Source organism: Citrus sinensis, chromosome 5 (genome assembly GCF_022201045.2).
Source record: "Citrus sinensis cultivar Valencia sweet orange chromosome 5, DVS_A1.0, whole genome shotgun sequence".
NCBI classification, from domain to species: domain Eukaryota; kingdom Viridiplantae; phylum Streptophyta; class Magnoliopsida; order Sapindales; family Rutaceae; genus Citrus; species Citrus sinensis.
In genome coordinates, this window is record NC_068560.1 from 30,627,938 (window position 1) to 30,683,661 (window position 55,724).

The 55,724-nt window shown below is 34.6% G+C and overlaps 7 protein-coding genes across 10 annotated transcripts in view; 4 read left to right on the forward strand and 3 right to left on the reverse strand.

Moving 5' to 3' along the window:
- The window catches only part of LOC102619376 (RNA-binding KH domain-containing protein RCF3-like), a 5,572-nt gene extending 3,500 nt beyond the window's left edge, over positions 1-2,072 (forward strand). Inside the window, exons 8-9 of one of the 3 annotated variants that reach the window (XM_052441394.1) lie at positions 237-393; positions 1,223-2,072. In XM_052441394.1, the coding sequence (XP_052297354.1) occupies positions 237-380 (144 nt within the window). In that variant the 3' untranslated portion in view covers positions 381-393; positions 1,223-2,072. Of the gene's footprint in view, positions 1-236; positions 394-593; positions 932-1,222 lie in introns of those variants that run through there. The other 2 variants (XM_006472305.4, XM_006472306.4) reach the window with 2 other exon arrangements.
- Positions 1,067-4,719, reverse strand: LOC102619082 (amino acid permease 6-like). 2 transcript variants are annotated; one of them, XM_052441395.1, is made up of 8 exons: positions 4,575-4,719; positions 4,239-4,382; positions 3,903-4,136; positions 3,712-3,805; positions 3,366-3,580; positions 3,090-3,232; positions 1,725-1,952; positions 1,067-1,637 (listed from the first exon to the last, which is right to left on the reverse strand). In XM_052441395.1, the coding sequence occupies exons 2-8, from the start codon at positions 4,342-4,344 to the stop codon at positions 1,206-1,208; spliced, it is 1,452 nt and encodes a 483-aa protein (XP_052297355.1). In that variant the 5' UTR covers positions 4,345-4,382; positions 4,575-4,719; the 3' UTR covers positions 1,067-1,205. The 2 variants fall into 2 exon arrangements, with proteins under 2 accessions (XP_052297355.1, XP_006472367.2); XM_006472304.4 differs by lacking the exon at positions 4,575-4,719 and having other exon boundaries at positions 4,239-4,553.
- A 6,779-nt stretch (positions 4,720-11,498) lies between these two features.
- Positions 11,499-12,519, forward strand: LOC127902441 (uncharacterized). The gene is made up of 2 exons (XM_052441346.1): positions 11,499-12,188; positions 12,313-12,519. Exons 1-2 carry the CDS (start codon positions 11,499-11,501, stop codon positions 12,517-12,519), a joined length of 897 nt encoding a protein of 298 aa, XP_052297306.1.
- Positions 12,520-17,455: 4,936 nt separating this feature from the next.
- LOC102613438 (uncharacterized) lies at positions 17,456-23,877 on the forward strand (the record flags this gene model as incomplete). The annotated part of the gene is made up of 15 exons (XM_052441347.1): positions 17,456-17,565; positions 17,657-17,736; positions 18,147-18,301; positions 18,900-18,964; positions 19,077-19,271; positions 19,419-19,470; positions 20,117-20,359; positions 20,461-20,591; positions 20,774-20,963; positions 21,082-21,141; positions 21,229-21,483; positions 21,877-22,135; positions 22,218-22,423; positions 22,537-22,587; positions 23,216-23,877. Coding segments are annotated over 15 exons (2,343 nt in total), but the record flags the coding sequence as incomplete, so codon positions are not given.
- A 688-nt stretch (positions 23,878-24,565) lies between these two features.
- On the forward strand, positions 24,566-29,982 carry LOC102620428 (xylulose kinase 2). Its single transcript, XM_052442767.1, has 12 exons — positions 24,566-24,721; positions 24,880-24,998; positions 25,233-25,884; positions 25,983-26,071; positions 26,961-27,025; positions 27,705-27,760; positions 28,203-28,323; positions 28,404-28,478; positions 28,560-28,613; positions 28,841-28,935; positions 29,023-29,197; positions 29,482-29,982. The coding sequence occupies exons 2-12, from the start codon at positions 24,940-24,942 to the stop codon at positions 29,712-29,714; spliced, it is 1,674 nt and encodes a 557-aa protein (XP_052298727.1). The 5' UTR covers positions 24,566-24,721; positions 24,880-24,939; the 3' UTR covers positions 29,715-29,982.
- Positions 29,983-30,240: 258 nt separating this feature from the next.
- LOC102577964 (tubulin alpha chain) lies at positions 30,241-32,747 on the reverse strand. Its single transcript, XM_006472309.3, has 4 exons — positions 32,530-32,747; positions 31,718-31,952; positions 31,252-31,622; positions 30,241-31,158 (listed from the first exon to the last, which is right to left on the reverse strand). The coding sequence occupies exons 1-4, from the start codon at positions 32,620-32,622 to the stop codon at positions 30,502-30,504; spliced, it is 1,356 nt and encodes a 451-aa protein (XP_006472372.2). The 5' UTR covers positions 32,623-32,747; the 3' UTR covers positions 30,241-30,501.
- A 9,492-nt stretch (positions 32,748-42,239) lies between these two features.
- Positions 42,240-45,629, reverse strand: LOC102621173 (receptor-like protein kinase 7). Its single transcript, XM_006472311.4, has 2 exons — positions 43,003-45,629; positions 42,240-42,852 (listed from the first exon to the last, which is right to left on the reverse strand). The coding sequence occupies exons 1-2, from the start codon at positions 45,548-45,550 to the stop codon at positions 42,452-42,454; spliced, it is 2,949 nt and encodes a 982-aa protein (XP_006472374.2). The 5' UTR covers positions 45,551-45,629; the 3' UTR covers positions 42,240-42,451.
- Positions 45,630-55,724: the final 10,095 nt, after the last annotated feature.

Consider the following 55,724-nt stretch of genomic DNA (forward strand, 5'->3'; position numbering starts at 1 on the left):
AATCTTAGTTCTATGTAACTACTCCAATAGTTTGGATTCTGGCTTGTACTGCCTGTTGTTAGGCTATATGCCCTGATAAATGTGTTTTCTTCCACTGTTAATAACAAGTCTTAGTTTCTGATCTCAGTAATGTCTTCCTGCTCAATTCTGATTCGGTTCCGACTAGAAATTGTACAGTTAGATGTTTCTTTGACTGAATTGCCCTTTAACAAATCCAATGACGCGTACTATTTCAGATTTCTGATGCAAAAATTACAATTACTGATCCCAAGCCTGGAGCAACAGAAACTGTGATTATTATATCTGGGACACCTGAGCAAACGCACGCTGCGCAGTCTCTTATTCAAGCATTTGTAATGAGTGAGACAGAGACTACTTGAACTTCTGAGAAAGGTATTATTTACTTATTCTGCCATCTTGATTTGGAAATATTCATGCAATCTCAAGGTGGATCAACTGCCAAGATTGTTCCATCAGTGGTATATTATGTATTCATGTTTCCTTCCTCCTCTTTTTTTTTTTCAAATTATTTTATGGTTTCTTGGACTGAATTTAATATGGTGCTTACTGCGTGCCCCTCAAACTTAATACAGCAGTTGAGGATTGACTTGTGAGGATTGGAGATCGGGAGAATTGGCTTTTGTGCTTGAACTTAGATAGGGACAAATTTAACATTGCGGGTTCAGTAGTCCCATAATTGAAGAGTAGTCTACCTGATGAGTAGTGAACTTGTAGTTCTCAACACTACTTTGAAAAAGAAAATCTTTTGACTAACATAAACATTTGAACTGGATGACCTTTTAATCACCAAGCATCGAAGATTTAACAGCTCATGCTGACTTGTCATATTTGTTTGCCATCTGTATGAGTGAATTCTTTGTTTGTCGTTTCCCTATTCTAATTTGAATTTTAATTAGCTTAATTTATTTAATTCAGTAAATCCAAATGAACCTTTGTTACTTTCTCATTTCTTTGTGGATATATATATAGGCACAGAGAGAGAGAGAGAGAGAGAGAGAGAGAGAGAGACATCTGTTTCTTTTGTGTAATGTAATCATAGACGCACTTGGAAAAGTTGTAGCTGACAACCAATTTAAATCACTGAAACCCTAATCCCCCTTAGGGGCTGGGTACGTCAATCGTCCCTGGCATTGAGGCAACAAACACATAATTATTAAAATATAAGTAAAAATATTATATCTGTTTCACTCTTCTTGCACAGCTTGGAAGGGCTTGTATGTCTTGAGGCTTTGGATCAGACCTTGGACGGACCCAACGAGGGCGACAAGTGAAACTATGAAGCAGGACCAGATTAATATTTTCAACCACACCCACGTGAATGAAAATCTTCGTATCTTAGTACGAGCAATGTACATTTCCACCGGAAAATAAACTGTTAATGGCCAGAATGAAGCCGCCCCGATAAGACCCACGAAGTCGTTGAAGAATGGGAAAATCATGGCCAGCACTGCTGATACAATAACGTATGCTGTTCTCCAAACCAATCTAAATGAATTGACATGATACACTCCATAACATGGAACATTAATGCCATGCTCGCTTGTTATGAACTTATTTTCTGGCCAGCGTTTGTTACACCACTTCTCAACGAATCCGAATATTGGTTGGCAGAATACCTGTGTGCGCTTGTCGTGTTAGAAATATTGAACAAGAATATGAACCAACTCACCCACCCTGTGGTGCTACATCAGACGGGAATTTACCTGGTAAGCCCCAATGAGATGGACAGCGATGCAGGCGTTTGCGAAGTCAATTAACCAGAAAGGCTCGTAGAATCCGAATCCGGTGAGAAAGTTTCCAGGTGCATCATTTCCAAACGCTAAATACCCCATTACACCGCACATTATGTAGAACAAGGTGGTGGTCGTGACGCCAACAGCAGTCGCCCTCTTCATGGATTTGTTTTCTGGGGGACTTGATTTCAGGGTGTCCTGTGTTATCCATAACGTTCAGAATTCAGTTCCAAAAGCTTAAGCACTACCATATCCCAAATGCATGTATGTTCTAGTAAAGTGGTTTGTTAAACAAATATTTATTTCTTTAGTTCTTTATTTTACTGTCACGTGGTAATTTATGCGAAAAACCCGCATGGGTTGAGCCGGTGAGGTTTTTCCATCAGAGGGAGTCAGTCTTTTAGGTGATTGATAAATACATTCACCAGATAGAAAAAGACGTCCCACTTTTGACAATTAACTCCCTACAACAACAACAACAAATCAACAATCGCTGACGAGCATGGTACAGAGCAGATACGGATTGGAGAGAGGTTTGAGGCAGAATCAGAAAGCAACAAAGACGAAGTGGGGCTAAGGCCTCTTTTTCCCTGCTTTCAGCTCGTTCTGAAAAGCTAGGTGCCAACTCAATCTGTGGACCAAATTGTAGTGGCCATGGTCCACCAGTTTTGCTGGTCCATTGGAATCTTTGCAGCTCATCACCAAATCACCTCACAGTAAGTGAACAGTGACCTAACACTCTCCCACGCAACATGAACTATTTTGTCACAGTTACTTCGTTTGAGTGAAATGTGAAGTCTTCGTTTTTTACATAATTATCTTTATGACACGTGACACCTCAAACTAAAATTCGTCGACTAAAAACTTCAATTTTGACTTCACTACTTGCCCTTACCCCAAAGAGCACATATAAGACACCGCAATTCAGGACCCAGCCACACCGAAAGGTAGATGCTCTTTTTCAAGAGTATTAGTCAGAATATGCTATATATATCAAAGCAGAGACTTTTCAATAATTGAGAATTATTTAGTGATTTTTATTTTTTATTAAAAAAATTGAATCAAGACATCCATATAAGAAGATGGTAGGCTAGGCGCCACCTACCGGGTATATATAACAGCATGCCATGTTGACATTTATGAGGCACACATTTCAACTTTCAAACATGGATTCACATGATTACGTTTTTGTTTTACGATTTCTCGTTCGGACAATAATCTCTCTCTGTGCATGTATATTACATACATAATTTGGACTGTATGCGAAAAGATAAGACACGAATATCAATTAATTATGATCCATGAATAAATAAAGATTTTAGAGATAGGGCTTGCCTGAATCTCAACGAGCACCGTTGAAAAAGCATAAGCAAAAGCAACGTCCCCAATTGCCTGAAATGCTCTCCAAACCTTCTCTGATGCTGACACGTCTACTCCTACTGTTGTCCCCGTTAAGGTTGTTGCATGCGGCCCATCACCTTCAATAATTTACATGCAAATAAGACCGCTTCATGACCATATTAAATTAAAACAACTTAAATATAGAAAGTTGAAAAAAAAAAATTTAATTAGGAAAGAAGATCAAGTTCCCTTTCTCTTTCTAGCTTTTACCTATGACTTTGGCTATGGAGAGGCCAATTCCAATGGAGGAATAAGCAAAAGACATTACGGCAGCGAGAATTGAGAGCCAGGAGAGCTTATGAAAGTTTGGTATTTGGCTAAGAACAATCTGGATGCAGGCAAAGATGATCATGAGTGGATTGTTTGATGTGTAGCACTTGACATGATGACCATGTCTGTGGAAGCAATTTGACCTTTTAACAGCCCTGATAATAACGAGACGTAGGAATCAAAACAAATTGAACCATTATAAGAAGATCAATTTACTATATATTGGATCATCAGTTAATGGTTTTGAAACTTTAAAACCTGTTAATTAATATTGTTGACTACTTACACCATGCTAATAGATGCAGTGATAGTATAACCAATCGTAACTCCAATGAGATTTCCATACTGAGCCAATCCACATAGCTGGACGCTCCTTCCTCCTATACAAACAAGAAAATATAAAACTCTGAATGAAATACAACTCTGAAAGTTTGTATGCTTAATTCATACTCAAAAGTTAGCTCAAGAGCTATGTACCTAGGCTAGCTCTGACTACATCCATGTAGGTGTAGTTTCGCTTGCCGGTGACGGGATCAGGAGACCGGTAACAATCGGAAAGCAAAGTAGAGGTGTAATAGGTGATGAATGAGAAAGCCATGAGAACAGCTGGGCCAGCTACCCAGCCAAGCTGAGCAATGGCCCATGCCAGAGACAGTACTCCAGAGCCAATCACTGCCGTGATAATATGAGCACTTGCAGTCACCCAAGTCCCTTCATTTCATCAAAACAACAAAATTTAATCGATCATATTAACAAAGTATTAATAGCAAATGACTCTTATCAAACAAAAGTGAATTAAATTAACATGCATACCAGTTCTTTTTGCTCGACCATCATCATCCAGAAAGTCTTTGCGGATATCACCTTCAGGGTCATTTTGTTCGATATACATGCTGTTCTTTTGCATCTCCATCGCCATGTCTCTGTTGAGTAGTAGAAGAAGCTGAAATGGGGTTGCTGAGAAGTTGAGAAATTAGGAGATATGATTAATTAAAAATGAGTAGCAGTAGCAGCAGCTTATGCTGCAAGGTCAGTGGGGCAGTGTTGTTGTGTGTGGCACCTGTAGTAGCAGGGTAGGGTAGAAACAAGAGGATCCGTTTCTCAATTATATATAGTGATAAAATCAGAAAACTCTAGCTTGGCTATTACCTATAAAGACGACTTGGGTTTTGAGTTGGAATTATTATTACCAGATCTCTGCACCATTCATGGTGCTGGCTAATGTCTAGTCTTCTCCATTTCAATTGGGTCCCCACCCACATTTTTTTTTTTAATTTCTGGATTTAGTTTGGTCCATCCATTAGTTTGGCAATAATCTTTTTGTATGGTGATAACCATCGGTTGTGATTTTGGAAATTCCTTTTTGACAAAAAGAATCAACATGTTAGATATGTGTTTGACTGGCACTAGCAAATTCATAACTGATCTCTCTCTTTCACGCTTTTTCGCTATTAGGTCGGCTCTTGTTTTGTTTTGTTTTGTTGTTTTAAATTTTCCTTCTCTTGACTCTCTAGAGACTTTGATGATAGCACGAAATTGGAAATCTTTCTGACCTTTCACGGCCAGGAGGAGCAAGTGAATTGTGAGATGATGTTAGTGAATGATGTTGGCATGACTAATATTTTCTGAGCTGCTCATTATGTATTTTGAGCATTTATTAAGGTATGGGCAAGAGGTCAAAGTCAAGTTAATCTCATTTTTAATTTGAAATAAATATATATAATTTTTTATTCTCTCTCTTTTTTTTTTTTAAAAAATTACATTATGATGACCTTCCTCCCAAAGTTTGCATTATAGAAAAAAAAAATAAAAAATAGCTTCCATATCTGGTGAAGCATCAACAGAATGAAAGAAAATTATAATGAATTCCTGAAACATGGCCATCAAACTGGGAATATTGATTTTCCAAGGACAGGGGCTAAAATACTCCTAACACAACCGATAAACATAGCTAAACATTAAAGCCATTCCTTTATTCCAATCGTGGAAAAGATAATCTTTTCGAGCTTTATTCTTTGGTAAAGATTCTTGAAAATTATTGATTATGAGTGTGTTTAGAATTGAGGCTGGACATGTGTAATTTAAAATGTACAGTACTTATAATATGATTTGAAATTATATTAATATGATTTTTTACTTGTATGATGAAAAATCTATCATATCTTTAATATTATTTCATAGTTGCAATTTTTTTTTTTACAACAGTTGTAGCTTAAGAGCTACAGCACCTCAATTTTAAACATGACATATATTAATCAAAATATAGTGGTTATTTAATTATCATGGAGATCCTCTTATATTATTTTATTTATTAATTAAGGAATAGGGGACAAGACTGCCTTGTGAATTTTATTGTTCCATGCATGGAAATTTTTTATTTCATAAGATGTTAATTGGCTGATAATTGTGAATAAAATTGTTTGTTTCTCAATCAATAACCGTAGCAGTTATGGTATCAATTATTATAGGGAAAACTCGACCGATCGACTTATGTCTTTAATTTTCCTCTTCGAACAAGACATGACTGAAAATTGAAATGGTCCACTCCTAATTACATCGTCTATAGTTTCAAGATGGTGGCCCAAACTTTCAAGCAACTAGGCATGCAGCTAGGGTCCAACTACTTTCTGTGGCTTGATTTCTCTTGAATAGCAATTGCGTTCGTGGCCGAAACCTTGATATTTTTGGTCTATTTTCACTTTTCATCTACATTGAAAGATACACATAACTCCATGGCCGTTGCAGGTGTATGCTAGATACACGTTAGTCAAAGAAAAAACCATTGCGGTGTTTGATATCTCTGTTGTCAAATTTGTAGGCCAAAAGCCGAAATAGTAAAAACTACCAAACTAATTATTGGTACAGCACTTGATAGAGTACAGCCATTGTTGAACTCTAATGTGGTTTTTCCTATCCTTCTCTCAAAATCAGAAGACACCAATCCTCTGTCTTCTAGTACTCACAACCATAGTTTGTTTTGCAGAATTATTTATAAAAGCTTGCAACTTAACTTTGACAAGACTTTTGATTATTTCTCATCATAAGTGATCATGCATAGACATTTGTAATAATGTAATTTTTTTTTTAATTTAATAACAGCCTTTAACTTTTACGACACAACACCTCAATGTGAAACCAAATCTTATTCTCGATAAAGACAACTCAAATTATGGAGGAGGATGATAAGAGGAGATCGATCGAGAAACGTCTTCATCAAACTAATAAAAGACAAAAGACATAAAGCAAGCATGCCTTAATTAATAAGATGTGTAGTATAGAATCGCCAATCGTGCATCTATCATAGTCAGCAATTTGGATGATGCTGCGGTATCCGGGTGTGCTCAACGCAGTTATATAGTCTTCAAAATCCACGTATAAACACGAATAATGACAGACTCTTATTGCTTAATTTACTTCATATTGACGCATTTGTTTTCGCAAAATTAGTCATCAAATTAAACTGTCCAAGGAAGGTACATGAATCTATATTTACACCTAACAATACTGCATGTAATTGTCCACGACTCTACGTGTCAACTAACAATCGCAGCCCCATGGCCACGTTATGATTATGAATAATTTGATTCTTTCCCTCTACAATAATTAATGATAACATTTGGTCAACATTCAGCAGACAACAACCAATATTCGAAAATGGCATAAACTTTCGTAATGTGGTGCAAGTCTTAAATATTCGCCATTTTCTTGTAAAATATGCCGAACGTACAAGGGTATGTATATATATCCGATCAAATTTAGGAGCCTCTCAATCGCTTTCGACATGATATTTGCTGTGACAGCTTATCGCCATTATATATATATATTGCATTGTAAGTGCGATCACTGCTCTTTCACTTTAGATCGTGCAACTGGATATTTATCAACCTAGCTTTATATTAGCACACCAACTCGATCGGCTGCCTGTACGGCAGAATCTTGTCCATTGAAAAAGTTAATCCACATTTGATTCCCAAGACAGGAACCTAACTTTTGAAAAGTTATTGGAGGGTTTTAGGATTTGATCACACTAACGCCTTCTTGTCAAAGTAAAGTTAAGGCCCCTCAAAATCAATATCTTATGCAATCCGCAGTGATCACATTAATTCACATATATATTATTACCTTATGATCAGGAAAAGGGAATGGTCTTAATTGAAATCTTATAACCCCTTTGAAAAAAGAAAAAAAATTGCAGTTGACCCCTCGTCTTACGGATTTTGACTGCGACCTTCATAAATTTTAGTCTCTTCATTATGAGCCCATGGGATCAAATCTATCGTTCACCAGTGATATTACAAATGCACAAGGTTTTGACCACTAGCCAGCCTGTGACTCGATATCTTTTAATAAAATTTGATTGATCTACAGCATATCTCTAACATCTGAAACAACTGGCAAAATAATACTCGAGGGAATCTCTTTGCTACTATCGCCTTTGAAACGCATTTGGCTATATCTTTCAGTACTCTGCATCACTGGTCTCAGGACGCTTGGCATCGGCTCATCTCCACATCTTTCACACTTAATCTGAATTAATAAAATTGTAAAAATATACGTATAACGTGTTGCACTATGCTCTTGCTAATTTCTTGACTTGACACAATTATTATACAGCACAACGTACCCACTAAAATTGTCGCCCTCCATGCATTATTGAGCTCCGTAGTCGCAGAATTGGACACATATATATTATAATAATATATTTATTCTCACGCCTCAACAACAGCGCATAAACTCGAAAGCTATGTGTGAACTTATAACGGATACAAATTCGATTAATGAGGAGAAGCTGACATGTTTGAAGTCGGTCGACGAGGCCCATGATTATCATCATGAATCGTATTGCCATGAAAATGAGATCAGAGCTAGCGCATCCTAAAGAGACAAACAAATCACGGGTCCCTTATTTTAAATCAATTGTTACGTGCCATACTTGGATTGCGACTCCTAACATTGAATAGGTCACGACTCACGAGTCACCAGTTTACCTCGACCTCCAGCCCCAACCCTAGTGAACAAACGAATTTTATGCTATGGTACGTATGACTTATATTTGTTAGTTTTGACATTGTTTGGATTTTTGTGTTATTTTTAAATTTTTAATGGGACCATGCTTGGACCGATCGACCTGTCAAGCTTGTTTCTACATTATTTAGAAACATCTTGTCTGCATTTCGCATCTGCAATACTTTATGTCACTTAACATGCCGACCTAATCCAGATTATGACTCGTTGTTAGTGCTTCGCATACATGCACATCACATTTATTCGATAGGTTGCCTTTGATTACTTTAATTTAATTTAGATATGTTTGGGAAGAAATTGAAGATCAATAATAAAGCGCCACGTGTCGGTAAAAAATTGTATGATTAAAAATAATTATCAGAGGGTACTCGACCTACACCAGATACATTTGATAAATAAGGTGCGTGTAGTACGTCATGCCATAAATAAGGTGGTAAAGAAAAGTCTTCAAAATATTAATCATGTGAAATACCTCCATCTCTCAAATAGATTATTTGATTTGACTAGATCAAATAGGAAATATCTTACTGGAAAAAAAAAAAAAAAGACGATTGGCTGTCACATCTACAAAAAGTAAAAGATAGCACACCAAGGATAATAGTCCTTATCTGACACGCCTAAAACCTGCTAAGACAACATTTGCAGAGATCTTCTGGATCATTCTACAATGTACACCATTTGCACAAGAAAACAAACCACGTTAAATAACGTCCTTCTTACTCCCAAAATATGTTCTTAACAAGGCAAAAATCATGATAAAGGTGAAAGAACAAGAGAATCTTGAAAATGATAGCAAAATCATCACTATAAATGTGCCACAGGGTAGGACAATTAGGGTACTCTATATATAAAGACACTAAGATTCTTCTTTTCTCATATATACAATAAACACACACACTCCACGAAAAAGACTGAGGTCTCATTCAATCTCCACCTGCCATTTTAGAGAGCTTGCAAGTTCCTACACCATAAATAATCAAAGTGGTTGACTTGAGTGTCGAAGTGTGATCTCTGGCCACCGCTGGCTTCACCTCTAACATTCTTTTCATTGTTTTGCAAGTCTAAGGTGTCCTTGCATGCTTTTTCACTCCATTACTGTCATCCTCACACTGCGATTAAGTGAGGTACCCTATATCTTGAAAATAAATTTATTATTTTAGCCAAGTGTTCCTCTTACTTAGGGGTGGGCAAAATCGGGTTCGGGTCGGGTTCGGGTTGTTCGGGTTAGACAAGGATATGTTCGGGTCGGTTCGGGTCGGGTCATTAATTCGGGTTATGTTCGGGTTGGATAGGGTTGGATTTAAAATGGGTAGGATTGAGTTCGGGTCAATTTGGGTTAGTTCGGGTCAATTTGGGTCAGTTCGGGTCAATTCGGGTTAATTCGGGTCGGTTGAAATAGGGTCAGTTCGGGTCGGTTGAAATCAGGTCAATTCGGGTCAGTACGTTTTTTTTTTTTTAAGAACCCGATCGAGTATTAGGATCGGGTTGGGTTTGACCCGAACCAATCACAACCCGATCGGGTTTGTAAATTTCAAACCGATCGGGTTTTGATCCTGACCCGAACCCGAAATTTATCGGGTCGGGTCGGATCGGGTGAAATGCCCACCCCTACTCTTACTTTTCGCACCCAAAATCTACCTAAAACAATCATCTTCATCTTTATCAAGACCAAACACTTCTATATAGCTATCTAGTTATTCTATTCATCCTGTATAATGGAAAATCTATGTAACCTCTCATTTATATAGTTAATGGGTGATTACTTACTCTCATGTATGTAGGCAAAAGACCAAACCACCTAAATATTGTGTATTCATTATATTTATATTTATATTTATTTTATTGTAATTTCAATTCGTGGTTGAGATTGTGTTTTACGTGTGAGTGTACTTGACATACCCCACTTATTAATTCATATATGTTATTTTGGCTTACCACCTAAATACCTCAGCTAAACCACATATCCCAAACATCATAAAAACATGCCTAAGCACAATCCCAGCTCAAGCTCCCCTCAAATATAAATTTATTTGTTTGAATCATATTTGAGTTGGATTAGGTGAGAACTACCCAATTGGTTCGAATTGAACTCTTGCAAAAGTTTGGTGAAAACAAGATGATTGACCGTGACTCAAGTGGAGAAGTTGTTTTGTATTAATTCTCATAGGAAATTATCTTTTGAAAAAAACTAAGAGCACTAATATCTGTACACCCAAAATGATGATGGGTGTCCCTGAGATAAAAGGGGTATTTCATGGGTGTCCCTAAGATTTCGTCGAAAATTAGCTCTATCCTTCACTTTTCCAAATTTATCCCCAACGTGCAACAACCATACTTATATATCACATAAGCTCTTTGTATGAAACTATGAACAATGATGGATAAATTTGTAAGAGAGATTGTAACATCTTTCAAGTTTGTTTGGTTTGATATTCTGGACGAAAACGGGTTGCCGTTTATTGAGAAAACGGCTAACCGTTTAAGTCCAGAGAGCATGTTTTTTGTTCTGGAATAAACGGCTCACCGTTTATGGTGAAAACGGCTTACCGTTTAAGTCCAGAGAGCATGTTTTATGTCCTAGAATAAACGGCTCACCGTTTATTGAGAAAAAGGCTAACCGTTTATTTCCAGAAAGTTGTCAATTGGAAAACGGTTAGCAAGATTGAAAAGATTTCAATTGTAAATCGATGCATTTTCAAACCAAAAGAGTTTTTTCGAAGAAGTACCATTTCTAATTGTTGTATTCTTTCAAATAAACATCTTATTAATAAAAAGAAAGACATACAATAAGATTAGAAATCAGATTTTGAAGATTTCATGCTTGTTCTGGAAATACAATCTTATTTGCTAAAGATTGTATTCAGGATTTGATATATCTTGGGGGTAATTTGCCATTAAAACTCTATAGCAAACCAAGATTGGTGAGGGCAAATAAAACCTTAAAGGAAAGTGTGTAAACACGTCTCAAATCCTAAGAAATTTCATTGTTCTTTGCCTCTATATTCTCATAATTCACCAACAATCTTTAAGGTTTTAAATTTTGTGCAAATGGAGGTTGAGAAGAGTTTGACATCATTTCTGAATCCTAGTGTCCATCTAGATCGTTTTGATGGAACTAATTTCACTCGTTGGAAGGAAAAATTGTTCTTTCTCCTTACTGTTCTTAAAGTGGCATATGTTCTTGATCCGAAATTGGAACCATTTCTAGAACCAAGAGAAGATGATACCGAAGTTGTTAAGGCTGCAAGGAAACGTCGTGAAGATGATGAATTGATATGCCGGGGTCACATACTCAATACGCTTTCTGACAGATTATATGATCTCTACAATTCTATGACTTCTCCGGTGGAAATTTGGAATGCTCTTGAATACAAATACAAAACGGAGAAAGAAGGTACTGACAAATTCCTTGTATCTAAATATTTTGAATTTATTATGGTAGACACAAAATCCATTCTTGATCAAATACATGAGTTACAAATTATTGTTGCTAAGCTTCGAGAGTTAAAAGTTGAAATTTCTGAATCATTTCAAGTTGGGGCTATTATTGCTAAATTGCCTCAAAGTTGGAATGATTATAGAAAGAAACTCCTTCATAGTAAAGAGAACATAACTTTAGAAGAATTGCAAAAACACTTGGTAATTGAAGAAGAGACTAGGTCTCGTGAATCCAAGGATAAGCATGATTATACTAAAGTTAATGTTGTTGAAGCTAGTAAATTCTCAAAGAATTTTAAAGTTTTCTGGAAATTGTTTCTTTTGTGGTAAGAAAGGCCATCGCCAAAGTGATTGCAGATTCAAGAAGAAAAAGAAAGAAGTGAATTCCCATAAAGCTAATGTTATTGAAAACAAATCTGAACAGATTTGTGCTATGGTTTCTGAAATGCAAATTGGCATGATTACTGAAACCAATATGGCTGAAACTAAGTCCTATGATTGGTGGCTCGATTCGGGTGCAACAATTCATGTTTGTAATGATAAGAAATTTTTCTTATCATACAAAGAAGAAACGGAAGGACAAATGGTTCTCATGGGGAACAATAATGCAGCCATAGTAGCAGGAAAATGAGTAGTTGAGATCAACTTCACTTCTGGAAAGAAAGTCACATTGTATAATGTCTTTCATGTACCTTCCGTTAGGAAGAATCTTATTTCTGCTAGTTGTATGTGTAAGCATGGGCTTAAGATTGTGCTTGAGGGTAATACTTGTATTGTGTCAAAGAATGGATTATTTGTTGGGAAAGGGTATTCTTGTGATGGAATGTACAAACTCAGCATTAATAATAATAATATCAACGTGAAAAGAAAGAAAAAAGTTTAGCTCCGGATTTTATTTCATCACAAGCACTACTCTTCTTGGTTGAAGGGGATATAAAGAATGTACGTAACAAAGTACCATTGTTGTTAAATATTGAAAAAGATCCAAAGACATTTAGCGAGGCTATGTCTTCTAGAGACGCTTCTTTTTGGAGAGAGGCGGTAAATGATGAAATGGATTCGATAATGTCGAATCAAACATGGGTCTTGGTTGATCTTCCTCCAGGATCTCAACCAATTAGCAGCAAATGGGTATTTAGAAGAAAGTACAATAATGATGGTTCTTTGCAAACTTTTAAGGCTAGATTAGTAGCCAAAGGGTTTAAGCAAAGAAATTGTATTGACTATTTCGATACATATGCTCCGGTAGCTAGGTTAACTTCTATAAGAGTGCTATTTGCAATTGCTTCATTGAACAATTTATATGTGCATCAAATGGATGTTAAAACAGCTTTTCTTAATGGTGATCTTGATGAAGAAATCTATATGGAACAACCTGAGGGATTTGTTTTGCTTGGAAATGAAAAAAAGGTATGCAAGTTAATCAAATCTCTTTATGGCTTAAAGCAAGCACCAAAATAATGGCATGAGAAGTTTGATTCGGTAATTTTATCACATGATTTTAAGCATAATAATGCTGATAAATGTGTATATTTTAAATATACGAATGATTTTGGTGTGATTATATGCTTGTATGTTGATGACTTGCTTATCTTTGGAACAAATATGCAAGGAGTAGATGATACAAAGAAGTATTTAACTTCACAATTTAAGATGAAAGATCTTGGTGAAGTAGATACTATCTTAGGTATCAAAGTGAATAAACATAGTGGGGGTTACTCGTTGTGTCAATCTCATTATATAGAGAAAGTGCTTCTTAAATTCAATTATTTGAAATTTAAAGAAGCTAATACCCCATATGATTCTAGTATTAAATTACTAGAGAATTCAGGCCGAATAGTAGCTCAACTAGAATATGCTAGTGCAATTGGTAGCTTGATGTATGCTATGCATTATACGAGGCCTGATATAGCATTTGCAGTTTGCAAAATGTCAAGATTCACGAGTAACCCTAGTGTTGAACACTGGAAAGCAATTGGTAGGATACTTGGTTATCTTAAAAGGACCGTTAATTTGGGTTTGTTTTATAATGATTATCCTGAAGTACTGGAAGGATATTCAGATGCTAGTTGGGTAACCAATACAAGAGACAATAAATCCACTTCTGGTTGGATTTTTACAATTGCTGGAGGAGCGGTTTCTTGGGCTTCAAAGAAACAAACGTGCATAACTCATTCAACAATGGAAAGTGAGTTTATAGCACTTGCATCTGCAGGCAAAGAAACAGAATGGCTGAGAAATTTGTTGTTTGATATAATGTTGTGGCCACAACCGATGCCATCTATTTCTTTGTACTACGACAGTGAAGCTACATTGTCTAGAGCTTATAATAAAGTGTATAATGGAAAGTCTAGACATATTAGCTTAAGACATGAATATGTGAAACAATTAATAGCAGATGGTGTTATTAATATTGTTTATGTTAGGACTAATAAGAACCTAGCAGATCCTTTAACAAAAGGTCTTTCAAGAGACTTAGTTAAGGATACATCTTATGGAATGAGATTGAAACCTTTATATAATAAAGTCACCAACGACGGTAACCCAACTATGTAGTAGTTATACCGCTACTCCATAGTTAAATGGGTAATAACAAGTTGTTGTTATGTGACTGGTTTGACACCGAGTAATAAATAATCCCATTCGAGATATTCGGTGCAAATAGCTACGAGGTTGAGGTTGAGTATTTACTCTTAATGAAGTTCAAGTCTTTTAGTAGCTAAAGACATGATTTGAAACTTCACCTAAGTGAACATAAGAAATGATGTCGTTTCTAACAAGGTCATGGTTTAATCTTGTAAATGTTCATGAATCCAAGATAGAGCACAAGGCCGGAATAGTGCTAACTATTGGAACACAACTTTGAAATCTGGGATAGCTTATATGTGATGTATCTCCGGTATTTACTTAAGAGACAAAGTTTAATGCTTAGCACACTATTGTCTTGTAAATGCTTTGAAATACACTCACTAATTAAAGGTTAAAATCGAAAGATACCTTTTGTATGTATAAGTTTATCATTAATAAATCTGAAAAATATTACAATCTAGTGGGGATTGTAAGAGAGATTGTAACATCTTTCAAGTTTGTTTGGTTTGATATTCTGGACGAAAACGGGTTGCCGTTTATTGAGAAAACGGCTAACCGTTTAAGTCCAGAGAACATGTTTTTTGTTCTGGAATAAACGGCTCACCGTTTATGGTGAAAACGGCTTACCGTTTAAGTCCAGAGAGCATGTTTTATGTCCTAGAATAAACGGCTCACCGTTTATTGAGAAAAAAGCTAACCGTTTATTTCCAGAAAGTTGTCAATTGGAAAACGGTTAGTAAGATTGAAAAGATTTCAATTGTAAATCGATGCATTTTCAAACCAAAAGAGTTTTTTCGAAGAAGTACCATTTCTAATAGTTGTATTCTTTCAAATAAACATCTTATTAATAAAAAGAAAGACATACAATAAGATTAGAAATCAGATTTTAAAGATTTCATGCTTGTTCTGGAAATACAATCTTATTTGCTAAAGATTGTATTCAGGATTTGATATATCTTGGGGGTAATTTGCCATTAAAACTCTATAGCAAACCAAGATTGGTGAGGGCAAATAAAACCTTAAAGGAAAGTGTGTAAACACGTCTCAAATCCTAAGAAATTTCATTGTTCTTTGCCTCCATATTCTCATAATTCACCAACAAAATTAACTAATACATTGTGTATTAGGATAAACCCCTTTTATTTCCTAGAGGTTTGGACCACCCGATTAATCTGTATTTCAAAATCATTAATGAAAAGATCTTTGTTTCTAGTTTTGTAGCTATTGAATTTAGCTTTTCAGCATTTAAGGGTAAATAGTGTTTCTACCTTCTAAAATTAAAATAAAAATAAGGGTTAATTCCGCCTTGCCCCCAAATGTTTCAATATTTTCCACTACGTCCCCAATTGTTCAATAATTTCCACCACGCACCAAAATCCGTTAATTTGACCGTTTATTCTAATAGTCAAAGGGAAATTTTAGAATTTTATGCCCTAAATATTATTTGATAACGACAAATTAAATTTATTTGATAAGTTAATTAATGTGATTATTATTCATTATCTTTAATTAAGAATTTTTAATGTAAATATTAATTATTGGATTAGTATTTTATCTCATTTAATTATTTTCTAATTCAAGATAAGGGGTATTTTAGATATTTAATTAAATTTCAAATAGCTCCGTTAAAAATAACGGTCAAATTAATAGAATTAGGTGTGGGGTGAAAATTGTTGAAATAATTGGATGCGCGGTGGAAAATGTCAAAACATTTGAGGGTTCGGTGGAAATAACCCAAAAAATAAATCTGATAAGTAATTTAATTCTTCATTTATTCATCATCGTCAGTTCCGTATTTGGAGTTGGGGGGTTTTATCAAATTATAGCCCATCGCAATCCCAAAGAGCATGACTGGGCCAAACGGACGGTCCGGTCCATTCTTTGACATATCCGGCCTTCAACAAGCCCATAATAGACCAAACGGGCGGGAACATCAGGCGTTAAGATCCGCTATGTATTTTTGGCGCAAACCGCAAAACTGAACTTTCCAACGTCAAAAACTAAACGGACATCAGCAAGCTGAACGCCTCAACATCTTCGTGGAAAGCGAAAAAGAAGGACATTATCGTAATTCCAACCATCAATGACTTACGACAAATTTTTTTTTTTTGAGGACTTACGACAATTGCATTAATGGAAACAAACGTAAATCCGAATTGCGCAATTCACGACGCCGAGATCTTTCATTCCTCTTCCTCTCAACACACCAACCAAGCTAATAATTATGAATTATGAAACCCTAACACTGTTTCTAATTCTGAGTCCTCTACTTCTGCCGATCTGAAACTGAGGTTTGTTCTTTTTCTTCTTCTTTTCTTTCTTCCGTCACTTTTATGTCATTTACATTGTATATATTCTCATTTATTGCTATCGTTGTTGAAATTCGAATCAAATGCAATGTCGTTTAAATAAATTTCTATTTGCTACTCCCGTTAATTGTAGCGAGTCAGCTTTGACATACTTTTGGTGAATAATTATTTCATTTAATGTCCAATTTAGCTGCGTCGCCCCATTTGTTGTCTTCTGAATATGGCAAGATTTGATGAAAATTGAAATGGCAAGTTGTTAGTATTATAATCGTGTTTTTATAATATTTACGCTGAAAATGACACTTAAAGAAAAAAAATGGTAGCTACTAGTTTCAACAAATTCTTTGGTTTCTTTTAGATATTTCCTCAGCGCATGTGAAGTTCGACTAATTTTTGAATGTTGCATTTTTACTCTCAACAGCAGTAGGCAGCTTTATTTTATGACTACCTCTTCTAGCAGGAGAATTGCAGATTGTGAATGTTCGTATAGGGTTTGATATTTAGAAGGAGAAGGAAAGAGTGTGTTTCTGTGGGTTGCTATGTTGAGAACTTGGTGTTGAATTGATTATTTTAATTTGAATAAGTAAGGAGGCGAGTTTTCAAATGTTTTGGCGTTTACCATGATTAATTGGTCTTAACCATAGAAGTGAACCTGAAAATAATTCTTGACATGAGAAGTTGGTAGGAGCTAAGCTTAAGCTGGTGGTCATGTTCAAGACTGTTCAAGAGATTGGTGTTTACATTCACCGGTTTCATAACCTTGACCTTTTCCAGCAAGGGTAAGTATATTTCTAACCATTCACTGACTGCAAACTTTTTTGCTGACTTTTTAATGAATCTTTCTGCTGGCTGCATTTGTGATTTGTTTAGATGGTATCAAATTAAGATTAGCATGAGATATGAGGACAGTGATATCTTGGGAACTCCGACAAGAGTTGTTCAATATGAAGGTAATTCCGTTAAACTCATATTGGTTTTATTCATACTTATCTTTATTTACTCATATACTATTTTTCCTACAAAGGGAATAGAGATAGTGATAATTTTAAGGTGTTGGCATATTCTTGGTGCTTTCCCAAAGGGTTCTTGATAAGATTTCCTAAACTTAAAAGACAAAACAAGGATATCTTTTTTATGAACTTAATCTGGTAATATGGTTAAATTTACACTGTACTTCACAATCTAGATTCTCAGTTAAACCTGCGAAATCCTGAAAATTTTTAGTTCTTCCAGATGTCTGTGCAATTATTGATGGTTTTGATATTCTTCTCATTCTTGTTGGTTTGTCATTGAGCTTTGCTTCTATATAGTCAAATGAGAGCTAAAATCTAAAACATAGTGGCATCTGTTTGAGTTGCAGCACCTGAGCTCGGTTATGATGATATATATGGAGTATGGAGGATTGATGATAGGGACAATAGCTTTTCAACTCAGCCTTTCCGGATCAAATATGCAAGACAGGATATTCTTTTATCTATCCTGATTTCATTCACTCTATCTCCTGGTAAATATGAGGTAGCAGTCTCTCCTTTTCCCTCTCTCACTGAGATATAAACACCCCTTTTTTGTTTTTTTGTTTTTGAAAAAGAAAGAGAATGGGAAAACCTGCAAGAAATAATGGATGAGGAGATTGTCTATTGAATAAAAGCAGTTCAAATCAAACAATTAAGGACAAGAATAATAAAGATCTCAACAAAAACAAAGCAGGAAATAGAATTCACCGTAGACTATAATCTCTATGGAAGATCTCTTAGGTAATAGCTCCCCTCTTGGGAAGGATATCATCAATTGGCTTGTTACATCTTGAGATGAGGCCTTTCATATCATCATTGGAAAGACGATGCATATTTTATTCCTTATGGGTGGGGGATGCAAATGTTGAGCAACGGTAATGAAGCTTATTAAATTTTAGTTGGGCAATAACATTAGAATCATTTGATTTGTTGCAAGTTTACAAGTTGAATAATTCTATTCAGAATTTAGGAAGGAAGACTACTATGAAATGTTCATGCAGTTATAATTGGTTTTAAATAGCAATATGTTCCTTTTGACCATTGGAATTTAGTATTTATGATATCATATCTTGGGTATCGATGTAACATTTCATTTACAGGGTCTACCTACTTCTGCTGTTATTTTGAAGTTTGAGCTTATGCATGCCCCAATCACAGAGTATGGGTGAGTTGGTGGGACCTCATTCTGATAGCTGCACATCTAATTGATGCTAAATTGAGTCTAATGTTCTTCTCTTGGATGTTTGATAGTTTCAAATGTGAAACACTGATTGCAGGTCTGAGTTGCAAGCTTCTTTGCATTCTTCTCCTGCTGCAGTCCATGAATTTCGGATTCCTCCTAAAGCTCTTCTAGGACTGCATTCATATTGCCCTGTTCATTTTGATGCATTCCATGTCGTGCTTGTTGATGTTAGCATTCATGTCAGTCTATTGAAAGCTGGTTCTCACACACCCTCATCGAAGGTACCCAGGTCTGTCGCAGATTCTAGTTCCTATTATAGACATGCTGGTCATAATCACACCTATGTTGTAACCTCTCTCTTTGTCTTTTTATTTAATTTTTAATTGTTTTCAAACTAATCATTTGTGCAATATTTTGGTCAATTGTATTATTTCAGCCATTCTGGCAGCAAAGCTATTGCTGGTGGAAGTACTGATGGATCTAGTCGAGTATGTTTTTACGCATTGAATGCTTGCATATAATAATCTGTAATAAAATTTTAGTCAAGCGTGATCTTTTTTACTTCTTCAACTTCATAATTATGTCAATATATGTGTGCTTACTTCTTTGCTTCTTCAATAGACTTGAATCGCTTGCAGTTTACTGTTCCATGATTAAAAAATTTATTTTGTTACATTCTAATAGTGGTGGTAACATTCATTTATCTGTTTGTATATGCATGTTCATGCACACTCGAGCATGTATCTATCATGTTTATAAGATGTAATTAACCCAAGCTTGTGTTGATGTTCTATTTTTGCTGGTATTCAGGTTTGTTTAGAAAATCTTTGTTTGATTGTTCCTTAAGTTTTTTTTTTAATTTTACTTAAGAGTTCAATCACTAATTAGATTATCTTCAATATACTCTTGCTAATGGATCCTGTTTGGACGAATGTTATCTTTATCTCCATATATAATATGAGTAGTGAATATCTTCCTGAGTTCTGGTTCCTTTATTTAGTGCTGATTCATTCAATCATTCTTGAACCCAGTGATTGTCACATATTAAGATACTTTTAGCTAGTTTTGCCAATATTTCCTTAAAAAATTATCATTTTTCCATCAATTAACTGCCCGTTTTTTGAGATTGACCAGGCATTGGGTCAAGTGGCTTCTGTAGTTGTGAAACCTCACATGCTTGTTAAAGCACTAGTGGATTCTTTTAACACATTGCTTGAAGATCTTCAAAAACTTAGTGAAGGAATTAACGGAGCTATTGATATGACTGAGTTTGCATCCAGAATGGATGGTATAAATCTGTTTCATCCTATCTTGAAAGCAAATATCGGAACTGTAGTAGGTGACGTTTCAGAAGAATTGCCACAAAATGATTTTGAGGTCATTGCTTTATTTGTTCAGTAGTTTATCAACATTCAGTTTGCAATCTCTGAAGTTTTATGGTCTATTATTTACCAGCAATTTGTCATGTTCATAAACAGAAAGCAACTGCTACTCTGGAGCTTCAAAGTGGATTGCTTCACACCTTATCGGATGATGATTTATTGAATGTTTTTGACTTTTTGGGTGATCAAGTGTTCTATTTGTGGAATAATTTTCTGAATTTCCACAGGTTCGCTTTTACTTCTCGTCATTACCATTGTATTCAGACATCCATTCTAAATTCAGAAGAGAATGTGGTTGATTTTATTATTGTTTCTAGCTATAACTAAATAGAGGAAGAGTCTTATTTCTATAGTTGTTATTACCATTTTTGTGAGCATGTATCTATGTTGATGTACAACTTCATTCCAGGGCTAACAATAGAAAGATACTGAAATATTTGCGTGATACATGGGCTAAGGATCGGAGAGCTGAATGGTCAATATGGATGGTGTACTCTAAGGTTGAGATGCCTCATCATTATCTGAATAGTGGTATTGATGAGCCCTCGAAGAATGGCGTGCACAAAAGAGTTTCAAGTTTGTTGAAATTGAATGATGATGTAAATGCTTGTGTTATACGTGTTTTATGTTGTCTCTAGCTTGTCTTTCATTGACATCCACAAATAAACTTTTTACTAATGAGTCATTGAATCCGGAATTTTCTTGCTTCTTGCACAGCCTGCCCAGATCGCAGCTACGCGTGCAGAGCTTCATCGTCGAAGCATTGCTCAAATGAAGGTGTGTGATAGTTCTTACTTGGAATGCTTTTTGCCACTATTTTCCTTGTAAGTTGGAGTTTTACAGGAGAATTTGACATCCGTGCAGATCAACAATCGATTTATTCAAGACATGTATATATTTGGAGACCCTTCCCGAATTCCTATTGTAATCGTGGAACGAGTCATGAATGCTCCACGTCGTACATTTAGTGAAAATTCCTACTTTAGAAATGTTGATGTGATAGATAAGCTTGGTTCACAAACAGGACGTAGCTCTGAAGCTGGAAAAAAGCCATGTGGTACTAGCCAGCCACAAAAGGGTCGTGAATTGAAGATTGTTGTCTTTGTGCATGGGTTTCAGGCAAGCTTACTATTTATTGCTTCTCTTAGATTGGTAGATAGTGTTGCTTTGTCTCTTTGGGTATTAATTTGTATTTTCATTTTTAAGCATTCTCATAATCTTGAGTTTGTAATTGCAATACCAATTACTCATTTCCATTTAGAAAGTACAACGTTAGTCAATTGAGTTGTTGGTTATTACTTTTGGCTTATTCTCGGCATATATATATTTGTAACACTATTTTATGTTCCCCATCCTCATAAATACAGTAGATAGAACGCCGTATTAGGGATTGTTGTCCCGTAACTTGTAATGATGTCTTCTTTATTGCAAAGCATATGTTGCCTTTATTTGGTATCATTCATGCCATATATTAGTAGATTAACTTTACATGCTGGTATTGAAACATAATAGGGGCATCATCTGGATTTGCGGCTTATTCGGAATCAATGGCTTTTAATAGATCCAAAGATAGATTTTCTCATGTCAGAGGGGAATGAAGAAAAAACATCTGGAGACTTCAGAGAAATGGGATTTCGGCTGGCTCATGAAGTGATTTCTTTTGTTAAAAAGAAAATGGATAAAGTGTCTCGAACTGTTGGCCTGAGAAACATCAAGCTCAGTTTTGTTGGCCATTCTATAGGAAATATCATTATAAGGGCAGCATTAGCAGGTACATGGTCATGGCTCGGATGCTTTACTTATTTTACCGATTAGTTTTTCATGTGGTGCTGGTATGTGGTCTACTTTTGCAGAGAGTATTATGGAACCATACCTACGATACCTGAATACATATGTTTCGGTATCTGGTCCACATTTGGGGTATCTTTACAGTTCAAACTCTTTATTCAACTCTGGGATGTGGCTTCTGAAGAAGTTGAAGAGTACAGTGTGCATTCATCAGCTCACTTTCACAGATGATCCAGATCTCAAGAAAACATTTTTTTACAAACTTTCTCAGGTACTTAAATGTACTATTGATCTTGTAACAAGGGGACATTTTCTTTTTGTCAGAATCTTTATCACTTTTTATTGTTTGCTGAAGCTCTAAAATAGTTATGTTTCTTCTTTCAGCAGAAGACACTGGAGAATTTTAGGCATATAATTCTGCTATCTTCCCCACAGGTATTACTCTATCTTTGCATGCTATATCTGAAAATAAGTTTTCATTCAGAAATTGTTATGAGCATTTCATTAAGAAATTTTCCTTTTTTTTTTTAAACTGTTGCTGATCGTAGGAGTAAATATTATTTGACAAGACAGTCTTGACTACTAGCTATTCACAAGTTTTATTGAATCAATATTCCCTTATCAATACTGATTTGCCTACTTATATCTCCTGTTCCAAAAATATGGGTATCTATATTGTAATCTGGGATTAGACAAATGTGGCCTATTTTTCTGTTTTAAAGAGCCCCAATTTATGTTCGGAGATGAAGGATTGGGTGGTGATGTTTCTCATCCTCTCAACATTTTGTGTTGTAGCACCCAACTAAGTTTAAGGCATGTTGCAATTAAAAGTTTCGTTCAGATTCATTAAACTATTGATCCAGTTCCATTACATGTATATGTGGTCATACGATGTTTGTGAAAGAAAGGAAGTTTTGTTCCTTCATTGATTTGTTTCAAAATTAACATGATTCCTGTATCCTGTCTTTGGTTGATCAGACATGAATTTGCATTTTTTAACTGTTGGTATCAGCCTTTTCCCGCTAACTTCAGTGCTATTATTTGCTGATTATGGGTGTCTCAGGATGGTTATGTTCCTTATCATTCGGCCAGAATTGAACTGTGCCAGGCAGCATCTTGGGACTACTCAAAAAAGGGCAAAGTATTTCTGGAGATGCTGAACAATTGCTTGGACCAGATACGGGCCCCTTCCTCCGAGCAGCGGGTTTTTATGCGCTGTGATGTCAACTTTGATACCTCCTCCTATGGAAAGAACCTTAACACAATTATCGGAAGGGCTGCTCATATCGAGTTTTTGGAGTCTGACACTTTTGCAAAATTCATAATGTGGTCTTTCCCAGAATTATTCCAGTGAACAAAGTCACTGGTAGATAGTCGGTCACAAAGTAGAATGGAGACATAGACTACTTCTAAATTGTTTAATGATATCTTTTTTTAGATAGTTTGTGCTTAATTTAGTAAATATAGCAAGTCTCTCGTAATAGAATTGGAAATGGGGTTAGGGGTTCAAATTACCCCATTTAAGATAGATATTTTTGCTTATGGGGCAGGAGGTTTAAAGGAAAGTATTCAATGTAATTGTTATAGTCGCTTAGGTAAATATTATTCTTGATCACGCTTGTGATCTCTTCCGCTGATTCCGTCAAAGATCATGTACTTCAAACAAGCTGGGAAGTTGGAGATAGGTTCAGTCACAAAATGCAGTACATAATATTGTTTTGTTTATTGTTTATTGTTTATTGTCATTGCCTTAAATTTTGTTCTTCATTATCTTTCCACTCTGATTATCTCATCAGGGCTTGTTTCAAACGTGCCTAACTGGAGAAGTGGAAGGGCTGTGCTTTCAGTTCTGTATGAACGACTGTAATTGATTGATTTTTTATTTTCTAATTTTAGATTTTAATTATTGGATTATATGGGATAGCGGAATGCATGCCCTAATTAAATTAAATTTTTAAGTGTCTGTCTATTGCACGGTGCCTAATTGCTTTGAAAACATTTATTCCGCTGTAACGTGAAGATTAAGAATAAACGTGGATAAACATCTAATTGGTCATCATATGTGTTGTTTGGATAAACATCTCGAGGCTAGTGGTAACATAATTTGACTATTTACTTAAATTAAGCTTTGTCAGCTAATACATGATTTGCTTTAACAGTATGGCTTGGAAGCTTGGAAGTATTGAATATGTTATGCTTTTCACTTATGTCGATAATACTGGTAAAGGTATTTGGTGAGATTTCAAAGAATGTATGATAAGGTAAAAGGATAATAAATTTACATTCAGTTTTGTTATCATCCTCATATCACACTTCCAGATATATATTGATGTCAATATCTGAATATCTTTATTTTATTTTTTTTCTTTGGGGATAAGATGAATATCTTAATTTTGATAAATAATAAAACTAGGATTGGATTATATACTCCATCAATTAGATGAGGTTCTCTTAATGTACAACAAAACGAACTTACTGTTGATTCACGTTTTGCTGGGAAAAGAAGATGCCGCAGCCGAGAAGTTCGCAAGCAGTCAGTTACTGAAATAGAAACACGTGGACGAGGAAGGTAAAACAATCTATTTGGATTCGGCAACAATAAATGGATTTAAATTAAATTAAATTAAAACTCTTTATCTATTCGAGTCACTTGTCCTTATCCGTGATCCTAAAATAAATAAATGAATAGAATTTTCCTTTTCAAATAACAACTGCACATATAATCAGCAACAAACAAAAGACTGAGCTCTGCTCCTCGCCAAAATTGAACACAAAAGCATAAAACAAATGGAGGATTATTCCCTTCCAAAGGACTCCCTTTTTCTCGGATTTGACAGCTCTACTCAGTATGTCTCTCCTTTCCCTTTCTTTAGTTATTGTCCATTTGATTTTGCCTGATTTCCATTCATAATTATTGATTTTTGTTTCTCTTGTATAATTTGTTGTCTTATAGACTGTGACTTTCACCTCTATCACCAATTGTGGATTATTTCCCTTAAGAATTCTGATCTGCATTGCTTTTTTTTTTTTTCTTTTGGGCATAATCTGAAATTATTATTGATTTTTGAAACTTTTTAAAGGTCATTGAAGGCAACTGTTTTGGACTCAAATCTCAACACCGTCGCTTCCGAGCAACTACAGTTTGACTCTGAATTGCCCCATTACAAGACCAAAGATGGGGTATACCGAGACCCTTCGAATAATGGCAGAATTGTTTCTCCCACCCGCATGTGGATTGAGGCTTTGGATTTGATGCTTCAAAAACTCTCCAAATCTTTGGATTTGTCCAAAGTTGCAGCTGTTTCTGGTAGCGGACAGCAACATGGTAGTGTGTATTGGAAGAAAGGCAGTGCTGCTATTTTGTCATCTTTAGATCCAAAGAAGCCGTTGGTTGATCAATTGGGCGATGCCTTTTCAACTAAGGAATCTCCGGTGTGGATGGATAGCAGCACCACAGCTCAATGTAGGGAGATAGAGAAGGCTGTTGGTGGTGCATTGGAGTTGTCTAAACTTACAGGATCACGTGGTTATGAAAGATTCACCGGACCCCAGATTAGGAAGTTATTTCAAACACAGCCAGGAGTTTATGACGATACTGAGAGGATTTCCGTTGTTAGCTCTTTCATGGCGTCTCTTCTGATTGGGGCATATGCCTGTATTGATGAAACTGATGCAGCAGGGATGAACTTGATGGATATCAGACAAAGAGTCTGGTCTAAAATAGTTTTAGAGGTCTGTTTGCATGACTATATAAGTTTAATGTTATGTGACTTCTTTATGAATCCATTAATTTTTAGTGCAAGTTTGATGAATCTTGCTATATCTTATAGGCTACAGCACCATCTTTAGAGGAAAAACTTGGAAAGCTAGCCCCTGCTCATGCTGTTGCAGGTTGCATTGCTCCCTACTTTGTGGAGAGGTTAGTATGTATGTCTATTCACTTTGCCGTTCATGTTCTTCTGAGAGAAAATATCTTCTCTTTTAAGAAATCTTATCACATTTTCCAATTTAATTTATGATTTGCTCAAGGCATTGTAAAATCGATAGGAGATAACTGAAATAGGAAGTGGATGTGTTTTTGTTGTGTGGTAATCAGCCTAAGGCGGTATGATAATGTTTGATTGTTTTGATGCATTTATAACCTTTAATAAAATCCAATAAACAACCCAGCAAAAAATTTATACTGTAATAAACTCCAAGACACAGAAATCTCAACCAGTGAGTGTATTCTCGGTCATTACTAAAAGTGTAATGATAGACCAAATTTCATCTCAAATGATGTGGCATGTGATGTGTCATTCATTAAGTGATTGATAATTTTTCAGAAGTTTCAAGTGAACTAATTACATTATCTCACATCCACTTGATGAATGACACATCATTTGGGATGAAATTTTGGGATGTCTGGCAATGCTCTTACTAAAATGGCTCAACATCTTCCGTGCTCCAAGCAATTTCCAGATTTCTTATGGCTGTGGATCATGATTTTGTGACAAAAAAATTTGGTAAATTTTGAGTCTAACATAAAATGAAATGGTGTTACATGAGTGTCTGTGTGCTTTGATACTAGTTGTCCTACTAATGTCTAGGTTCATATTTATTGGCTTTAGTCATATCTATATGTGGTATCTTCCATCCCAAATACGTTAATTGTTCAATTTATTGGCTTTAGTCATATCTATATGTGATATCTTCCATCCCAAATACGTTAATTGTTCAATTTATTGGCTTTAGTCATATCTATATGTGACATCTTCTGTCCCAAATATGTTAATTGGTGGACTGAACATTCATTAACGCCCTTGCAGGTTTCATTTCAATAAGAATTGTTTGGTTGTTCAGTGGTCAGGAGACAACCCCAACAGTTTGGCCGGTTAGATCCTCTGCCATATTGTTTAGCTAATTCTTCATCACTTATCCCTGATGTCATGCCATTACTTCAATTATGACTGATTCTCTTGGTAACATGCCAACTTTTATTATTGCTGTTGCTGTTGCTACATGACATCTTTGCTCATTTTCTTTCATGATCACTACCTTGGCTTTATGCAATTTCTGCTCAGAATATAATCAGATGTTACTTTATTATATAATGGAGATATATCGAGCAGTGAATGTATGATGAGTAATAACTAATGATTGTATTTCATTGAGTATTACCTGCATCACTTAGCGATTGAGAGAAAACTAAACAATCAATGTTTATATGTCAGTCCATTGCAAGTTTATTAATAGCTCTCAATTTGGATTATGTTATGTTAATGTAGGAAAAGCTAAAAGTGAAACATGAATGTAAAGCAAATCTTGTTCATCCTCTTCTTAAACCCCCAAGTGCCTGCTATTATGTTCAAAAATTTCAAAAGTGAAACTTTTTTTTCCCTCACTATCTTGTTCATCCTCTTCTTAAACCCCCAAGTGCCTGCTATTATGTTCAAAAATTTCGAAAGTGAAACTTTTTTTTCCTTCACTATCTTGTTCATCCTCTTCTTCCTCAAGTTTCAATGGTTCTGTGTTTTGATTTTTCATCAATTAAAAGCTTTTTATACTGGCAGGTTTGACACTCAGCACTTCTGGGGATCTGGCAATTAGTCTCGGCACCAGTGACACTGTAAGAATTTATCTGGCCTTCATCATAATCCCTTGAAATGTGATTGTCTTATTTTCTAGATCATGGGTTCAGCTCCATGCCTTGATATTGGATTTACTAAGATTTATTTATTTATAATCTTTTGTTTGAGAAATGCATGTGAAAGTAAAAGTGCTGGAAATGGTTTCTACATGAATAATTTTTAAAAGATGTGGACCACCTAGATATAACCATCATCTATTCATCTGTCTTCCAATATTATGTTGGTATATCAATTTCTGGCAAAGTCTCCATGATAGGTTAAGATTTCTAGTAACCTGACTTGGTGGATATGGGTATCACAATTTCATATCCATAATTGTCGTTCTAATTTTAATTATTAGTTTCGTTATTCTGAGTCTCACTTTTTTTTTTTAAGTTGGATGAGTTTATTCCACATTGAACCTTATTGTGGGTGTTGCAGGTCTTTGGAATCACTGATGATCCTGAACCAAGATTAGAAGGTCATGTATTTCCTAATCCTGTGGACACAAAAGGCTATATGATAATGCTGGTGTATAAAAATGCTTCTCTAACTCGCGAAGGTACAGCTGGTCCTTATTTCTTATGCATTTTAATGAAGCCAAATAGTATTTCCCCACTTTGATCACAATTTTCATTCCAGATGTGCGTAATCACTGTGCGGAGAAATCTTGGGATGTTTTCAATAAATATCTGCAACAAACACCACCTCTAAATGGTATGCCAGTTGCATTCTTTCAATTTCTGCACGCACGTATTTGCTGTTTATCTGTTTAACTCATTCCAAGTTCTGTAATAGGTGGAAAAATGGGTTTCTACTACAAAGAGCATGAAATTCTTCCTCCCCTCCCAGGTGTGTTATTTCATTATTTTCCCTTTCCTTGAGGTGATACACTGCGTAGAGTATGTTTTTCCTTTGTGGCTTTTTGTCCAAGGAATAGAAGGCCTCTATTGGTATCTACTATGTAAAGCAAAGTATTTTGCATTGTCAGCCCTATAAATTCTTTCATCAGCATAATTCACTTTTGTATATTCCAAACCCATGCATCAGACAATAAACTAACAGTACTGTACATTCAGTTGGCTTTCATCGCTATATTCTCGAGAATTTCGAGGGAGAAACTCTTGATGGTGTAAATGAAGTTGAAGTGAAGGAATTTGATCCTCCTTCTGAGGTTGCAATCAATCTTTCACAAATTGTTTATGTAGGTTAATCAGTTCTCATAAAATGTTTCTCAAGAAATTGAGATGTTCATTTGCAGGTCCGGGCATTGGTTGAGGGCCAATTTCTCTCTATGCGAGGTCATGCTGAAAGATTTGGTTTGCCTTCTCCACCCAGAAGAATCATAGCTACTGGTGGTGCATCAGCAAATCAGACTATTCTGAGCTGTTTGGCATCTATATACGGCTGTGATATCTATACAGTCCAGAGACCTGGTAAGCAGTTATTAGATTTACCGTTGAGTATCACTTGCATAGACTTTCAGTCTGGATTAAAACTGAATCCAACCTAACTCAGCTTGAATTGGTCCCGTGTTATAATTTTACAAAATAGGAAAAAAAAAACTGAAAAATGCTTCAATCATTGTTAAAGACAGCATTCTGAACTTTGGAGTATTCCTGCCCAAAATAGTGTTGCCTGTACAGCCTTCCAAGCTAGCGTGCATATTCTAATAGTTGTATCCTTGCCTTGTTTTACGATTTTGCTGCTTGCTTTACAGATTCGGCTTCCTTGGGAGCTGCATTGAGAGCAGCCCATGGTTACTTGTGCAGCAAAAAGGGAAGCTTTGTGCCAATCTCAAACATGTACAAGGACAAATTAGAAAAGACATCTCTGAGTTGCAAGCTTGCTGTGACTGCTGGAGACCAACAATTGGTGTCTAAATATGCTGTGATGATGAAGAAGAGATTGGAAATAGAGAATCGCCTTGTCGAGAAGCTGGGCCGATGTTAAAGTTAACAATTGAGGGAATTTATGTCCTGGTTTTCAATGCCTTGACAAATTTACAGTGATGCCTTGCACAGCCCGTATACAGAACATTTCTTTGGGTGGAAATATCTGGGAAATAACAGACACTTTTACAGATCTGAATATGAAGGCAAATAAGATCATCATATTCAAATAAGATCATATTTTTCAAGTTAATAATGAATGTAAATTAGGTTTCGGGTTAATTAACTGACATTTCTATTGATAAATTTCCAGTCGACATTTTGGTGAATAGCCGCCCCTCCAAAATGCCTGCTAGAAACTCGAGCCCGTGGGTTTTAGAATTTAATTATGTCGTACCATATTCTCGTTTCAATTATATCTTGCGCGATTATTTAACTTATCACACTGTTCTTTAGTGTGAGAATTTGTATAAAACAGGGTCGATCTTCTTCACGGTAGCACCTGTCAGCATAAATGTTATAGCCAGGGCACCAGACAAATTTTTTCAATACAACAAAAAGTTGCTCTTTGAGTACGTGCCAGAACGTCTAAAAAGATGAAATTCTTTTCAAAAAGTTGATTATCCATAATAACACCAAACAGCCTGGAAACTTTTTTCTAAAAAGCAATTTTATAAGCAAGAGCCATGGGCCACGGTTACCGATACCATAATCAACCAAGTCTTAAGAAATCAATTAAAATGTCAGTGCAAAGGCACTTAGAACACCCCCAACATTATTGGACAACATCATCCAGAACAACATAAGAAAGGAAAGATGGCACATCCCTTATCAGTGCACAAACACAATTAATATTCATCTCCTTCGTCGCCATCCTCCCCCTCAGCAGATTCTGCACCAACCTCTTCATAATCCTTCTCCAGGGCAGCAAGATCCTCACGGGCCTCAGAGAACTCTCCTTCCTCCATTCCCTCACCAACATACCAGTGCACAAAAGCACGCTTGGCATACATTAGGTCAAACTTGTGATCAATGCGAGAAAACACTTCAGCAACGCTGGTGGAGTTGGAAATCATGCAGACAGCCCTCTGCACCTTGGCAAGGTCACCGCCAGGGACCACAGTTGGTGGCTGATAGTTGATACCACACTTGAATCCAGTAGGGCACCAGTCAACAAACTGAATTGTGCGCTTGGTCTTGATGGTGGCCACAGCTGCATTCACATCCTTAGGCACAACATCACCACGATACATCAAACAGCAGGCCATATACTTGCCATGACGAGGGTCACATTTGGCCATCATGGATGATGGCTCAAAAGCACTGTTGGTGATCTCAGCAACTGAAAGTTGCTCATGGAATGCCTTCTCTGCAGAGATAACTGGGGCATAAGAGGAGAGCATGAAATGGATCCTTGGATAGGGAACCAAATTGGTCTGGAACTCAGTCACATCCACATTCAGAGCTCCATCAAACCTCAAAGAGGCAGTGAGGGATGAGATCACCTGAAAAACACATGCCAAAATAGACCACCCATTAACAACAAGAGTCATTTGACAAGAGCAGAGCAAAATACACAGTCAAAAATTAACAATTACCTGAGAGACAAGTCGGTTGAGATTGGTGTAAGTGGGGCGCTCAATGTCAAGAGAGCGCCTGCAGATATCATAGATGGCTTCATTATCAAGAAGCACAGCAACATCGGTGTGCTCAAGGAGGGAATGTGTTGAAAGAACACTGTTGTAAGGTTCCACAACTGATGTGGAAACCTGAGGTGAAGGATACACAGTGAAACCAAGCTTTGATTTCTTTCCATAGTCAACAGAGAGACGCTCCAAGAGAAGTGACCCAAGTCCAGAGCCAGTACCACCTCCAACAGCATTGAAAACCAGGAACCCTTGTAGCCCAGTGCAATTATCAGCAAGTTTTCTGATCCGGTCCAAGCATAGATCAACAATCTCCTTCCCAACTGATACATCATCACAACACAATTTTGAATATTCATACATATAGTTTATAAAAGATATAATAAAACAAATAGATAAGTTGTAGGCAATTAATTACTTGTATAGTGGCCACGAGCAAAATTGTTGGCAGCATCTTCCTTGCCGCTGATGAGTTGTTCAGGATGGAAGAGTTGGCGGTAAGTTCCAGTCCTAACTTCATCAATAACAGTGGGCTCCAGATCAACAAAAACAGCACGAGGAACATGCTTCCCTGCACCAGTTTCACTGAAAAAGGTGTTGAAAGCATCATCTCCTCCGCCTACGGTCGTATCACCCGGCATCTGGCCATCAGGCTGGAAGACAAATCATAAATTTCAATTAGGAAAAAGAATCATCTCAGTACGAAAAGAAATTGAAACAAAACTAGATAATAAAGTCATATATACTAATGCATTATATATATATACAGAGAACTGATCTGGTCTAGGATCTTGTGCTTTATCACAGTCGGAGGAAGCTATTAAGCCATATCATTTAGTGTAATGACATTACACTATTAAATCATATGGTTTAATAGCTTTTCGGCCACTATACTATTAAATGATATGGCTTAATAGCTTTATCGGACTTTAACAAAATCCAGATCATGGATTTGTACGCGCGCGTGTGTATCAAAGTAGTACAATTCAAGCACAATGATTCAGTGATCTTACAATGAGAAATAAAATTCATGAGGAAAATTGGACATTAATCAACAAGTCTCTAACATTCTTCTAGCCACATTTCAAATTCTCTAAGCGATAAAATAAAAACAGATGCTAGATCCAACGAAAAAGTAAAACCTAGGACGATGAACTGAATAGGACTTTTTTTTTTATAGAACCAAAACGCAGCATTTACAAGGAAGGAAGAAGATTGAGATTGAGATACCTGAATGCCATGCTCGAGGCAGTAAAGTTCCCAGCATGCATTTCCGACCTGGATACCGGCCTGACCGATGTGAACGCTAATGCACTCTCTCATTCTCCAAGATCGATTCTTGAATTTGAATTGAAAGCTATAACAAAATTTCTTAGTTCGATTTCGCAACACCGGCGTTTATGAAGACGCCTTTCAATGATTCGATGTGAAGCAGCATTGTGATCTATGGCTTTTTATAGGGACCGCTCGATGTTGATTTCTTTAACTACGGTTACTTTAACCGTGGTTGGTTGCCAGCGACCGATAGCGGAGAATGATTTGTCACCTTTTGCCCCCAGCCACAGGCAGCCAGCCTGGCAGGTGTCGTTAATTACTATTTAACCATGGTTAATTGCCCGCTCAAACTCATTTTTGATTTTTTGATTAGTGCAGGGCGGTCGTAGCCTTGTAGACTTGGATTTTGAATTAACTACATATATGCCATTGCCATGCTCGCTCTTCCTTGGAGGGCAAAATTGTAACATAGCATTGGAGAATGGTTGATTAGGCGCATGTGACATGCCGCGATATTGGTGGGCTATCAATTGGGAGTGGATCATATGTTTCTGTCGAGTGGCCCAAGAAAGATGATCGATCAGATTCAGATCAGATCTCACCCAATTAAATTACTTGACGATAATCTTTTTTCTTTTCTTTTCTTTTTTTAATTTTCCCTTAATTTTCTTCAGCGAATGAAAATATTCCGTAAACCACATTAATAATTTGAAATACCAGCCTCATGATAAAAACTTAATACTATTATCTCCAACGAATGCCGTCTCCCAGATCTCTCATCTTATTCTCACATTATACCCCAGGAGAAGATTATTAAAAAAAAAAAACAAACAACAACAAATTGACTGCTAGTTTAAAAATGAGTAAACAGACCATAGCACTCAGTGATGCCAACTGCATTTTTTCTCAAGAGATGCAAAACCAAAGGAGATCTAAAGAGAAATAAGGTGCATATTTCTAATAGTATCACTAGCAGAAGATAGCTTCTGAAGCACGCTAACGTCACGATGCGACTGTAAGAACACAAATTCAAGCAGTCCACATGATCATGACGTTTGGCCGGCTTTTGCACAAGACGTGTATGTCTTTCAAGTGGAGATGGTATCTATTTACCAGAGAGAGATTTCAGGGTAACCAACACAATGCCTTTGTTAATTCTTAAATTTAAAGAGTCCTTGGAAGATATTTGGCAAAACTGCAAAAATAAAAATACACAAGTGGGAAAATCAATGCAGCCTCAGGATACCAGAAGCTGTATAAAAATTCTAAATACATGAGGATGAAGTCATGGATGATTCAGAAATAGTACACAATTGAAAAGTTCATGATTTTGTACAGGTGTCAGTATCAGTCATCAACTGCTAGTCCCATCTCCTGAGCACAGAAATAAAGCTGAGTTCATGTACAAAAACAAAAGAGGGTGAGCTCAATCTTTTAGACATCATGTGGAGATTTCTCATAAAGCAGAAGGAATCAGCAAAGGGCAATGAGAGAAGTGAAAAAGAATTATTTAACTACAGTTGAAACTATTGTGAGGAAACAGAACATGCAATTTTCTCTAGACTGTGCATTGGATACAGAACAAGAATGACTGTGATATTGGACAACTTTCCTTGGCAAAATAAACAAGCTGATCTTGTCTTATAATTGAATTCAAGAAGCAAAACTGCCGAACAGTACATAGCAGAAATGAGAATGCAGACAACCATAAAAATATTGAAGACTGTATTTCAAGCAAAGAAGTGGCTTCCGCTCACAGTGTTCATAAACCATAAGCTAAGAAGAAAATAATGAATGCATTGTAACAGGGAGACATGAGATGCAGAAAAAAGAACTATTCAGATTCATTTGTCAATTTGATCGAACACATAAGACCATGCAAAAATGTAATAGTGTGAAGCCACTGCAACATCCACATTAAAAAGTATCTTAAATTATGTCTTATCTTGAAGTCAGAAAGAAAAAGGTCCGAATGAAAGGACTACGCACAATTTAATCCTGCATCAGGAGGATATGATGGGAACATGGTCATAAAATTGAGACACGACAAAGAAAGACAAAATCATAAGGAGCCACAAAGTCGGAACAAAAGTACTTCTACGAGCTCAGATAAATCACCTCTACACAAAACTATCATAATGCAAGCTATTTCTGAGGTTCCAAATGAAGACCAAAAAATCTTCCATGTGTGGAGTTATTAGCTAATGTTAAGCATAAGCACTATTGAAACCAGTAATCTATAAATGTAGGAATTTGACTCTTAATAAAAACCATTCTAAAGGATGTCTATTAGCTTATATCTCAGAATATGACATGACAAAGAAATCTACGAATTTTAAAACTAATTTTTCTACTTGATCAAGAATCAATTCCTTCTCACAAAGAAAAACAGAACCTTAGTGAACTGACTCAAACAAAGATAAATGTATAATTCTAACAGTCTCAAATACTACATAGAAGATAATCATGCTTTAGCAAGCATTTTCTCCAACAGAACCCAAAACATAATTTAAGTACAGAAACAATGAACATAACTATAGCTTAATTTTATGATTTTTATCATGATTTGCTAATATGAGCACATGCGAAACCATTGACTCATATTAGCAAATCATGTTAAAAAACTTAAAATTAATCTGCTAATTACTAATTTTTGTAAAACTAAAAATAAATAGGTATCACCGACATATTCAACATTTCTCAACTCAACTCAACTGGGAGCTCAGCTATCAATACAGTACTAAAAAATAAAAGGGAAAAAAGAGTAAAAATCACAGAAATGCAAAAACTATAGCTTGATAAATGACAAAAATTAACTAAATATATTGAAAATTGCCCCAAAAAACATACATCATCACCAGCATGAGACTGGAGGCATGAGCATTACACTGTCACATACATACATACATGCGAAAAATGAAAAATCATCTAAACGCTTCAACAAACCGGTCTGTTCTCTGCATTTCGATGTAGTAGAATAACCAGCGTCCATGACTGATGATGAATCATATGCTCCCCATCCTCCACTTTAAACGAAATCTTTTTTTTAAAAAAAAAAAACAGAACATAAAGCAAAAAAAAAAAAAAAAATCTTTTTTTTTAAGAAAAGGAAACTATATAGTAGATATATATATATATATATTGCCTGGCTCTATCCTGTCTGCCTTTTACCCACAAAACACAGAGGAAGAGAGAGTGAAGAGAGCTACATTGTGTTTGTTGACCCCGCTCTCGCTCAATCAGAAGACTCATCTGTGAATGCACCAAAATGGCCTCCAAATCCGACGGTGAACGAGGGTAGTTTGGTCATTGCAGAACAAAGACATGTCCTTTTCCTTCCTCTGAGGAAGCTCACACCCGAAGGCGAAGGGCATTGCCATTTCCATTTCTCTCGAGTGAACAAAGAGGTGTAAGACTAAAAGGCTGAGGTTGTCTGGCTTTTAGGAGGTAGCTTCTAAAGGGTGAGGTAAGGACTAAAAGTGGAAATTGATTGGCACTGGCTTACACTTTGTTATAAGAGAAGGAGAGAATCATTTGGGTGGTATTTTGGATTTGAAGAGGCCAGGCCAGGCCGGTGAAAAGCCATTTTCAACCCTTTTCCCTTTGTCCCTCTGTCCGGTAATACTCCCCGTTTTGTCTCTCCCTCTCACCCCACTTTCTATTCTTATTTCTGATGTGATTTGTAAGTTGCAACGCAACCCCTTTATTAGTCACTACTCGTACTGTCCAATTCCAAAAACATCTAATTACATATAATATTAATAATAATAATAATTAAAAAAAATAAATGCCTATTTTATAGGATAATTAAGGAATGCTAATGTAATGGTAAATTATGGAGTCATTAGCCCATCACAGTTTACGAGTAACACCAAGACAGATGTGGTTTTCGGAAAATAATTTTTTTTAATTATAATATATATATAATATATTTTAAAGTGACGTCAGATGTTTGTCACTAATGTTTTTGACTGAGTACGTCTAGTCAGATCAGATGGTTACGATATCTTCAATCCGTAAAATTTACCCACCATTGTTTTCACTTGTTTTTCGAATTTTTTTTTTCACTTTTTTACCATTGTAGTTCCCATTTACGGTGTAATTAATTGGAACTTGCATACGATAGACAATACTTGGAGGAAGATTGTAGGTGATTCAGGTGAAACTGAATCATCTGAGCCTCCCTACCCCCCCATCCCCAATAGGATTTTTTGGTCAAATTTGGATAACTCATTGCTTAGTGTATAATTTCTATGCATGTGTTGTCGGTAAGTCGTACTCAAATTTGCAGGTAATTTTGAGGTCTATCGCCTTGTTAACATATAATTAAAGGATTAAAATTCTCTCTTAATTTAAACTTCTCTTAAAATAAAAATTCATGTATTAATTGGTGGCTAATAAATAAAATATATGAAGAGAGTAAATCTCATCCATATATTATTACTCCACCTCACATACCATAAGATTATTAAAAATTCAAAAGAGCTCAAATGATATTTAATGGCAGGGTCAAATTAAGTTTTCCTCTCCTTTCATCTTCCCTTGTTCTTTTCTTAAAATAATTTAAAGACGCATTAAGTATTGTTTTGCCAATTTATATCTAATAAAGCTCTATTTTTATTATATGTATATTGATCTATGTATAATACATTGTCTATAAATCATTTTTATTTTTTTAAATTTATTGTTGTGTTGTAGTGAATATTTGGAGTGAAATTTCACAATATTGCGTTGTTATTTGTTAAAGACCTTATATATGATATAGATTTTCATTTTTTAACATAAATTTCAATCCACCAAAAGAAAAACATTACAATATCAAGTATGTGCATATGTATAAAAGAATTTCAGATCAATTTAGAATCAATCTACTATAATAAATAGTTAAATAAACTAATGACGAACAGTGATGAACTAATGTACCTAGATAAATAATGTCCAACAATACCTCCTATTTGACAAATCAGTTGTATATAACTTAAAATGTACAAAAAAAATTATTAATTTACACACACTCGCGCGCGCGCACACACACACACACACACATATATATATTTCCAATCAAGATTCTGAATTTAAACTGTGTAATTTAAAAGTATAATGATATTACACTATCAAACCGTATATTCTAATGACTTTCTTGCATTTTACGAAAATTCAGAATCCTAAACTTGATCAACACTAAATATATATATATATATATAACAGCACGAGTATCTCACAGAAAAGGAATAGATACAAACTACACACCGTTGAACGATACAACAAAAATTGACTGTTTTTATTTTGTTACATGTTTTCAGTATCATGGCAAAAAACACATGAAATAAATATAAGAGCTTTAGTAAAATGGGAAAACGCGTAGAGTGACGAAGAAGACCCCACAGAATTGTTGTCCCAAATGTGCAGATTGAACTGCTTTTGTTTGTAATTTTCCGATTTTGGCAGGCTCTTATTTATTGGCAACATGAGCATTATCAGTTCGCCAACTACGTGCATAAAGAAACAAAGAAAGAAACAATCAAGGAATCGATCGTAGATGCATGGGGTAGATGGACGGTGTTAAATATGGGTTTAATAAGAGTAAATGTTGCCGCCCTCACAGTCACAGAGAGGGGGCAAGTAAAAAGCTGTTTGTTGTGCCTTAAACGACATTGATTTCGGTTCTGGTTTTATACATAAAAAGATGCCCCCATTGGCATTTGAATTCAGCAGCCGTTTCTCAATTTAGCTCAGAAAAAAGGGACAAATCATTTTTGCCCTTTCCTTCTATAATGGAGACATATAACCCGACAATTCACTCATCTGCTACCCCATTCTCATGCAATCCTCTTTTTCATCTTTTTAGCACTTATGAGCCAGTCAGTTAAATTTCTCAAATAATTAAGCTAATTAATTACATTCTTAACATTTGAGACTTACGAATGTCAACCAAGCTAGTGAAAACCACGCGTTCTAATCTAAATATTTCATGGCTATGACTACCTTAGAGTTGCTTAACTCTAAAGTAGAGTACGAATCATAACCATATACGCAAAGTAATAAATGTTAAAAAATTAATTATAACTTTAATCGCATAGTTATAAAAATATATTATATCTTAGAGCGGTTTCAACATAACCATACCCATATTTAATTTTCTTCACATCAAGGCTTGCTGTGATTGTCACTTTATCGGGGCTTTGTATTTATTCATCTAATATGTTTGACTTTTTGACGTACATCGGAGAGACCATTAGCTCAACTTCTGTGACTATGGAAGTTCATTGGTTGTTTTGTTTCTTAGAATATTCTTTTTATGTCGAAAACAAAATTTATAATGAAATGATTGCGCTATAAGTTTATGGGCAGGACTATTTCAATCGGTTAAAGTAATCTTTAAATTCATTTACTTATTGTACCTATTATGAAAAATTAAAAATAAAATCTGTACTCTCCATACCCACCTAAATACCAAAACTAACCTTTTAAAAATAATTTCTTATGTTAATAATCATTTTTAAATAAATTCATTACAGTTATTCACTAACCCAATAATCAAAAACATGAAATTGAAATTTTATTTACGATCCATTGAACAAACTTGCTTGACTTGTACGATTATTATTTTAGCAGGCAAACAAAAATTAATTCAAATGTGCAAATAAAAATGGCTTAAAAAATTACAGTAAATTATAGAAATTAAAAAATATTAGAAATAAGACTTTCTCTCTCCAACATATCTCTGTCTCAAAAATACATAACTTTCTCTCTCGAGATTTTAATTTTTACCATTCAAATTACAAAAAAAAAAACAAAAATTGTATATAGAGATTTGATCTGTCATTTGTAGCCCGATTGCAATTCGCTTAGGGTTCATTTATGCAGACAAATTTCGTTGGAAAAAGGATAAAATATTTATTTAAATTCCCCAATTTCCATACAGAAATGTTGATAACTGATGCAGGATGCAAGATTAAAGTATATATATATTTTAACTTTCTTGCAATGTACTTAACAGTAAATAACAATTTGGGAAATATAATGAAATTTTTATTTAAAAAATGGGTGTATTGAGTATTTTGATGGGTTCAAATAGCTCAACTCTAAGTTTACATAGCATGACTTTCATTAAAAAAAATATAAATTTTCTGAATTGCCCCAACATTAATCCTTACGGTGGTTGTTAGCCTCCTATACAGAAGCGTAAGATAATGAAAAATTGAAAACTATACTGAGTGACGGTAAATGATCTAATCACTCATCACAATACTTAAATTACACATTCATTATAAATTTTGTTAAAATTTATCTTTTCTTATAGATAGTAGTAAAAATCATAATTCTCTTTTTTAATTCAATATTCAATTTAAAAACCTACCTTTTTAACTCATCTTTAAATTTCATGTTATTCCACCTTTTTTTCTTCAACGATAATTAACTTAATTTTTTTTTGCATTATTCACGCAGTCCCCCGTTGCCAAAGTTTTCCAACTTCCCCCGCGCGCACCTATATAAGGCCAACAACAAACTCTTTAAAGTGACGACGAATTGTAGCATTGCATCTCACAATATTTTAACATTTACGTTCATACAAGGATTAATGATAGTCTCGTGGTGTCAGGTTTATTTGATAAAACATTAAAATTTATTGGATTTAATGTAAGAGGTTTGGGGTAGTTGAGCCTTACTCATATGAATTAGGAAGAAAATTTTATTACTAGTAGCGTTGTGTTTATAAAACCGAAAAAAAAAATTAATGATAGTTTTATAACTACAAGCATAAAAATCAATGATTCGTGTTAAAAAGATGTTGTATCCGACACCATATAATGCAATTATTAACCCTCAGACGCGATCATGGGATTACGAACAATATGATTTAGGGTGCGTTTACGTTTGAGGTGTTGCATATTTTAAACTACAGTTGTTGTGAAAAAAAAATTGTAACTATAAGATAAAAGTTAATAATATGTAATAAATATAAATTTTAAATAATAATTTTAATAAAATTATTAAAGATATAATAGATTTTTCATCATACAAATGAAAAAATCATATTAATATAGTTTTCAAGTTACAACAGTTAGTGTTTATCAAATATTTTAGTGCTATAACTTTTAATCTACAGTTGTCCAACCTCAATACCAAACTCACTCTTAGGACTAGGCGACTAACCAACCAACCATTTAATAAAAAATAATTTTTGTTTACGTTATAATGTTTGATTGTTATGAACAGGGCAATATTTATTATCAAATATTCACTTATCGTGTGTTTATTTTAAAGGATCATAATAATATAAATATATATGTATATATACACACACACAAATGTGTCAAATTTTGACAGAAATTTTCATACAATCTAATGAAAAAAAAAATTTGGACATTTAAAATTTTTTTAACATCGCAAAACCTGTCGGTGTTTCTTTTTTTTTTTCCCCCTCTAAGCAAGGAGATTCAATTACAGAATTAATTATAAGTCTCTCTGGTCAAACGTAACAGTGGAAGAGATTAATTGCCCATTGAAAAAAGCAACTAGGGGACAATTGGATTTGAATCCCAAAATTGTCAATGCAAATCCCGGGATACGGCATAATTGATGTTAATTAAAAATTTGACATTTTTGCCTCGTAAATCTCTAAATCGTGGACATATGACGGCATTCCATGTGAACATAAATTGAATCCATAATTGTATTTGTATCGATATGAGTTGCCAGCTTAGTTTCAGCCCATAAATTGAACAGATATTGGGCCTAGAAACTAGAGGCCTGGCTCCATGATCTCGGCCGCGAATTTATTTGTCCTTAATACAATTTACTGCACATCATATGTTTGTCAAATTGCTTCAACCTTCAATCAAACACGGTGAGTGGCACCATTGTATTTTTCATCATAGGTAGCAGCCCACATTCACAGTTTCACTATATGCTTTTGTTAATTGCGTCAATGTTATGTCACTGAGAAAGGCCAAACATTCTTTATAAGAAAATTATTTTAGTTTTTACTTTTTCTCGCCATAGAATGGTGTTCTGCACAGTGCTTGTTAGGGCCTACATTTGTTGATTAATCTTTTATCCTTCTCCTTATTTTTTTGGACAAGAACTTAGGCAACCCAGTTATTTAGATTGGTTGGGCTGCGTTGGGATCCAACCCATATTGTTAAAATGGGCTTTCATGTACTAGGAGGCCCATCTGAATGATATGGTTGTCAGGCTCATGCTTCTGGAAGCGGAGCTCTTCAAACCCTTCCTTTTAGTACTATACTAATCCTTAACTTGGATTTTAAGGAACGATTGTTGGTCTGATTCCAATTTCCATTGCATATAATGGCCATTGACCTAAACGATAGTTCCAGAGTTGGTGTAAATCCAAACTTTCTGTGTCTGTATTTTGAATTTGGTAAATTAGCAATTAGTCACTGGTCCTTGTGATCCTGTTCGGAGCTCTGTTAACAGCTTCTAATGATTGATTCTGCTCTTCAACATCAATTAGGTGAAACAGCATAAAGCTATTGAGTAAAAATCTCTCTTTTTGGAATTTTTTTATTACTCGCATATTTGATCTTTATGAATATTTTCTTAAGCCGTAATGACAAGTTTTTGGTTAGCTTCAAGAACGGAAGAGCCTGTGGAACCATGTTGCGATACAGAAGAGCATCGCAATTCTATTCTATTGCATGTTTAGCTAATGGAAGCTTATTATCTCTTCCTGTGTATTTAATCCAAATTCAAAAGTCGCAAACATAAAAGACCACAGACTACAAATTTCAGCAAAAGCTAATACTTATACAAGGCATCCAAGACATTCATTTTACAGGGCACCACAAGTTATAAGCATGCAGAATGCTCCAAAAAATCTCCCCAGCCCAACTGGTCTATTCTGGCAAAGGTTTTAAGAATCCAAATTAATTTTCTCACTTTGCTTCCCTTCTATTTTCTTAGTGGCACCATCTTTGCTGATGACAATTCCAACTAAATTACATGGCTCAGCTTCCTCTAGCATCTGAACCACACTCCTCATTGTTGGTCTCAACGCAGGTTGCCTTGCCGTGCAGAGAACTGCAATCCTCAATATCTCGACAGCATTTTCCTTGAAAGTCTCCGGGATGCTGGAGTCCACGAGGGTTAATACACTCTCTTTACTATTGAAATGGCTGCATACCCATATCACAATGTCCTTGTTCTCTCCATACTCTGGCTCTATAGGCTTCTTTCCAGTCACTAGCTCCATTAACACCACCCCGAAACTATACACATCACTTTTCTCATCCACCTTGCTCGTGTACCCATATTCTGCAAAAATATTATAAAAATATATGTATTTATCAATATATGTTTACATTAATAAGACAATTATATGTTATCCCCATGTTCGCACCAAGAATCTCATGAACAAGAAAATTCAAGAAATGGATGAGAATTGAATAAGAGAAATTTGCTTACCAGGAGCAATGTAACCGGTGGTTCCAGCAATGACATGGGTGGTGTCCTTACCACCATTGGATTGAACAATCCTGGCAAGCCCAAAATCAGCAATCCTAGGCTTCAAGAACTCATCCAATAAAATGTTACTAGACTTGACATCCCTGTGAATAACAGGCCTCGCGCAACCGTGATGCAGATACTCTAAGCCCTTAGCCGCCCCAACTGCAATTTCATACCTCGTCTCCCAATCAAGTTCCAACTTCTTCAAAGTGTGCAGACGATCCCACAGACTGCCATTTGGCAAATACTCATAGACTAACAAGCTTGAGTCCTCGCTGGTGATGCTACAATACAGGTTAACAACATTTACGTGCCTAATTGAGCTCAAAGTTTGCACCTCAGCATCAAACTCCCGGGACCTCTGAGCACGTTTTCCAAGGATTGGAGTTGAACTTCGGATCCTTCTGTGGCCACCATGTGGATCAGCATTCCAAATGTGTTTGACTGCAAGTTCTTTACCGTTGGACAACACAACTTTGTATACATTTCCAGACCCTCCTTTTCCTATCACATTCTCTTGCTTTATCGAATCAAGAATCTCATCTTCAGTGAGGATTAACTCCCGGAAAGGATTTACGTTCCATGATTCTTTCTTTAATGAACGGTCACGATCATCTTTTTCTCTCCTCTTTAAGTAGAAGTAACATGGTATCGCAACAAGCAAGATTGCAGTACCCACAGCGAAACAAATGATTAGTGTGACGACATCTTTTGATATCCTTGATTTCTTGGAGCATCGCTGGAAGGAGTTAACAGTCTGACTGCAGAGGCCTGAATTGCCGGTGAAGCTACCATTGTATGCTTCAATGGAGAGAGAATCCGGTATGCGACCAGTTAGACCATTGTTGGAGAGATCAAGAATGACCAGCCTCAAAGATGACAAACTCTCCGGAATTTGACCAGAAAGCTTATTTTCTGATAAATTCAAAGAGTTCAGAGTCGGTAGCGACCCTAATGACGATGGAATTTGGCCGGAAAGTAAGTTATAAGCCATGTTTAGGTCACTGAGAGAATCACATGAGCCCATTGACTCTGGTATTGAGCCAGACAACATGTTGTTCTGCAACTTGAGACTGCTCAATTGCTTCAGCTCACCAATTGATGCTGGAATTTTGCCAGAGAACTGATTGTTATTCAGCTCAATAGCAACCAATGATGTAGCCTTGGAAATCTCTTCAGGTAATTCACCTGATAACCGATTGTATCCAGCAAACAACTGCGCAAGAGCCTTGGCGTTTTCAATATCCTTAGTAATAGACCCTTCAATCTGATTCAACGCGAGGTCTATAATAGTTACCTTGGGCAACCCCCATATTCCAGCCGGAACAGTCCCCTTTAGCGAGTTGTTACTAACTCTGAATCGCTCTAAAGTCAAGCAATTCGCATAACTCGCCGGAATTTCACCTGTGAATTTGTTCTGTAACACGAGCAGACTCTTCATGGTACCTCTCTTGCACATATCCGGTGGAATTGGCCCGGTGAACAAATTCTCCGAAACATCAATGAAATCAAAATCAGCCCACGAACCAAGTTCCTGAGGTAGAGCACCTGTCAATTTGTTGGTGTACAAAGAAAGATTCACCAACTTTTTAAACTTCCCCAACTCAGCCGGTACTTCGCCAGAAAACTGATTCTCAAACAGCTGCAGAGTCACCAAATTCGTCAAAAACCTCACTTCAGATAAATCACCTTCAAGAAAGTTGGCCGAGGCATCAAAATTTGCAAGATTGGTTAAGTTTCTCAATCCAACAGGAAGCTTTCCTGACAACTGATTATTGTAGAGCTCGAGCTGCCACAACTTTACAAGGTTACCAATTTCTGATGGTATTTTCCCAGAGATATTGTTATCAGAGAGCTCCAGGTTGATAAGCTCCGTTAAGTTTCCAATTTCAACAGGAATTTGACCTTCAATGGAGCAGTTTGCTAAATAGAGCCAACTCAGCTTGTTCAGCTTCACGACTTGGTTGGGAAACGGGGTGGGATGAAAAGGGTTATCGCCAACGCTCAGCGAAACAAGATTGGTCATGTTTCCAAGTGACGTCCATGGAAACACGCCGGAGAATCCGCTGAGGTTGAGATACAAGTGCTGTAATTCGCTGAGAGAGGATATGTCTGGAAACGATCCACTGAAAAAGTTGTTGCCAAGATCCAAGTACTGTAGCTTGACACATTTGTTCAAGTCCTTTGAGATTGTACCGTACAAAGAATTCAAGCCAAGTGAGAGCTTGTTCAATGCCTGAAGCTGACATATTGAATCAAAAGGAACGGTTCCGGTCAGGTTTCGATTGGAAAGCTCGATTTCTTGAACAGAAGAACGGTTTGAGTTGCAAGTGATTCCTGTGAAGTTACAAAAGTGATTATTTGATACCCAGGAAGAGAATATATTGGATTTCGAATCTTTGAGGGAGGTTTTGAGATTTAGTAGAATCTGAAGCTCATCTGAATTGATGCAGGTGAAGAAGGAGAGACAAAGGAGGAGACACAGAGAAATCTTAGAGGTTGACATTTGCACTGGCCAACGAAAGAGACGATACCAATTTTAGAGAAGAGCCATTCTGAAAACAGGTGAAGAGATAAAGTCACTTATACTTACAGTTACAGCTAGCAAACTCTACAAGAAGCTTTACATGAAGAGTAATAATTATTAACGTGTCCTAAAAATTAACAAGTAAGATTACATAATCAATCTCGAAATGCATTAAATTACTCTTAAGGTAAAATCTTAAATTAATGGATTTTGTACTAAGTCAAACGTTAATTTCACGGGATATTTATTAATAATATCTTGGTAGAATAAAAAAAAATTATTAGGGGTGTCGGATTTACAACCTGATGGGATTTTAAAAAAGAAAAAAAAAAGAAAATGTACTTAAACAGCACTTCTTAAAACGATTTTGAATTTAAAAATAATATGATGTTTTTCTTATCCTCCTTTTTTTTAATTTTTTATATTTTTGGTTCAATATTAAATAAACCTACAGGTGCCACTATTTGCTTAAAGTTGGGTAGAGGCAGCCCCGGAGAACAGGCCATTGACCTGCAAGAATAAAATGAAAAACAAGAAACTTCAAAGACAAAACGATGTCCTTCTAGAAGGAAAGAACAAAAAAAATTATTTTTGTTGACAACATCATCAATCACTTCTAAACTGTTAAAAATCATTTTATATTCCATAACCCCGTGCATATCAACTAAATCAGTCGATAGAAAACTGTAAAAGTGGCAATTATTATATTTATAACTCATGTTGTTTTGTCGTGAAATTTAAAGAATTAAAAATTATAATTTTTGTGACAAAACAACATGAGTTATAAATATAATAATTGTTATTTTTAAATTATAATATAAAAATATTTAATAAATATTAATTATTATAATTTAAAAATTAAATTAAATTAATTTTATATTTATATAATAAAAAATATATTATATTTTTATTAATTTTATTAAAATTTTTATATTTACTACGTTGTCCTAATTTTTACAAATCTCCAAAGCAATATTTTGCCCCCGCATCCACCTTGATGTCTGCACATTTTATAAATCATTGTTGCAGTAAAACACATTGTGGGGCTGAGCATTAATTATTCAACTACCCATGCTACTTTCCAGTCAAAGACTAGGTATTGAACTGAAATGTAAGGTCTCGTGGATGGCTAAAGCCAAACCCTATAAAGCTAGAGGGCCACAACTTATCTCCTGCAACTGGACTACTTAAAAGTCCCCAAGACGACAAAGAAGAAAAGTCTCCGATGAGTAAAGTGTGATGCGAAAAATGACACATCGCATCTGAATGCAATCAAAAAAATGAGGTGGAAAAATTGTCCCCCATATAAGTTCGAATTCTTACATGATTCTTTCTATCGATCAGTTTTTTTTTTGTTTTGTTTTTTGAAAAGTCTAAGTGGGATTTTGTTGGTCCAAATCCAACAGTTTTTATAGATCGGATCTGGTAACTCCTGAACCGATTCAACTCATTCTTAGATTAAAATCTCATTCAATTAGAGCGATGATATTTGATCTTTTTTTTCTTTTTCATCTCATCAATCACCATTAATCAATGTTCACTTTGTCCTAGTGAAAAAAATTACTTAAGAAGATATATAATTTTTAAGTATGCCCAAATGATAATTAAATCAATTTTTAATAATAAATAGCTTTAAACAATTTGCTCCTACCTGTGTAATTTATTTTCATTGCATTCCATTTTTTGAAAAGAAAATTGCAATTAACAAGATGATGCAATCATAGATTAACTGGTACACTGAGGAAGAAGAGACGAATGAAGCATTTAGCCAAAAATAGAAACTACTTGACCCTTTTAGTTTATCTCATTAGCCCTTACTTCTCAGTTAATCTCATTAAATTTTTTTTAAAGTGTCTCTATCTCTCAACATACCTCATTCAATTAATTCAATCATTAGACAGCTTAAAAGTACGCATCAAGCTAGTAAACGTTAACGTCAAAATATACTTACTATTATGTAATCTGTAAATATCAAATGATATAATTAAAAACTTAACGACTATCAAAATTACTTAGGGGCACATTTGAGATTGTTTTTGTGAGGCTTAAAAGTGATTAAATTCATTTTAATAAAATCACCCCATTCTACAACATATTTCAAAAAGCCATAAAGAAATAGTATTTCAAAATATAATTTCGAGAATTAGTCTTATATTTTATACAATTCTATATATATCTTCATATAAATTATAAAAATATAAAATTATCTTTATTAGTTAGGAAATAAAATCATTAATATTAAAGAAGTTATTATCATTATTACCAATTATATTGAGATGAAAAAATAAAAAAAGTTAAAATTAATAATATGAAATATTTATTTTAGTTATCAGTTATTATATTACACAATAAAAATATTTTTATAAATGTCTATAAATTTGTAAAAAATTTATTTAATATTATGTCAAATTCAGTTATTTATATTCTTACAGTTGTTTAATGCTAGTATTTACTAAATACATGCAACTGTTTTAGAAAACTTAAAGCATTTTTAAAAATAATTTTTATCAAACATTTAATTGATTCTCTTTATAGTTAATTGTTTCTATAGCACAACAAACAATAATTATTTTAAAAGTTACAGTATTATCAAACTGGCAGTTAGCCACTCATGGAGTAAAGATGATAAAGGCACCTGATTTTTTTTCTTAATAATTGCTCATTTACTGAAGAAAGCTAAATAACTCAAAAAAAAAAACAAATAAAGAAAGTTAAATTAACAATTATTATCAGTAGGCTCATTTGAGATTGCTTTTGGAAGATTTAAAAGTAATTTTGAAAAGGTAAGAGCTAAGTCTTTTTAGAAATCACTTTTAATAAAATCACCTCTTCTTATAGTAGATTTTGAAAAACAAATGAGTGAATTTTCAAAATCTGATTTTGTAAATCACTTTTATACTTAAAATAATTTTTTATATATCCTCATATTATTATAAAAATTCAAATCATCCTTATTAATTAGGAAATCAAATCATTAAATTTAAAGAAATTAATAGTATTACAAATTATATTGAGATAAAAAAAATAAAAATAAAATTAATAATATAAAATATTTATTTTAGCTATCAATTATTATATGTACACAATAAAATATATTTTTATACATGTTTATAATATATATAAATAAATTTTATTCACTATTATGTTCAATTCAATCATTTCTATTCTTACAGTAGTGTAACAGTATGATTTATTAAACATATACGATTGCTTTTAAAACTTATAGCACTTTTAAAAAAATTTTGCCAAACGTTTAATTAATTCTCTTCATAGTTGATTGTTTCTATAACATAATTAACAATAATTATTTTAAAAGTTATAATATTACCAAACTGGCCCTTAGCCACTTCACTTAAGTATTTATTTATTTAAAAAAAATGAGAGTGTCATTGGATTTTTGTTTTTGTTTAATTAACGATTTTTTAAAAAAGTTTAACTAATTGTTAGATTGGTTTGCTTTGGGTTTGAAAAGTTAAATATATAATCCAACACACTATAATTGGATTATATAAATTATGATCCAATCTGATCTAAGGGTAAAACCTATTAAAATTTAATTGGTTCAGTTGGTTTGGATTATGAACACCTTGCAATAATTTATATATTTATAATATAGTCTAAATTATCACCAAGAGTAATTTTAAAATTTTACATCTATTAATATTTGAAGAGAAATCTACCTCCACTTATAATTACGTGAAAAAATATATTTGAGTCCCTAAAAAAGAAAAAAAAAAAAAAGAAACTTGATTCTACGCTCTTAGCAAAGTTGATGGAACAAGTCCACCATTAATCCAAAAGTTTAAAGGTCTATCAATTAGTTTTGAAAAATAATTAAAAAAAAAAAAAGGGGGTGAAATGAATCGGCCATGCTGAAATCTCAATCATTGTTTCTAAAATGTAAGGAAAATGATTTGAATTTAGACGAGGGCATTAAAAGGCCCAAATAAAGTAAGCCAAATCTTGGTTTTAAAAACGTTTCCGGGTTCCCCAGTGAGAACGAAATATTGCTGGGGGAATAAAAAGTGAAACACGTACTTGCTTCGAGCTGCCGATGTTGACTAAAACGATTGCCTCACTCGTTCACTGACTCGCTAGTTCAAATCAACGGGCGTGGATACTGGATAGCGCCACTGGAAAGCGATGTATCGAGAACGCTCCAACCCCGCGCGTGGAACTATCTCCATCACACAAGACAAGAGGATCGAGACGCTTTGTCGGTTCATTGTATCTTTTCTATTCGTGGCTCCAGTGCAGTGCAGTGAGGTTCAGCCCAACAGACAATTGACATCTGGCATAATATTTATTTTCGGAGTCATTTAATAAAAGAAACAATTGTCCAATCATTTTTAATTTCCAATCCCAAGACACACCGTGTATTGTAAGTCAAACACATGAAATGCATTCACCAACACGTGCGCCCATAATCATCTGTCTTCGATATTGTAAAATTCTTACCCCGGTAAGTGTGCTGCCACTTTTCTGAATTTGAGTTTTTTGTTACCATAATAAGAAAAAAGAAAATTACTTCTTTGTTTATTTGGTGAAATAAAAGGGCAGAACCGCAGAGGGTTCAAGGTTGGTGTACTTGGTAGAGCCATTGGTATTGGAGACGTTTTCTCTCTACGACAGGTCATGGACGGTTCCCGGCCTCTCCTATATAATTGAATAAATAAATAAGGGATGATTAAAAACACTTTGTATATATAAAAAAATAGTTGAAGGAGGAGACAAATTGTTAAGTGCTTAGCAACACATACTTCTAACAATATTGTTAGACTTTTATATGTAGAGAGAGGGGAAATTATTGAGATTCCATGACCAAAAGATGAGAAGAATAGTCGATGACAAGGTTTAATTAGGCTGTGGGCTAGCCACTTGAGGTGGGGCACCCGCCAAAGACTACTTACTTTAATGCCTCTGTTGAAATTTCGTACATGATTAAACAATGATTTTGGTGCTTCAGCTGAATGGACGAATTGACAAGAGAGCATTCGAAATCCGTGGACTGAAAATAATAGTGATTCAGACGTAACGTTGGAGGGTAGCCACAATACAACCCCCATTCTTTAACTTTTCAACTTTTTAACACTTTCAATATTTTTTAATGTTGATCTTTCGAGTTTCACTCTTTTATGTACATAATATAATGCATTATGTATGAAGTTAGCGGAAAAAGGAAAAATACCAGAGATGTAATGGAGAATTTGAGGTATTCAACCAAAAAATGGGAGCATTAGTTGTATTGTAAATACCCACTTCTAATTTTCTTCCGGTGGCTAAAACATTTCTCACTAGTTTCGGAAAATTAGAAAAACTTTTGACTGGGTTAAATTGTACTATCTGATCCTTCTTCTTCTACTTCTTTATCCCTGCCGTCCTGTAATGTCAAAACCATTGAGGATTAATCATCGCCCTTCATTTGATACGAAATAAAATAATGGGAAATATTGCGTCTGTCAACTCGCCCATGTCGCGTTCACAATTCATATGGTTTATGATTTTGTTTTATTTCAATCTAACTTCTCTATAAGGAAGTGAGTACTAAAAATGAATGATGGGTGTGATTAGCCCTGCATCATTAACATTGAAACTTAAGCGTGATTGATGCGATTTTCAAGTCTTGAGATACCTTTATTTTTTGGCCAGTGCTAAGTTACGAGTTTAATATAACTTACGTCACACACAGCAACAGTAATGGGTCCCACTAATATGGTACTGTTACTATGTGTGGCGTAAATTACATTAAACGTAATTTAGGGGGCTCTTTATTTTTTTATTATAATATACTCTATAAATCAGTAGTTAGTTAATTAGTTAATTTTTTGTTTTAGTTTAGGATTGTGGCTTCTATTCTTTAGTTCCAAGCTTTATTTGTAAGTTCTTATAAAAAAAAAAAAAATTATCTGTAAGTTAGTATTTAAACTAATATTAGTATTTAAACTAATATCAATGTCAATATTGGGAAGCTGCAATATATTATTCGACAATTGAAAAATTATATTAGGAGGTATTTAATCCCACGAAGTACCAAAAACATGTTTATAGATGTCTTAGTTTCCTCAAAATAACTAATTTGTCATTTGTTCTTTTTTATTTTGTTTGATTTTCTGTTACAGACAATTTATGTTTGTAACAATAACGCATGCTATTGTAGCTGAAGTTAAGGATACATATTCGAGTCCCATTTTATGGTTGAAACTCAATTATGTTTCAGATGGATAATGATATATAATTTCTTCTACAATCCAAATATTTCAAGAACAAACATTTAGACTATATCATTTTAGAACTGATCTAACTTAAATCTATTGGGTCCCAAATGGAGAAAATCTACGTACTGAAAACGAGCTACAAACAATCCAACATTAAATTTTTATGAAATAATGCCATCATATTTATTTGCTTATCAAATTTATAGATCGATAGCGCTATCTTATTCTATTTTTTTTCCCCCATCTAGCAGTGCAGTGCAGTGCTCAAGTCTTAATTTACAACCATTTTGTTCGGTGATAATGAGTTGTGGCCGCTGCTCCGTCGCTTTCTTCTTACATTTGCATGTATATCTTTTTGCTGTCTTCTTGTTGACAGCTTTAGTTTATTTAATTAAAGCTGCGTCTCAGGCACGGGCTGCTTCTAGATGAGCTAGACCTTCTAGATGCACATCATTACAGAATCAAAACTTAAATTTGCTTTTACCATCGAGAGTTTGTCTTATTAACCCAGTAAAACTAATAAATAAATACTGAGAAAGGCACATTTGGGCAATCAATTATTTATTTATATCAGCATATAGTTAGAGAATAAGAGAATGTTTTATGATGGGCAGATACTACTACAGATCTAAGTCCTAATAAGACATTCCCAGCATATTAGTGCTAGATTTATAGCAACAATTACATTGGATTCTTAAATTTTAATTTATTAACAATGGAAAAAGGAGGAAAGAAAGCACAAACAACAAAGCTGATCACACTCAGCTGGTTAATAATTGAAACCTTGTTGTTTAAAAGAGGAACACGAACAGCTCCGAGCCGCTTAAGAGTCTTGGGCATGCATGATACTTTCCATTCACATTCCACACACTTTCAAAAATGTCTTCTAGTCATATGATCCTCTTTTTCTGTCATCCATTAAAGCTCAAAAGCTAAAAAGGAATCAGAAAAGAAGACGTTTTGCAAGGCTTTTTCTTTCTTTCTTTCTTTCTTTCTTTCTCTCGCTCTTTTTTTTCCACTTTGATCGTGGCAAATAATAATCTGTCAGTGCATGTCCATTCATTGATTACCGGCTGTGTTAGTCTTTTGTTAATCAAATCGAATTTTGGCACTCACTGGACCCACTAGATTGATCATACAAACTTTGACCATTAATTCCCATTTCTAAATTTTGAAGCAATTTAATAATGCAATTAGAAAAGTCGGTCTTTCTTAGTGATCTATAATGTAGCCTTAAATTAATTAATGTTGTTTGGCATCTTTGGCCTCTAAGTTTCAATTCATATTCATGTTTTAGGATATGATTCTATATAAGGAATCGTATAATATAATCAAAATGGTGGATAATCTGGAAAGATGAATATAATGTGCATCTTTCTGTCCATTTCCCACTTTTTTATATTGGCGGCCCTTTGAGTCTTCAGTCTTCGAGTGCTTCAACCGTGGCATTAGCTTTTAGTCATTATCATGCTTCAATTGCTCAATTTTGTTGTTATTCTACATTTTCTTTTAAGTCATTATAATGATTTTATTGACCAAAGTTTAGCACGAACCGCAAGGATCACCAACTTTTCATTAATATATAACTTTGCCACTATAATTGTGTTAGTTTATGGAACGCAATGTCAGATTTATAATTAATTTTATCTGTAGTTCAAAACTACACAATATGATTATTATAAATTTTTTTGTTGCGGGGGTAAAAGACAGCCACTTGGCCTTACCCTCCTTGTTTTTATAAATTTTAATTTTCTGCAGTGGCACAATTAGGAAATTAATTCAGCGAGACTGAATTTTTTTACTAACATAAAATACAAAAAAAAGAAAAGAAAGAAAAATAAAATATCAAGATTCAATATAATACATACACATATGAACAAACCTTGTTGAATATTCGTGTGATTTTTAAAGTAAATTTTGAACCAAAATTTAATATGTTTAATTAGTCCGCGAGGCCAAATTCTTGATTTAAGAAAGCTATAAACAAAATTGTCTTCTATAGTTTTTGGACTGAGCCCATGAACAAACCTTGTTGCTTAGCTCGTCCGCCGCTGATTTTCCCGTGAAACACGAGCATACGACTTGACTGTCGAAACTTTTATGGAAAATATCAAAAAAGTACCTTAGTTTTTATTGTACTCTAAAATGTCCTGTTTAAATTATCAAACTATTGTTTCTAAACTAACATTAAAGACCCCTTTTCTTTTTATTTTTATAAAATACACCTTCTTCTTTTGCGCGTTCTAGTGATTTTTTAGGTTTAAATTGTTGTGCCCGCTCAAAGTCAATCTCTAAACATACACACCCTTTTCCAAAGTCAATCAAATTTTATATCGAAATAAAATCATTTGCACCAAATAAAATGGAACCAATTGTAATCCAAAAACTCGTCTACAATTAGGCTAATTAAATAAATAGATAAAATTTAGGAACATGATAACACAACCAATTCTTTGATTTCTCAACCAAAAAAATAAATAAATAAGTATTTGATTTGAAGTAAATATAATGAAAATTTTCAAAATAAAACCAAAATTGTTATCATAACATTTTTGTTGTTATTAAAATATGCTGTGGGTGTTTGTAATTATATATAAAAATATGATGATTGAATATCAAAATTTGTGAATCATGAATTCGAGCAACAATAGGAGGAAATGTTGATATTTAACTAATAAGATTTCTCATTCTCATAAAAACATTTTAAACAAAAAAAATTAATTTATTTTTATTGTATTCTCCAGAGTTGTCCCTCTCAAAGTTTGGTCGCTTGTAAAAAAAAACCTAATATTTAGAGCGAATTATGACCTTAACAAAAAGATTAACCAAAAAAAGTCCAAACAAAACTTAGAATTCTAAATTCAAAACATATACCTGAAAAGAAAATTAATAATAATAATAATCATGCAGGTTATGGGCTTCAGCTCCGTCTATGGGTGTTGACCCACCACCTGCCAAACGGGAGAACAAATAAATTATAAACGAATAAAAATATTCACATGCCGTTATATTTTATTTATCTTTTGACAAGTCACTGAGGAATGGGTAAACTTGGTTGTTTACTTTAGTAAGCTATTATTTGCACCCGTTAATTCTTCTTGTAATACCCATTTTATTCTCGTAATTACACTTAAGGACTCGTATATAATTGGAATTAAACTTATCCGCGGTTTCTCTTTTCACTTTTTCACATACCCACCACCGCTCGTTAATTCCTTGGATATGTCAATAATACTGCTTTTAAACTGAAATATAAGTAATTTTTATTAATTCTTTGAATATACTAACACCACTTACATGATTTAAATTGAGTAATTAAGGAATCTCATTCTCATAATTGATCTCATCTCTTGGGTATATATTTTGTCCAGAATGTTAAGACTTTTCAATACATCACTGATGCTAGACAACGTGGTGTATGTTCTTCAATTAACTAATCCCAAATTTTTAATCATCCAGATACCAAGTGATGATTGCTTGGTCAAATACAAATTGAGTCATCAACTAATTTACCTAACTTGACAAATTTATTACATATCTTTCTCTAGAAGCAAACGTCGAAAATTAATTTTGCGAGCGACAAGTCAACACCTAATGCATCTCCTCTTTACTAGTTTATTGACATTTTAATTTTAATTAATTTTGTTCTAGAATATCTAGTGCTTAAACATCGTCATTTACCAATTAAATTTAAATATCATTGTCATCCAGAAGGGAGTTTTTTTTCCTTTCTTTTGTGTGTATTATAATACTTAACAAAATTTAAAAAATCGTACTATGCAACCATTTGGCTCTTTGTAAAATTTTGCATTATTGTAACTTACAACTCAGGATATAGTTACTTGGACAAAACGTGACAAAAACAATTGTAATCTCAGGCAAATTAATTCACTTTATTTACATACACTATAACTCGAGATAATTCATTATTTTTATTG

What these genes read in the sequence shown, in the direction of transcription:
- LOC102621173 (XM_006472311.4), bottom strand. Translation starts at nt 45,550, where the DNA reads ATGTCAACCTCTAAGATTTCTCTGTGTCTCCTCCTTTGTCTCTCCTTC. An exon ending in CACCGGTTACATTGCTCCTG is followed by an intron (nt 42,853 to 43,002) that starts GTAAGCAAATTT and finishes ATATTTTTGCAG; the next exon opens with AATATGGGTACACGAGCAAG.
- LOC102620428 (XM_052442767.1), top strand. Translation starts at nt 24,940, where the DNA reads ATGGAGGATTATTCCCTTCCAAAGGACTCCCTTTTTCTCGGATTTGAC. An exon ending in ACAAACACCACCTCTAAATG is followed by an intron (nt 28,479 to 28,559) that starts GTATGCCAGTTG and finishes GTTCTGTAATAG; the next exon opens with GTGGAAAAATGGGTTTCTAC. An exon ending in CTATACAGTCCAGAGACCTG is followed by an intron (nt 29,198 to 29,481) that starts GTAAGCAGTTAT and finishes CTTGCTTTACAG; the next exon opens with ATTCGGCTTCCTTGGGAGCT.
- LOC102577964 (XM_006472309.3), bottom strand. Translation starts at nt 32,622, where the DNA reads ATGAGAGAGTGCATTAGCGTTCACATCGGTCAGGCCGGTATCCAGGTC. An exon ending in GCCTCGAGCATGGCATTCAG is followed by an intron (nt 31,953 to 32,529) that starts GTATCTCAATCT and finishes TTTGTCTTCCAG; the next exon opens with CCTGATGGCCAGATGCCGGG. An exon ending in TGCTCGTGGCCACTATACAA is followed by an intron (nt 31,623 to 31,717) that starts GTAATTAATTGC and finishes ATGATGTATCAG; the next exon opens with TTGGGAAGGAGATTGTTGAT.
- LOC127902441 (XM_052441346.1), top strand. Translation starts at nt 11,499, where the DNA reads ATGGAGGTTGAGAAGAGTTTGACATCATTTCTGAATCCTAGTGTCCAT. An exon ending in AATTCTCAAAGAATTTTAAA is followed by an intron (nt 12,189 to 12,312) that starts GTTTTCTGGAAA and finishes AAATCTGAACAG; the next exon opens with ATTTGTGCTATGGTTTCTGA.
- LOC102619082 (XM_052441395.1), bottom strand. Translation starts at nt 4,344, where the DNA reads ATGGCGATGGAGATGCAAAAGAACAGCATGTATATCGAACAAAATGAC. An exon ending in TGGTCGAGCAAAAAGAACTG is followed by an intron (nt 4,137 to 4,238) that starts GTATGCATGTTA and finishes GATGAAATGAAG; the next exon opens with GGACTTGGGTGACTGCAAGT. An exon ending in TGTAGTCAGAGCTAGCCTAG is followed by an intron (nt 3,806 to 3,902) that starts GTACATAGCTCT and finishes TTGTTTGTATAG; the next exon opens with GAGGAAGGAGCGTCCAGCTA.